Below are 52,387 nucleotides of genomic sequence, written 5' to 3'. Positions count from 1 at the left end.
CACGTGTCAACTGACGGTATATCAAAAAAGATATACGGCACCCTGATATCGAGTCGAAAATACTGCAAGTGACAGGATAAAGTAGTATCTAAGCATCAAACATGTTCCAATTTTGTATTGAGGCGTCTTTTGGATGTATTCCTGTGGGTATCCTGAAAATCCGTCGGCAATGTAATTTGTACTGTCTTTTAGACATACATACCAACAGTATATCCACATGGTTGAATGCATTCTCAAGCCCTCCTCCGCGCTTTTAGTTACAGCAGTAACAAGGATTCAAGCCCATTTTCGGACACATGAAAAATGCTTAAAATCACGATATTCAACAGATTTCACCGTTCATAGTCGGCACATAATGCATAGATGGCTAAAACTAATTTCATTTTGCAACTCATAAAGACTCCAACAATGACCTAAGGTGACCAAATCATGGCTCGAGTCTATCGTTGTGTCGTAGAATACAGCAGTACAGTTTCAATTTCGTAATGAGACCTTCTTTTGACGTATGCCGTCGGTATCCCGAAAATCCGTCGCCATTGTTATAGACACCAACAATATATCCACATGGTTGAATAAAAGACACCAACAATGACGTAAGGTCATCAAAATCTTGGCTAAGTCCATCGTTTCGGCGCCGAATACGGCAAAAACAAGAGCTGTCGGAGGACAGCAACGCTCGACTATTCAACAGCCTTGTCACTTGAATGAATACGAAAGTCGAAAAAGGGGCATAATTTAGTAAAAAAGTAAAATAGGGTTATATGGAACCTGCATAGTGCTTATCAGCTAAAGACAGTGGACAAGTGTGTGAAGTTTCAATCCATTTCCATTATAAGAATTTAACCCAAAACTCCTAAGTTGAAAAAGGGGCATAATTTTGTAAAATGCAAAGTTGAGTTATTGACCCTTTACACTGCATGTCATATCATGACAGTGAAGAAGTGTGTGAAGTTTCAGTCCTTTCCCATTAGTGGATACTGAGATACCAGCTTACATACAAAAACTTAACAAAAAATTTCTATGTTGAGAAAGGGGCATAATTTTGTAAAAAAGTGAAATAAAGTTATGGGACCTGATTTGTGCATGTCAGATCATGACAGTGAACAAGTGTGTGAAGTTTCAATCCATTCCCATTAGTGAGTACTGAGATACCAGCTTGCATACAAAACCTTAACCAAAAAATTCTAAGTCGAAAAAGGGGCATAATTTTGTAAAAAAGCAAAATAGAGTTATGGAACCTGTGCAATTTAAGTCAGTTTATCACAGTGAATAAGTGTGTGAAGTTTCAATCCATTCCCGCAAGTGGTTGCTGAGATACCAGCTTACATACAAAAACTTATCCAAATCGGGACGCGGACGCATCCCGCTATGAATAGTCGAGCTAAAAACGTGTTCAAATTTCGTAATGGAATCTTCTTTAGACGATTGCGTCGGCACCCTGAAAAACCGGCGACATTGTTATATATACCTATTTTTTGAACAAACATACTAGCAATATACCCACAAGGTTCAATGCATCATCAAACCCTCCTGAATGCTGTGAATTACAACAGTAACAAGGATTAGAGCCCATTTACGGACACCCGAAAAATGCTTAAAATTACGAATTTCAACAGATTTCAGAAACATAATGCATAAATTGCTAAAACTAATTTTATTTTATATTTCATATTGGCTCCAACGATGAGCTTAGGGAACCAAATCTTGGCTGGAGTCCATCGTTTCGGCGCAGAATACAGCAGTATCTTAGCACCAAAACATGTTCCAATTTTCTAATGGGGCCTTCTTTGGACGTTTGCCATCGGCGTCCTGAAAATCCGTCGGCAATGTAATACGTGCTCTCTTTTTGATATACATGTACATAGATCTAGGAACAATATACCCACATGGCACATGGTTCAGTGCATCCTCAACCTTCTGGACGCTTTTAATTACAGCAGTAACAAGGCTTCATGCCCATTTACGGACACCTGGAAAATGATATAAACTGCGATTTTCAACAGAGTTCACCGTCTGTCGTTAGCACATAATGCATAAATTGCTATAACTAATTTCATATTGTATTCAATAAGGACCCCGACAATGACCTAAGCTGATCAAATCTTTGCTCGGCGCAGAGTACAGAAGTATCTAAGCAGTTCAAATTTCGTAATGAGACCTCCTTTAGACGTATGGCGTCGGTTTCCTGAAAATCCGTCGGCTATGCAATATGTACTATTTATTGAACAAACATACCAGCAATATATCGACATGGTTCACTGCCATTCTGAAGCCGCCCTAAATGTTTTGAATTACAGCAGTAACAAGGATTCGAGTCTATTTCCTGTTACATAGAAAATGACCAAAATTACAATTTTTAACATATTTCAACGTTTTTCCTTCTCGACACATTACGCATCTGAGGCTTTTAACAATTTCGGTTTAATCATATTTTATTGCATATTTTCATTTCAACATATATAGATAACATTCAAAATAACTTATTATATATTAACAGGGGGTGGTCGTGATTTGCATTTTGCTGCTTTTTAGGCGAGGAAAATGCTGTTTGCAGTTCAAAATGGCGTTATTAGTTTACTTTTTGACCTAACAGGGGACACATTTTGCAGTGGTAAGTGTGTTTATTATATACAAATTTTCAAACGATAACGCCCAATCGGTGGCCATATAATTTATCTTCACTCGGCTTTTGGTCTTACATGTTTATCGTTGTTTGTTAAAAAGTTATTGAAGGTACAATGCCAGTTTATAGTGACGAAAAAAATCGTAGCCGTGCATGAAAATATAATTCCTGTACAAAACGAACTCCTTACGGGATGTTTATTGATTTGTACATATACATAAATTTATACTCTAATTTAAGATTTTTATTTGCTACTTATAAAACCTTCCATTGCAAAAATATTTTGGTACAAGCAACATTTTGTTGTTTGATGTTGTATACACGACAATTTTGTTGTTTGATTGTTCTACCGAGAGGTCTTCTGTAAGTTTTTCAATCCAATATAAAGATTGGCAATTAGAAATATTTAAAAGTGATATATATAATACCAAAGAGCAATAAAAATGAATATTTTACAGTTCTTTGATTACACTAAATCTAACGTGATTCTCACCGATACTAGTGAAAGCAACAGAAATATTATGCATTTCTCTAGACTTTTCGTACATTTTTAATTCCTCATATCGAACATGTTGAAGATCAGTTAACTACTGTCGCCTGGGGAAGCAGACATTTAAAAAGTTTTGATGACACCAATCTGCAGCCGTTGTATGTCTTGTTTCTAGGTACCATATGAAAAAATTAAAAAGACAATAACGTTTTCCTTATATCCATCAAGAAAGTTTGATTTCGATGAGGAAGATTTAACTTAGTTATGCCCCTTTTTAGCTTCGAATTTTTTGTTTATATTTTTTATTTAAAGTGAAATATCTCTATTACTGTGAAAGCTTTTCACTTGAAATTTAAAATAGTTATTCACTATCAAAGTCTATACAAGGAGAAACAATCCCAATAACTCTTATTTGAAATCTGACACAGTCATGCCCATTTTTAACTTCGATTTTTTGTTAAAATTTTTGATAAAGTCAAATATCTCTCATACTATGAAAGTTTTTGATAATTATCCGTCCGTCTGTCCGTCCTTCAACATTGTCTGTAAGTAACAAAGTATAATTGGTGTAGCTTTCAAATTTTAACATTTCGACTGAGCACCGCTTTGGAAGGATCCTGTATGTTTTTGTTTTCAGTCGATCAAAGGTCAAGGACATACTGACCTGGTGACTAAAAAAGAATTTTCACCACATCGAGACAACGTGCAGAGTGCAAGTTTTGATATGCCTGGTTTCAAGATTAAGGTCACAATAAAAGGTCAAAGTTCATATTCATGATACGCACGAGTTCGTTAAGTACAAATGATAGACAGAACCTAAATAAAATTGCAGATTACTTTGAGGACTAAGGTACAATGCACCTTCCCTAAAGAAATGTCAAAATTGTACATCCTGCAATGGACTCACATTTGATTTCTTTAGTTACTCCAAGAAAATACTTCTAAAAAGGAAGGAAATATATTTAATAAAAACACATTCACCAATGTTCATGGACTTGAGAATTAAAAAGGAAACAGTTAATGAAATTGATTTGTAAATTTGAAACTTACATCATTTTGATAATCTACAGCAAAAGTCCGTTAATTATTATATTACAATCTGGCCTGGTAATGAATATGTTGGTGAAATAAATTATATTTATGACACGCTTGACTTTCAATCCAGAGGTCCAGGGTTCAAATACCAGTCAATCACTTGACATTTATGAGATGCTGTTTAGAGTAGACCACCTAGGTATGAGGTGTGCATTGGTTCTTCCAATGAAATAGTGCTACGTGTGGATTGATGTTGTAAACTAAGCACATTAATGATTAAAAAAAGCTAAGTTCAGTAAGCCAGAAATGTCTGTTTCTAAACGATTTCTCTCTTTCTATTACTGGGACTTTCTTCGCTTTGTCAGACCGCTTTGTGTCTGTACTGAAAGAGGATGAATTTGGCACTCGGAGTGCCTGCTTCTTTATATAAACTTGTTCATAATGGACGGGTGCTGAGTAAATATACTAATCTAATAATGAAAATCATACAATAACAATAAAAATAATGACAAGAAGGAAGAAGAAGAATGCAATATTGCGTGATGGCTACATAGTAAGATCTAAAATGATTGAACGCATCAGTGTCATTTACAGGCAAATATTTGTCCCTAGGTAGGACTACAAGACTTATGTAGGTTCCGCACAAAAACGCGAAAGAAAGTATATGTTTCATTATACCAGTATGAAGATATGTTATTAATGCACAAACAATGAATAATATTAGTGATATAATTAGAATGAAATTAAACAGCTGTTCCATCTGAAAACTTTTATAAACTGACATTTTTATGTTGTTAATTGTACATATATTGTAGGAAAACATATATTTCTGGTATATATATCACTTTTAAAAAATTTAAATTGCCAATCTTTATATTGGATTGAAAACTTCAAGAGGACATCTCGGTAAAACAATTAAACAACAAAATTGTCGTGTATACAACATCAAACAACAAAATGTTGCTTGTACCAAAATATTTTTGCAATGGAAGGTTTTAGAAGTAGCAGAAAAAAATCTCTAATTAGAGTATAAATTTATGTATATGTACAAATCAATTATAAACATCCCGTAAAGAGTTCGTTTTGTACAGGAATTACATTTTCATGCACGGCTACGATTTTTTCGTCACTATAAACTGGCATTGTACCTTCAATAACTTTTTAACAAACAATGATAAACATGTAAGACCACAAGCCGAGTGAAGATAAATTATATGGCCACCGACTGGGCGTTATCGTTTGAAAATTTGTATATAATAAACACACTTACCACTGCAAAATGTGTCCTCCTTTAAACACGTCTACCCCACTGAAACAATAAGCCATGGTCATATACGGGACTTTCCCGGTTTTAGTTTTGTTATATTTTCTATCATTTTGAGATCATAGTGTACATTCAGTGTATCTGTTTTAAGCCGTTGCAAAGGGGCCTGAAGGGTGTTGCACATTTCGAAACCTCCTATGAACAGGCTCGATACCTGCTATTATTTTGCTTGGTATGCCTTAAAAGATTTTTCTAAAACAGTACATTGTTGACAAAAAGTCCCAGTTGCAGACGCACCATCTTCCCACAAAACCTGCCGTAAAAACTTATGTAAGGCTAAATCCATATTGTATTACAAAACTTTGCACAGTTGGCAACTCATCTATTGATTTTATCATTACACAAAGAAGATAATTGCAATGTTATCAGAATAATGAAAATATTTAAAAGGTAATAGAGTCCCACTTATGCCGATGTTAGGGTGCGTGAGGGGTGTTGCTCTTTCCATTACCTCTCATGAACAGACTTAATCAAACCGAGTCTGCTACCATTCTGTGCATTCTGTGCTTCCAAAGGATCTTCTAAAATATTTTAGTAACTATCACAACCGAAATATTTATGTGCCGTGTGGCGGCCATAAAAAGTTTCCCCGTGCTTGAGTTCAGTGTTGTTATATTCTCTGATCATTTCGCTTCATGGCGTCCATTCAATATCTATGTAATAAAATTCAGTTTAAGCTGATACTGGTGGGGGAGTAGGGCGTGTGGTGTTGCATTTTCGAACACCTCTCAGACAGACCCAATCAAACCGAGTCTACTTTCATTTTGCATGGTTACATTCTATGCTTCCAATGGATCTTCTTTATAGATTAAATTATTTACTGTGGGTAGAAGTTAGGAACTGCGAAAACACGTATTGCCATTTGAGAATACTATGCAGTATACAAACTGAAATTAAAACGGCCATATGTATTAGTTTTCACTTAATGTTTGACATGTAATGTAAATGAGCCGTGCCATGGGAAAACCAACATAGTGGCTTTGCGACCAGCATGGATCCAGACCAGCCTGCGCATCCGCGCAGTCTGGTCAGGATCCATGCTGTTCGCTAACAGTTTCTCCAATTCCAATAGGCTTTATAAGCGAACAGCATGGAGCCTGACCAGACTGCGCGGATGCGCAGGCTGGTCTGGATCCATGCTGGTCGCAAACCCACTATGTTGGTTTTCTCATGGCACGGCTCAAATCTTGTTTTTTAAAGTTTGCATACTCAGTGTTTCTAAAACATATTTAGACCCAGATACATAGGACCTTTCTTCACATGTACATGATTTTACAAGTTAAATATAGTTCATGCTCTTTTCAACTAGAAATTGAATGACAAATATGCATGAATTTAAGTTTTGTCACGTTTGTTAGGTTTAGAAATGTGCCCCGAAGATATATGAGCATTTTTATATTATTTTCTAAATATTTAAAAGGAAATTAGCTAATGCAAAATGTAGTAGGGTAGAGAATATACACTGCCTTGTTATGTCAACTAACTTTATGGCGACGCGGTAGAGTGTCCGCCTTAGATGTGAGAGGCCCCGGGTACGACTCCTGGTTAAGGTTCTGTTACATTCCAACGTAAATATCTCACAAGTAGATATGACACATTAATTGGAACGTTCCACAAAGGTTTAAATCCCTGGAATTCTAGAATGGAGTTGGTGTATTAAGTATGGTAGAGTATAAGAGCTCACTCATAGGGTGCCTTGCTTTATCAACTGGATTTTTAAGCGGCGTGGTAGAATGTCCACCTTAGGTGTGAGAGGTCACGGGTTCGATTCCCAATCAGGGCTGAACTATTTTCCGTCTGTTAAACAGAATACCTGAAATATTGTACAACAGACGCTTTTTTCTTTAAATCAAAATTAAATGAGCCGTGCCATGGGAAAATCAACATAGTGGCTTTGCGACCAGCATGGATCCAGACCAGCCTGCGCATCCGCGCAGTCTGGTCAGGATCCATGCTGTTCGCTAATAGTTTCTCCAATTCCAATAGGCTTTAAAAGCGAACAGCATGAACCCTGACCAGACTGCGCGGATGCGCAGGCTGGTCTGGATCCTTGCTGGTCGCATACCCACTATGTTGGTTTTCTCATGGCGCGGCTCATTACATTTCTAATTCGTCACTTGTGTGATACGACACTAGAATCAGCTACCCGAGTCACCTTAAACTCTTTCGTGGCTGGGGTCGCGAAAAATTCTATGTGGATGATTTTGCTATCTTGTTCAGTTTGTACACAGGACTGTTCCATATGTGTACATTGTTTCAAAAATTAAAATATATCTGATGTATTTCTCAACTCTGCATGAATTAAAGTTTTGCTAAGTTGAGGAATTGTCCCGAGGATAACTGTTTGTTAATATCATTTTTTTTAATATTTCTAACAGAAACGAAATCTTACAAAATTGCCTGAGACAGAGAAATTTGTACTTCATGTATGTCATAAAATTAATTTACAAAATTGTATTCCGGAAAGAAATATTGTAAATACGTTATGAAATGTATTACTTCAGTTTTCAATGGGCTTATGTATTTTTATAACAGTGTACACGTTAACAGGGTTTGTTTCTATCTGTTTAACAAAGTCCTGTGTATTTGGATTTTTTCCAAGTTTTAGGTTTTATTTTTTCATTAAGGCATATAATGTGCATTTCATAAAAACATTGAAAAAAATATACTAAGTCATCAGCCGCGATGGTAATCTACCTTCAGTGGACCATTTTTCACTTTTTATTTGAAGAGCTTTTCAGTAAAGCTAATAAAGTAATGTAGGTATCGGATATTTAGGTTTCACAAGTGTGAAAAGTTTGACTTATTGATGCCTATTGTGAAAACGTGTTTTTTTTTTTCAGTCTTTAGCTCGTTTTATAACAATATTCCCAAAGGCATAAATTATTATGAAAACTCAATATTTGTAAACACGTTTTAATAAATATCATCGGAAAGTACTGACACTCCTTTGTTGGCATTTACTGGTTAACTTTAACATATAAGCACTTGGAAATTTACCCGTAAATGAGATAAGATCTTAACTGAACCTTCCCTGAACGTTTTAAATATGATTTTAATGACTTTTATAATTATTTAAACTTTATTTAAACTTTCGAAACATTATTCATTAGATTTAACACCACGTTATTGGCGAGTGCTTTTGCTAAGTGCACAAGGTTACAAATCATCTTTTCATGACACTTCTCATAATCTATACTGATCATAGTGCTGAGGTGCAAATATGGTTACAGTTATCAAAAGTTAAGTAAACCTTGAAAGAGAGAAAAATACACACAGGAACTCTCCATCTGTGTATATTTATAGGCTATTAGCTTTGTATTAGGCCTACAGCGGAAATATTGCGCGACTTTAGGAGCTCAATATTTTGCGCGACTTTAGGAGCTCAATATTTAGCATTCCGCTCAAGAACGAGCGCAATATTGACGTTTCCGGTAGTATTGTAAATTAATGTTAGCCGCGCCATGAGAAAACCAACATAGTGCGTTTGCGACCAGCATGGATCTAGACTAGCCTGCGCATCCGCGCAGTCTGGTCAGGATCCATGCTGTTCGCTTTCAAAGTCTATTGCAATTATAGAAACTATTAGCGAACAACATGGATCCTGACCAGACTGCGCGGATGCGCAGGCTGGTCTGGATCCATGCTGGTCGCAAAGCCACTATGTTGGTTTTCTCATGGCACGGCTCAATTGTAGAATTAAAACCGAGTATGTAATAATTTAATATGGTTTGCTTGCCATTTGAAATATCTAGGGTATAGTGCAGATCATAACTTATTTATATGGGAACTCTCCATACAGTTGTTATATTAAAATGTGTGAACTGATACCAGGCATGCACGCAGAATCGACCTGTTTAATTTCTAATAAGATACATTGTATCAATTTCAACAAAAACTATTGGAAATTGGGCTTTCCAACCAAGTGAAGGAAAGATCTTGATTGCCAGGAATAGAGAAGAAATAAATGAGCCGCGCCATGGGAAAACCAACATAGTGGGTATGCGACCAGCATGGATCCAGACCAGCCTGCGCATCCGCGCAGTCTGGTCAGGATCCATGCTGTTCGCTAACAGTTTCTCCAATTCCAATAGGCTTTAAAAGCGGACAGCATGGAGCCTGACCAGACTGCGCGGATGCGCAGGCTGGTCTGGATCCATGCTGGTCGCATACCCACTATGTTGGTTTTCTCATGGCACGGCTCAAATGCTTAAATGTTCAAAGAATTAACCTCAATTTATTCAGCCTTCAATTTTTTTTCGTTGCACATGCTTATTCTACCAGTGAATATGCTAGAATATTGCATAAGCTTTTGTTATATAAAAGCACAAGTACACGAAGTTAAAGTGGTTGATAGAAGTCATGACTTTTGCTTCCGGTCAGTTGATATCTTTCTGCGTAGCTGAAACTGTATAAAATCTCGAGGGCACCATTCCTCAAATCATACCTTTGGGAGCAGGAACATGATGTGTGTACGAGTCGTCGCTGTTCTTTTGGTTCTTTGTAAGTACCGATCACTTGTATTTCTATTTTATTTTTAAAACTAATAAAGTAAAATAGTATTAGTTCTGAAAGGCTTAAGCAAATTTAGATTGTAAAACAAAATAACAGATTTATATCTCAGCTATGGAGAACTAGGTTAAGCGACACTAATAACTGCACTATATATATAGTTGTCGCCAACCGATTTTTGCTGGTTATCAAGACATCCTTGTTGCAAAATCACCATTTCGCGTGATACTTACTTCTTGTCAATATAGATATGTACGCGCATCTTCTTTCAGTAATAGATTAAAAATATTCAGGATAGCTTGTTTTGTAAGTGTATAAACAGATTTAAAGGTGTTTTTCACAATTATTTCTAGCGGACAGAATTTTTTGTAACTTTGCATATTTATAGATTAATGTATGACAAGTTAAAATAAAAAATAAAAATAATAGGTACCCGTGCTTCTTTTTTCAATATTCAAAGTTTATTAAGAACACCAAATCGGTATTTTTGTCTAAGAACAGTACATGCATGTCATAATAAAACTACTGCAAACAATTATTTATTCGAAGTTTTAATCTGATGTTACTGTTTATGCATCCGAATTAATAACACCACTATAACTATGCATAAAATGTCAACATATAGATATATTAACTCAGCAAAAATTACTCTTGACAGATGTCGAAAGCATCTGAAACGGAGAAAAACACGAAGTATTTCTTAATGATATAAAAAATCTAGCGGACAGAATTTTTCCAAATTTTATATTATGTAAGCCAGAACTAAGACAAAAAAATCTAAACCAAAAAAATAATATCAACCCGTGCTTGTTTTTAAGAAAAATTAAAAAATATTCACTCCACCCACAAAAGTATTTTTTCATTACCCCACCCACTATAAAATTATGAACATTTTTTTTTTTTACAAAACAAATTGCACAATGTTATTATCAGTTCCTTAACCAATATTCTTACTCACATGCGGAATAATGCTCCTTTAAGGTTGCAAGCCTCTAGGTCAAATACTTTTTGAGATACGTGCTACACAAACTTCCACATCCAATTTATGTATATATTTGACCACGTCAAGGGACATAAATCTGTTTTTATTGAGTGAAACCTCAAATAAAAGCACAGGTGCACAACTTCGCATGCTGAATTTCATTCTTGTATGGTTTCATGACTCTTGCCGCATATAATTTTGAGGTACATGCGACACAAATGTTTAGACCCTTTATGTACAATTTGACTATCAGGGGCCATAACTCTGGTCTTACTACGTGAAATGCGGGATGGGGCACAAAAAGTATAGCAACATTTTTAGGACGTCACATTTGAACTTGAAGGAGATATATCTACGTGAGGATTTTCTGGAATTTTATTTGACTTAGAGTCGGCTGCATCATTACTGGACGAAATAGTTTACTTTCAAATTGGCTGTCCACAATGTATTCGATTCGAGCACTTCCTGCAACTACTCCTCCAATAAAACACCATCACTTTTAAAGGTAAAATATGGATGCACGACCTATATTGTCAGTACATACGATATACTTTGCGCGAGTGCGCTGCATATCCGACAATTATGCACTTTCGGCGGCAAATTCTGAACTTTACAGTGGATATCGCTTGCTGCGCGATTGAGCTGCGCACAAAATATTGTGATAAACTCCTTTAAGGATGTTCAACACTATTTTGAGTACTTACTATTTTCAAATTACCTCATGATTAGCATGAGTCTTCTGGACAGTCATTGAATGTGACAAATGGCCTTTTTAACGTTCTGGAATATAAAATTTTTAGTGCTCTCAACTTAATCAAAATTAATGAAAAAACTAAACTTCGTATTAAACGACTTGTCTCTAAATTTAGATTTACAATGTATTAGGCGAGTCGAAGACAATATTAAAGTGGTAACTCGCGTTGATATTTTTTTTCGTAGATATTCAATAAATTTAAACTAATGAAGACAGCGGCCTGATGTTCTATTTTTATTCTACCTTTACGTCCAAATAAAGGGCATAATTAAGTTTGCTTTATGAGGTCAGTTGACGGACTTCTTTTTTTTTCAAAACCACTTCATCTTGTTTGCAGAACAAGCCATATTTATGCAGCAATTTCTATACGAGTTTTCATTAGGTAATTGAGACCGCGACATAATGTATTTACAATTATCACAAGACGTTTTTATACCGGAATCGCTCAAGGGAAGGAAGCTGTCTCATCTATAGCGTTGATTTCTACAATCTGATCAAGGCAGTTTGGCTCGAGAGAGGAACAGTTTTAAACGATTGTTTACAAATTAATACACCGCTAAAGTATATATCTGCTATAACATGAATTGAAAAACAAATGAAATAGCTCAACATAATAGATTTTAAGACACTAATCTAAGACTAACCTTTTGTTTTATACTTGACTTCTATTTACTTGTACTGTTAAACGCAATAAAACTTTCTGACACGTAAAGTGTTACCCAACGTTCATTTCATCAATGGTCAGATTCAATGACATTCCTAAAGTGCAGAAGGCTTAATATTTCCGTGATAATTATGTAAACTAGGTTAAAAAAAAAGAAGTATCATGGTATCCAGTAATTGCAGTACGGCAGATCAATATACTGTTATAATATACATTCTTTATTCCACATAAAGGTAGGCTAAAATTATATTCAGTTTCTGCGTGTTTTATACCGTTGGCCGAGTGGTAGAACGCATGACTGTTGAGAGGTCCAGGGTTCGAATCCCGGTCCAGATAGTAGACATTTCGGAGATACTCTTGAGGGTCTACCCCAGTATTGGTTCTTCCCAGGAAAAAGGTCTTCGTGTGTATTCGTGTTCTACAGGCGGCATCATAAAAAAGAAAACCTGGCTATCCGTTCAAAGAGAGCTGAGCTAAGTTAACCACACATGCTTGTATCCAAAAATATATAGGTGCAAAATAAATGCCGTATGATAATATATACATACATTTTCTACGATATTTATCTTTGATAAAGGTTTCGTCGAAGCAACCTTTGCGCGGACTATTCAAAGAGATGGAGAAACGAGCACTGATAAGGCAGTCAGATGGACAGTTTCTATCATGAAATTCAACAAAAAGGTCTGTGAAGGCGTTCAAGTCAGCAAGAAATGGATTCTCACGCTAAGCGACTGTGTAAATACAAAGTAAATATCAAGTTATATGAAGATAATTATTCTCTTAAATCATTATTGAATCTATGGTTCGGCAGTAAATTTATTATCTTAAAGACCTGCTCCAGTCCTACCTTGTAACCTTAAATTGTCACTGAAAAAGCATGAAAATCCTGACAATGAACAGTGACGCCTGTCAAAATATAGTCTATTTTATATAAAATTCTATATAAAATACCTGTGGTTTTGCGTGCTAAAGTGTGGCGCGTGGCCGTTAACTGTTACCTATTTTAATAATGGGTTGCATACACACAACAGAATTTGAATAGCCACGGAGCAGGACTTTAAATCATTGTGAATCTATGGTTCGACAGTAAATTTATAATATTAAATTATTGCTGAATATATGGTTCGACATTAAATCATTGTTGAATCTTTGGTTAGACAGAAATTTATTATCTTAAATCATTGCTGAATCTATGGTTCGACAGTAAGTTTATTATATTAAATCATTGCTGGATCTTTGGTTCGACAGTAAATTTATTATCTTAAATCATTGCTGAATCTATGGTTCGACAGTAAGTTTGTTATATTAAATCATAGCTGGATCTTTGGTTCGACAGTAAATTTATTATCTTAAATCATTGCTGAATCTATGGTTCGACAGTAAGTTTATTATATTAAATCATTGCTGAATCTTTGGTTCGACAGTAAATTTATTATCTTAAAGCATTGTCGACAGTAAATTTATTATCTTAAATCATTGCTGAGTCCGACAGTAAATTTATTATCTTAAATCACTGTTGACAGTAAATTTATTATCTTAAATCATTGCTGAGTCTATGGTTCGACAGTAAATTTCAAAATGCTAAAAAATCAAATTCAATACGCTGGATGCTTATTTTAACTTGGAATAAACCTGATAATTATAATTAACTTCTGCACCGAATTGAAAATAACGAAGTCTTGTTTTGTTCAGCATATGTTAAGATAAAGTAGCTTGTTGTCCATAAATCACGTGTTATAAGAAACTCGAGTTCTTCTATTTATTTTTCCACTTTTGAACGTGCATTCGTATACGTGCATGAAAAGAGTGTAAATGTGGTATAATCATAATTTCTCAATATTAGAGTAAGGCATGATATTGAACGACATTTGAGCCGTGCCATGGGAAAACCAACATAGTGGGTGTGCGACCAGCATGGATCCAGACCAGCCTGCGCATCCGCGCAGTCTGGTCAGGCTCCATGCTGTTCGCTTTTAAAGCCTATTGGAACTGGAGAAACTGTTAGCGAACAGCATGGATCCTGACCAGACTGCGCGGATGCGCAGGCTGGTCTGGATCCATGCTGGTCGCACACCCACTATGTTGGTTTTCCCATGGCACGGCTCATTTGATTTCAGAACACTGAAGAAATATAAAGTTGTTACGTACGATGGCAAAGAAAGAGGAATTAGAAGTAGTGAGAGTGTAAGTACATTTTCCAAGACATTACCACTGAATGATATATGACTCAAACGACTGAATGATATGCCTCAAACATGTTCTATTTTCTTCAGATCTGTTTAACAATTAATTCCCTTCTTTCGTAGCTTCAAAAGAGTAATGACTTTTCTTCTATCAAATTCATCTTTCTTTCAAATATAGAATTTTTTTTTCAGATTCGTCTTGTCGTTCACTCATTTTCTGTTCCAAATTCTATCGATGTTTCTAATTACAGCTCTGGTGCAGTCGTTCTGCGCATGTCACAAAATCATTATCGTCGGAGCGCACGGCAAAAAATACGCAAAGTTTTCCATGTCCGCACGCATTTAGTGTATAATATGTATAAAGGTTAGAGTTAGGATTACCATGGTTACAAAATATATACATTAAAGATAAAAAATTTCAATTCGCTTGAATCCGGTATGTACCGGAGTCTGTAATATATCACAGTCTATATTCTATCAATAGAATTAATATCACACGACGTAGTAGTGAAAAACCAAAATGTTAGGCTTAACTCGTTCGTTGAAGTGATATATTTTCTTAGTATTTTTGAAAAGGATGAATTTTGCTTTTATATGATGAGAATGAAGAGAAATCAAACGAAGTTTTGTTAAAGCTTTCCGAGAAAGTTACACGTGCACTTGTTTGACCTTCAATAGCGCTGCTATTTAATCTGATTTCATTTGTTTGAGCTTTCCTATGATTTATTGATTATGATTAATCCTTGCGTTATTGTTTTATTTAGAGCACTGTAAAGAACATGCTTGTTCTGCTTAAAATGAATGCTAATTCTAATGATGAGCAAGACTATCCTGGTATAGCGGGGACTGACACTGCTAACAAATACTACAAAGAAGCCCGTGTGTACAGCCCTGATGGATCGGGTGAGTAACTTAAGCAAAGCACTATAAGTATACGAAACAAATTTTATTCCTTGTTTACTTTAAAGATGTCAATCTCAACCCAGAATGTTTTCCTCGGTCATCGATCTCTACATAGAATGTTCTTCTTCGTCATTCATCGTGAATTCATCTGAAGCAGAAATGGAAGAACGACAACTCTGTTTGAAAGATCGAATGCTTCAGAAGAGGAAATGGAAGAACGACAACTCTGTTTGAAAGATTGAAGGGTCTGAAGAGGAAGTAGAAGAACGACAACTCTGTGTGAAAGATCGAATGCTTCTGAAGAGAAAGTGGAAGAACGACAACTCTGAGAGAAAGATCGAATCCTTCTGACGAGGAAGTGGAAGAACGACAATTCTGGAAGTGAAAGAACGACCACTCTGTGTGAATGAAGGATCGAATGCTTCTGAAGAGGAAGTGGAAGAACGACAACTCCGTATGAAAGAGTGAATGCTTCTGAAGAGGAAGTGGAAGAACGTCCACTCTGTGTGAAAGATCTAAGCTTCTGAAGAGGAAGTGGAAGAACGACAACTCTGTGAGAAAGATCGAATGCTTCTGAGGAGGAAGTGGAAAAACGACAATTCTGTGAGAAAGATCGAATGCTTCTGAGGAGGAAGTGGAAGAACGACAACTCTGTGAAGAGGAAGTTGTTTGTTTGTTTGTTTTGGGTTTAACGCCGTTTTTCAACGGTATTTCAATTATGTAACGGCGGACAGTTAACCTTACCAGTTTTCCTGGATTCTGTACCAGTACAAACCTGTTCTCCGCAAGTAACTGCCAACTTCCCCGCATGATTCAGAGGTGGATTTCATGATTTCAGACACAATGTCGTTTATCAAATAGTCACGGAGAACATACGCCCCGCCCGAGTATTGAACTCACGACCCTGCGATCCGTAGACCAACGTTCTACCTACTGAGCTAAGCGGGCGGGCTCTGAAGAGAAAGTGGAAGAACGACAACTCTGTGTGAAAGATCGAATGCTTCTGAAGAGGAAGTGGAAGAACGACAACTCTGTGTGAAAGATTGAAGGCTCTGAAAAGGAAGTGGAGGAACGACAACTCTGTGTGATTTTCAAGATTTATTCAAGAACTTGGCCCATATGGGCATCAGCCTTGTAAAGGCCGCACGCCTTTACATGCAAATACATGTACATAGAACAAAGCGTATACCTGTAAGAATATATAGCAGATACTACAAAATCTTACTTAGTTTTTAACGGAAGATATATACATACCTGACAGACATAAATCAAGAATTTCTGACGCACCAAGTTAACAGAATAATTTTTTTTTCACCGAGTAACATACATAACTTTTTGTGTAAATAATGCCAGCTTCAATAGAAGAGTTTCATCAGAACCTTGAAACAAACATTGAAAATTGTTATCTAGTAATTAATTGGAATGTATTTTTGTCTATCCAAATTAAAAAATGGGCACTCAAAAATATAAAGACACTCTGAAAGATTGAATGATTCTGAAGAGGAAGTGGAAGAACGACAACTTAGTATGTGAGATGTAACTTATTTATGTGTAGTAACTTCATTTATCACATGTTTGACGTCGCGGGAGTGAAATAAAGCCACTACATAAAATTGATAATACACTAATTGTAATAAAGCTTTGACGTCGACGTCGTTTAAGTAAAAGGGACGTTGGTCAAATTGACTTGTTTATAATAGTTAAAGAAAGTAGAATTTTTGATGTTTCGGTAGGAAAAGCTAACATGTGATAAAAAGAATATTACATTTGTGACTTTCCGCATTAAATTTATTAACCTCGCGATATGTCACTATGAAAACGTGGTTGCTGCTAATCGTCATCCCGTACGTGCATTTGTGTCATCGAAAGCAACAACAATAAGATAACAGATTTAAAAGTAAAAGTTGAAATGTATGTAATATATATGTGATATATGACTGTTTGAATAAAAATTGAAGAAATGTCTTCTTACAAAGTTTTTACAGAACTTGCTTACAGCAGTATTTCAGTCACGAGGATAACAATTGGTAAATTTTCAGGATATAATTGTTGCTTTCGGCTTTAATATCATTTTCCTCTTGTTTGTTGATCTGATGCGGCATTATAACTGAAATAGATTATTTTCGTAAAAATGAATATGCGAGGCTTTTCGACGCTGTCCGACATAGCAAACCTGTTGTCTCCATTGTTGTAATATATAGAAATGACAACCTGTATCTACTACAGAACCTAATCTTCGATATGAATTCAAAATTGGAAGAAACTTGTCTGCGTATGATCTCGTTTACGATTTCTTTCAGATACATTTGTTTCGACTTCTGTTAGCTTTGTCTCTGATGCTAAATGTACTAAACAAGGAACTGCTGAAAGATACAATAAAAAAAGACACGACTGTTTTACAGCTGAGCCGGTTTCAATCACTGAGTGTTCGGTTAGTATATGCATTTAGTGTTAGGTTAGTGTATATTTAGTGTCAGTGTAGTATGCATTTAGTGTACGTTAGGTTGCATTTAGTGTTCGGTTAGTGTGTATTTAGTGTTAGGCTAGTTTGCATTTAGAGTTAGGGTAGTGTGCATTTAGAGTAAGGCTAGTGTGCATTTAGTGTTCGGATAGTGTGCATTTAGTGTTAAGCTAGTGTGTATTTAGTATTCGGTTAGTGTGTATTAAATGTTCGGTTAGTGTGTATTTAGTGTAAAGCCAGTGTACGTTTAATGTTAGGCTAGTGATTGATAAGGGCCTGCTCCAGTGGTTGCCAATCAAAAATATCACTTGGTAGTTTTATGTAATTACATAGATGTTTACGTGTTACATAGATGCATTCGCGCAGTCTGGTCAGTATCCATGTTGTTCGCTAACGGTTTCTCTAATTGCAATAGACTTTGAAGCGAACAGCATGGATCCTGACCAGACTACGCGGATGCAGGTCTGGATCCATGCTGGTCGCAAAGCCACTATGTTGGTTTTCTCATAGCGTGGCTCATTTCAGTTCAATATTTAGAAAAATATTCATCCCCTATTATAACGACAAACACTCAAGAACCTAAAAATTACATTTAATGAACAAAAAAAGGACAAATATTTTTTATTGTCTGCTTTTTGTTCATCGTTACACTAGAACCTGATAGAATAAATTAATTTTTTTCTGATATATAGTCTTTCTGGTGCATTCCATGTTACTACTGATGCATACTTACTCTTGTTGCGCCCTGAATGAAAATAATATTGAAATACTGAAATATTGTCTGTCTCTAAAATTATTTTATAAATGTTTATTGATTCAATGCTTCTTTAGACACACAGTAACGTGGTCATAATAGGAAATACTTTATTTGTACTGAATCTTCCTGTTTATTTGCACCTTATATTGTAAGAAGAACGATGTCATTGTAGAATTGGTCCAACAAAATCCCCAATCTACTTAGCTGACGTTTCTCCTTAAGAGACATAAAGGCTGGATTCATGGTAGCAAGCCGCAGTCTCCATACTAATGGCAGTAAATGGTAATTATCACAAGTACTCTAAACTTTGTCATGTTTCGTTCGCTTCGTGAAATCTCATGGTCACTCTTTCATATAAAAATTCAGAACAACCTTAAAATATATAACGCTCTGGATTTGGTGTAAAAAGTAAGTGCTACTGGTATTTAATTATGTACTTTAAGCATTACTGGATTTATTGTCATGATGTGCATATATTGTAAATTGTTTGCATGGGCTCCTTAGAAAAATAATCTGTCTGGTTTGTTAATTATAGAATAAATCTGGATATTCGATCATTGGGGTTGTAAAAAATAAATGGCGTTTACTTGGGTTTTCAACATTAGAAAAGTAATTACCATTTAATGTTAGATTAAATCTGGACATTTGATATTTTGGGGTTGTAAAACATAAATGGCGTTTACTTGGGTTCTCAACATTAGAAAAGTAATTACTATTTAATTGTAGATTAAATCTGGACATTTGATATTTTGGGGTTGTAAAACATAAATGGCGTTTACTTGGGTTCTCAACATTAGAAAAGTAATTACTATTTAATTGTAGATTAAATCTGGACATTTGATATTTTGGGGTTGTAAAACATAAATGGCGTTTACTTGGGTTCTCAACATTAGAAAAGTAATTACTATTTAATTGTAGATTAAATCTGGACATTTGATATTTTGGGGTTGTAAAACATAAATGGCGTTTACTTGGGTTCTCAACATCAGAAAAGTAATTACTGTTTAATTTTTATTAAATCTGGACATTTGATCGTTGGGGTAGCGTTTGCTTGGAATCTCAGCATCAGAAAAGTAAGTAATTACTATTTAATTGTAGCTTAAATCTGGACATCCGATCTTTGGGGTTGTAAAGGATGAATGGCGTTTACTAGGGTTCTCAATATCAGAAATTGATATATGTGACGGCACCTATAAGCAGGCAACAATAGTCGAGCCACATCAGTCATGGGTAGAGGAAATATTGGCAGGTAAATGAATTATCATTGATATTGTTGGTTTTAAAGCGACATGATACATTCTTCGTAACTTCACGCAACATTTGGAAAACGTGCTTCACTTATTTTGTTATAAGATATATCTTTTCATATGATTTGGTTTGTAAATAAGGATATTGCACTAGGTAAAATTTAAAAAGAGATTAAGTATCTAAATATACAGTCTGGTGAGAGTGGGACTAAAAACAACGTACTTACTTACGGAAACTCATGTCTTATGCAATGCTTAACATTAACATTTACTAAAAATATTATTTATACTTAGCATTTGTTTACAAAGACACTGATTTGTGTTATAAAAATCGGAATTCATCAAATTTGCTCCATTTTGCAGATTGTGGTGCTCTTCCATCTATTGAAAATGGCGTTTACGAGCAAGATTCGTCTGATGGATCCATGGCAGTTGTGACATGTGATGAAGGATACAGCTCGGACAAAAAAATATAGATTGCGACACTAATGGAAAATGGCAGAAAGCAACATGTATCATAAACGGTATCTCTGTTCTTATTTTGGATTGAAACCGGTTTCATGTCAGGATTTTTGTCTGTACATAAAATCAAAAGCCGTCATTTGTATTATTCATTTGTTGTTTTCAAATTTTGAAATAACATCAGAACATTTCATCTAAATCTAAAGACATGTTTTATCTGGAAAGATAGTCTGCAACCATTAAAAATACAAACTGTGTGCATGTAGAGTCCGTATTTGAGACTTGCAGGAAGGTTCAATAAATAAAGACATTTTAACAAAGTTCGAAGCAAACAATTTACGTTTTCTTGTTGTATAAAAATTATATACACTGTTGTAGAATTTTAGCGTAGCGTGGCTTCTTTCTTTGAACGTGCTTTTTTTTATTGGATCTTCGTTCCCTTTTATTGTTGTCATTGTAGATTGTGGGTCCTTGATATCGGTCAAAAAGGGATCTGTGAGTCTTGATTCTGGTTCCACAACATTTGGATCGACTGCAACTTTGGAGTGTGATGCTGGATATGAACCTAAAAACAAAAATATGGCTACCCTAATATGTGAAGCATCAGGTGATTGGGAAAAGGCAAAGTGTGTTATAAAAGGCAAGAACTTACATTGATTTTAAATACATGTAACAATATTTTATATAAATAGAATAACACAGAAATGGTTTCAGTGCACGGGAATTGGTGTAACACACTTATTCTTTGCAGATGAAGTAAAAAAAACCCCAAAAAACGATCATACATAAAGGTATTTTGTCTTTAGTGTTATTAATCTTATTTTCAGTCGAATCTCGGAATCAAACCATGCTTTTGTTCAAGGTTGACCAATGCCAGCCGATGGTAACGCACGTGGAATTCGATCTTGTGCTAGCGTTTTCGATTTTATTTCAATCATGATTTCAGTTGTCATTCCCCGCCTCCACTTTACAAGTCTGCTTATTTTTAGAAAGCCTTATTGTCAAAGGACAAAGTTCACTTAAGCCTTATATGGCCTATGGCAGTTTTGAAAATTTTCAAATTGGCTGTAGTTTGCAAGGACTATATATTGTTTGCTACCAAAATGTCTATCTACTATAAGGAATTTAGTTTTTATAAATAAATTTATTATTTGGTTCACAACATGTCAATGAATATTGCTGAAATCGCAGAATTTTGGGAAAATTGTTTTACCATACTTAGGTCATATGGGAATGTTTTTAGCAGTGAGCACACTCAAGGACCACAAAAATATTTTGACTATTTGTCCACCTTATTTCACAGAATTTATGGTTATGTTTTTATTGTTGTCGACAGCTGTGCTCATAGCGAAAATTTCAGATATATTTGAAAATTAGATTAAAAACTGAAGATTTCCCATACCCATAATGTTAAAATTATTTTGAGGTATGTCCGATAGTGCAGTTTGATAAAACAATACTACTTGATGAAAGAAAACATGTTCTTTACTAAATTTACAGACTTTCTGTTTTTAGGCCATTCTGGTGCAAAAGTGAACCTTCTCCTTTAGGTAAAATATATAATGGAGTCGTCTTGTAAATAAGGCATTGTTTTCTGTACTTTTACAAACAAAACAACACTCATTGGCAGTATTGTCTAAATAAAAAAAAAGAAGATTTTTCATACAATACCCTACGATACTTACAAATGAAGATTACTAAATATTGTGAGTCAGTGGCAAACCATCAGTGATACGTGCGGACATAGTTGTGAAACCTTTACCATGCTAAAAATAACGAAAGGAAGAGTGTAAGTAGTTCTAAGTTGTAGTCGACAGGGGAGCATACATACCTACTAAAACGGCACGAAGCATGCATTTCGGACGTGTCCGATTAACATACCGTATGTGCATTACAGTACCTAGGGAACTTTTCTGTCTGTACGTATTTTAGATTTTAATGCAGATGGATTTTTAAAAGTAGGATAAACAAGCACCACTGAAGAAATGAATTGTACGACTAACCCTAAGTCATATTTAATGCTTGGACTGGTCAGCCCGGTGTAATTATAACATGACTGGGTGGGTTTCATGTCACGTGTCTATGGCGTGATATTCTAGTGAGGCAGCACTATGAAGTTAGACATTGTTGAAAAAAAAGTTAAACACACACACATACACGTACACGCACAGGCGCACACACACATAACGCACAGGCACACACACACACACGCGCGCACACAAGCACACACACGTTGACGCACGCACACACACACACACACACGCACACACATAATGCTCATTGGTATGGGGACAGTCAACCAAGCACAGTATCAAAAAGACAAAGAACATAAATTTCTTTACCACAACCTCTGTTTTAGGTGCATTTTGAGACTTCCGTTGCCGTTATAAAACATATGAATATGAATAGCTTTTCACTGTAATAAACTGCTACATAAGAAGTAACATTTATAGAAATATTTATGATTAGAAATATTAAGATGAACATTTGAAGAACTTCACAACTATATTTCGTCAGACATGTTAAAAAAGGTATGGCAGATAAAGTCCCCGGAAATCTATATTTATTGAATAAAAGTTAATACTTATAGTTTACTAGATTTATACTGCGAAATATGCACACGAATTCTGCAAATTGAGTATGTAGTAAATAATAATATTCTTTGTTGATTGTAGATTGTGGGTCTTTGAAATCGGTAAGCGATGGATCTGTAAGTCTTGATTCCTCAGCTACTACGTTTGGTTCAACAGCGACTGTGTCGTGTAGTGTCGGATATGTCCCAAAAGCCGAAAAAATTACCTGCAAGGAATCAGGTGTATGGGAAGAAGCACAATGTATCATCAAAGGTAAACATTTCTTTCCACTGTGATGTAAATAATGCGATTCGTGAATGATCAGAATATGAAAAGGTTATTTAGAGAATACTTTGGGTTCTGTTTTAAGATAGCAGCATGATTTAAATTTTACAGATGACCGCATTTCAAAACTACAAGACAACGAAAGAGTATTTAAAATAAAATTACATTAAAGTTGCCGTGCTATGCGGGAGAAATTGCAGAAGAACAATTTATGCATGCCGGAAATAAGATAGCTTGAGAAATCATATGCACCTAAAGCTCTTTTGTCGTTTTATTTGTAAAGTGCGTGTCTCTGAACTTGTGTTAAGAAAGGAAATGTGAGTCTAGATTCGAACAGGTTCAACAACCTGCAGTTCTGCTGCGACTTGTCCTGTGATGAAGGAAATTAACATGAAAACGAAGATGTGGCTTGCTGTGCTAACAAGTGAAATATAAGGGCACTGTGATAAAGCAGTGTGCGTTTTAAAAAGCAAGCACTCACGTTGTCCCATAACGGCTGTTCAATCTGACTAAAGTACTTGATCTTCTAAACGAAGATCTGAGAATGACCCATTCACATTTGTCTTCTGTAAATTTTGGATTTCCAATATTGCTATTTTTATGTTCGCAAATCTATTTTTATTTGAACCAATCAGACAACTTGTTCGAAAGTCAGAGTAAGAAAAAGGTGCATTCGATCCAGGGGCTCGAACTCGGGACCCCTCGCTTACAGAGCAAGTGGCCTACCGACTGAGCTAACGGACTATCTGACACATTACGACATAAGAATTGCAAATATCAAAAATCAAGGCTAACTATGGATTTGCAAAATGTTGTAAGTTAAGCTCTGATTGGCTAGCGAAAGGGTCGCCAGAACGAGGCTATCAATAGCTCGTTCTCAGATCCTAAGCGTAGCGCAATAGGAGATGTACTTTAGTCAAATTGAACGGCTGTTTGTGGTGTAGTTTGTTAACAGAATGCCAGATTAATTGTTAACGTGCATCGAATATGTATTTTGTAACACTTTGGCGATTCATAAGCCATTTTAATGTAAGCACTTTATCTTCATGACACAGATGATGCGATACATAAGTTTATAACATGAACATTACCAGGAAATGGAATATTAGTTAAATACAACAAGCATTATTTCTAATGAAATGTCCATACGTGTGTGTCTGTCAACAGTTAGAGAATACAAAATTTCCAGTTTGTTTGAAATGTAACATTGTAACAAATAGAATACATATATCAACACGAATTGCAATAGTTTTTTCTATGTCTTACATTACGAAACATCTTAGAGCTAAAAATATGTGCTTCTTGATAGATTCTATATATCAAAACAAAAATATTCGTTGTACATATGTACCAAATACTGTGCTACTGAAGGACTGTACCAATAGGGAACAGCTAATTATTGTAGCGAAATGAACGCGTATTTATGGCTGAAAGTTGATTATTTAGCATATAAATTTTTGTTGACTGTAGATTGTGGACTCAACAAGTTATCGACAGGCATCAGGTGCCTGATACGCAACATAAGATTGGTTTTCAACAGCGACTGGATTTGTTGAAAATGGAATATTGAACCAAGTGCGTCAACAATATCTTGCCAGGCGTCAGGTGCCTGGGAAGTAGCAACATGTATAAGAAAAGGTAAAAAATGAGATTTCAAGTAGGGAAACTGGATCATCAATGTTGAAAATGGCAATTATAGATGGAAAGGTATTTTTAATGTATAGTTGGATGATCCAATTTGGTTATATTGTTATATCGCCAGTTTACAGAACGATTACTTGTAAAGATTTCTTAATTAAAGCATATAATTAGATAACAGTTTTTCCAACATGTAGCAGCATGCATAGCAACAACATGTTATTGTTCTGTTTTAAGTTTGAATTAATAAATATAAATCCTGTAAATAAATGCTATTTTTGAATGTCAACATTGAGATGACTTCAGGAACATACAGCCAAAGTACGCTTCTGTTCAATTTCAATAAACAAAGTAACAATGCTTTAGTTCACCTTCAAGTCTGAGTTCTGGAACATACAATTAAACCATGCTATTGATTTTTTCTTGACTGACGCGTTTATACAGATGGTAACAAATGCAATACCATTAAGAGGAACAACGGGTTATTGTTTAGATTCAAGTTTGAGGAATATATAGTCAACTCATGCTGTGGTTACGTTCAATTTGGTGTTCAGGAACAAACAGTCAAATCAAGTTAATGCTGAAATCAGTTCATGTTCTTTTTCAGTTTCATGACTTAGGTCAGCTTTCTTACCAGCTGAATTGTTAAAATGCAATCACAGTTATTTTAATGAATCGATGCGATACATGAGTGTTTAATAGAACACCACCAAAACTGAAATATTAAATAAATATCAATAACACCATTCCTGACGAAAAGGCCATGAATAAATTTTAAAAGTTACAAAATAAATAGTGTTTGACCACACATTTCAGTAGTACACTGGGCACGTGTAAGAACGACTGTGTTACTACAGGACTATACCATTAAGTAAAACTAATTAGAATACTGACATAAACGCGAACTGTATAGTAATCTATGTTGATTGTAGATTGTGGATCTCTTCCCTCGATTAGCGACGGATCTGTGCGTCTTGATTCAACAGCCACTACGTTTGGGTCAACCGCAACAGTTTCGTGTAATATTGGATATGATCCAAGTGTGGCGACAATAAGATGCCAAGCGTCAGGTGCTTGGGATATAGCCGCATGTACGATTAAAGGTAAACATGGAAATTTAAATGTTTGAAACAGACAAGTCAGTCTTCAAAATTACAATGATATGACCAAAATGTAAATATGGTAAAGTTTGCGTAATGCTTATTTGGAATATATATTAAGATATATTTTTATATCTCCATTATACAGAATGATTTACTAAAAAAGACCTTCTTTCTTGACTGAAGTATATATATGCAGATGTCAGTGCTTGCCAGAGTGACTGCATAAAAGTCAACAACACGCTTTTGTTCAATTTCAAATTAGAGTTTTTCGAAAAATATGTAATCAAGTTATTATCTTTCCTCAAAGTATAATTGTTATTGCGTATTGGTAAAGGAAACCCTTTCACAAGAATTAAACTCCGTATTATTTGGCATAAAACTATGTTTAGGAGAAAATGCGTCAAAAAATTAATTTTGTCAAACATAGCATAATCGTGGTTCCCGTTCATTGCCAAAAATCGATATTTATGATCAACATTTAAAGAGTTATGGGAAATGTAGATTATTTTCTTGAAGATCAAAGGAAGTTTTACGTAATTAGTATGATTTTATCCATTGATCAATACGCTGATTTTATATTAGGGCAGTATGAATCGCAAGCAAAACAAGTTATATTATTTGGTTTGATTGAAAGTCCAATTTCTTATGTGTGTAAATGATTTATCACTTTAATTCATCTGAATTTTTGTATGCAAAGATATTAATCCTTCAATATGATCATAATTTAGCCGATATAAAGGTATGCAAAAATTATGAGACAAATCGCTATGGAAATAAATTTTGAGACGGACCTTTATAAACAGATTATACTATTGTTCAGTTTCAAGTTTGATTTCAGGAACATACAACCAAAGTACGATTTTGTTCAATTTGAATGAACAAAGTAGTTGTGCTTTTGTTCACCTTTAAGTCTGAGTAGTTCTGGAACATACAATTAATAAAATCTGTAAAAAGATCCTTTGGAGGCAAAGAATGCAACCAAAAAGAATAATAGCAGACTCGGTTTGATTGAGTCTGTTCAAAACCATGCTATTGTTTTTTTCTTGACTGAGGCGTATATACAGATGACAGTACCTCCCAAATGCAACAGCATTAAAAGGAACAAAGTGTTATTGTTCAGCTTCGAGTTAGAGTTAAGGAATATATAGTCAACTCATGCTGTTGTTAAGTTCAATTTGGTGTTCAGGAACAAACATTCAAATCAATTGAGGTCAAAATGCTGCAATCAGTTCATGTTCTTGTTCAATTTCAAGACTGAGGTCAGCTTTCATACCAAATGAATTGTTCTAATGAAATCACAGTTATTTTAATGAATCGATGCGATACATGAGTGATTAATAGAACACCACCAAAAAATGAAATATTAAATAAATATCAATAACACCATTCCTGACGAAAAGGCCATGAATAAATTTTAAATGTTACAAAATTTTGTATAACCACACATTTCAGTAGTACACTGGGCACGTGTAAGAACGACTGTGTTACTACAGGACTATATCATTAAGTAAAACTAATTAGAATACTGACATAAACGCGAATTGTATAGTAATCTATGTTGATTGTAGATTGTGGAACTCTTCCCTCGATTAGCGACGGATCTATGCGTCTTGATTCAACAACCACTACGTTTGGGTCAACCGCAACAGTTTCGTGTAATATTGGATATGATCCAAGTGTGGCGACAATAAGATGCCAGGCGTCAGGTGCTTGGGATTTAGCCGCATGTACGATTAAAGGTAAACATGGAAATTTAAATGTTTGAAACAGACAAGTCAGTGTTGAAAATTACAATGATATGATCAAAATGTAAATATGGTAAAGTTTGTTTAATGTTTATTTGGAATAGATATTAAGATTATATTTTTATATCTCCATTATACAAAATGATTTATTAAAAAAGACCTTCTTTCTTGACTGAAGTATATATATGCAGATGTCAGTGCTTGCCAGAGTGACTGCATAAAAATCAACAACATGCTTTTGTTCAAATTCAAATTAGAGTTTTTCGAAAAATATGTAATCAAGTTATTATCTTTCCTCAAAGTATAATTGTTATTGCGTATTGGTAAAGGAAACCCTTTCACAAGAATTAAACTCCGTATTATTTGGCATAAAACTATGTTTAGGAGAAAATGCGTCAAAAAATTAATTTTGTCAAACATAGCATAATCGTGGTTCCCGTTCATTGCCAAAGATCGATATTTATGATCAACATTTAAAGAGTTATGGGAAATGTAGATTATTTTCTTGAAGATCAAAGGAAGTTTTACGTAATAAGTATGATCTTATCCATTGATCAATGTGCTGATTTTATATTAGGGCAGTATCAATCGCAAGCAAAACAAGTTATATTATTTGGTTTGATTGAAAGACCAATTTCTTATGTTTTTAAATGATTTATCACTTTAATTCATCTGAATTTTTGTATGCAAAGATATTAATCCTTCAATACGATCATAATTTAGCCGATATAAAGGTATGCAAAAATTATGAGACAAATCGCTATGGAAATAAATTTTGAGACGGACCTTTATAAACAGATTATGCTTTTGTTCAGTTTTAAGTTTGATTTCAGGAACATACAACCAGAGTACGATTTTGTTCAACTTGAATGAACAAAGTAATTGTGCTGTTTTTCTTTTTTAAGTCTGAGTAGTTCTGGAACATACAATTAATAAAATCTGTAAAAAGATCCTTTGGAGGCAAAGAATGCAACCAAAAAGAATAATAGCAGACTCGGTTTGTTTGAGTCTGTTCAAAACCATGCTATTGTTTTTTTCTTCACTGAAGCGTATATGCAGATGACAGTACTTCCCAAATGCAACAGCATTAAAAGAAACAAAGTGCTATTGTTCAGCTTCAAGTTTGAGTTAAGGAATATATAGTCAACTTATGCTGTTGTTAAGTTCAATTTGGTGTTCAGGAACAACCATTTAAATTAAGTTTGAGGTCAAAATGCTGCAATCAGTTACAGTAATCTATGTTGATTGTAGATTGTGGAACTCTTCCCTCGATTAGCGACGGATCTGTGCGTCTTGATTCAACAACCACTACGTTTGGGTCAACCGCAACTGTTTCGTGTAATGTTGGATATGATCCAAGTGTGGCGACAATAAGATGCCAGGCGTCAGGTGCTTGGGATTTAGCCGCATGTACGATTAAAGGTAAACATGGAAATTTAAATGTTTGAAACAGACAAGTCAGTGTTGAAAATTACAATGATATGATCAAAATGTAAATATGGTAAAGTTTGTTTAATGTTTATTTGGAATAGATATTAAGATTATATTTTTATATCTCCATTATACAAAATGATTTATTAAAAAAGACCTTCTTTCTTGACTGAAGTATATATATGCAGATGTCAGTGCTTGCCAGAGTGACTGCATAAAAATCAACAACATGCTTTTGTTCAAATTCAAATTAGAGTTTTTCGAAAAATATGTAATCAAGTTATTATCTTTCCTCAAAGTATAATTGTTATTGCGTATTGGTAAAGGAAACCCTTTCACAAGAATTAAACTCCGTATTATTTGGCATAAAACTATGTTTAGGAGAAAATGCGTCAAAAAATTAATTTTGTCAAACATAGCATAATCGTGGTTCCCGTTCATTGCCAAAGATCGATATTTATGATCAACATTTAAAGAGTTATGGGAAATGTAGATTATTTTCTTGAAGATCAAAGGAAGTTTTACGTAATAAGTATGATCTTATCCATTGATCAATGTGCTGATTTTATATTAGGGCAGTATCAATCGCAAGCAAAACAAGTTATATTATTTGGTTTGATTGAAAGACCAATTTCTTATGTTTTAAATGATTTATCACTTTAATTCATCTGAATTTTTGTATGCAAAGATATTAATCCTTCAATACGATCATAATTTAGCCGATATAAAGGTATGCAAAAATTATGAGACAAATCGCTATGGAAATAAATTTTGAGACGGACCTTTATAAACAGATTATGCTTTTGTTCAGTTTTAAGTTTGATTTCAGGAACATACAACCAGAGTACGATTTTGTTCAACTTGAATGAACAAAGTAATTGTGCTGTTTTTCTTTTTTAAGTCTGAGTAGTTCTGGAACATACAATTAATAAAATCTGTAAAAAGATCCTTTGGAGGCAAAGAATGCAACCAAAAAGAATAATAGCAGACTCGGTTTGTTTGAGTCTGTTCAAAACCATGCTATTGTTTTTTTTCTTCACTGAAGCGTATATGCAGATGACAGTACTTCCCAAATGCAACAGCATTAAAAGGAACAAAGTGCTATTGTTCAGCTTCAAGTTTGAGTTAAGGAATATATAGTCAACTTATGCTGTTGTTAAGTTCAATTTGGTGTTCAGGAACAACCATTTAAATTAAGTTGAGAGGTCAAAATGCTGCAATCAGTTACAGTAATCTATGTTGATTGTAGATTGTGGAACTCTTCCCTCGATTAGCGACGGATCTGTGCGTCTTGATTCAACAACCACTACGTTTGGGTCAACCGCAACTGTTTCGTGTAATGTTGGATATGATCCAAGTGTGGCGACAATAAGATGCCAGGCGTCAGGTGCTTGGGATTTAGCCGCATGTACGATTAAAGGTAAACATGGAAATTTAAATGTTTGAAACAGACAAGTCAGTGTTCAAATTTGCAATGATATGACCAAAATGTAAATATGGTAAAGTTTGTGTAATGCTTATTTGTTTGAAACAGACAAGTCAGTGTTGAAAATTACAATGATATGACCAAAATGTAAATATGGTAAAGTTTGCGTAATGCTTATTTGGAATATATATTAAGATTTTATTTTTATATCTCCATTATACAGAATGATTTATTAAAAAAGACCTTCTTTCTTCACTGAAGTATATATATGCAGATGACAGTGCTTGCCAGAGTGACTGCATAAAAGTCAACAACACGCTTTTGTTCAATTTCAAATTAGAGTTTTTCGAAAAATATGTAATCAAATTATTATCTTTCCTCAAAGTATAATTGTTATTCCGTCTTGGTAAAGGAAACCCTTTCGCAAGAATTAAACTCCGTATTATTTGGCATAAAACTATGTTTAGGAGAAAATGCGTCAAAAAGTTTAGAAATTAATTTTGTCAAACATAGCATAATCGTGGTTCCCGTTCATTGCCAAAAATCGATATTTATGATCAACATTTAAAGAGTTATGGGAAATGTAGATTATTTTCTTGAAGATCAAAGGACGTTTTTCGTACTAAGTATGATTTTAACCATTGATCAATGCGTTGATTTTATATTAGGGCAGTATCAATCGCAAGCAAAACAAGTTATATTATTTGGTTTGATTTAAAGACCAATTTCTTATGTTTGTAAATGATTAATCACTTTAATTCATCTGAATTTTTGTATGCACAGATATTAATCCCTCAATATGATCATAATTTAGCCGATATAAAGGTATGCAAAAATTATGAGACAAATCGTTATGGAAATAAATTTTGAGATGGACCTTTATAAACAGATTATGCTTTTGTTCAGTTTCATGTTTGATTTCAGGAACATACAACCAGAGTACGATTTTGTTCAATTTGAATGAACAAAGTAGTTGTGCTTTTGTTCACCTTTAAGTCTGAGTAGTTCTGGAACATACAATTAATAAAATCTGTAAAACGATCCTTTGGAGGCAAAGAATGCAACCAAAAAGAATAATAGCAGACTCGGTTTGATTGAGTCTGTTCAAAACCATGCTGTTGTTTTTTTCTTGACTGAGGCGTATATACAGATGACAGTACCTTCCAAATGCAACAGGATTAAAAGGAACAAAGTGTTATTGTTCAGTTTCAAGTTTGAGTTAAGGAATATATAGTCAACTCATGCTGTTGTTAAGTGCAATTTGGTGTTCAGGAACAAACATTCAAATCAAGTTTGAGGTCAAAATGCTGCAATCAGTTCATGTTCTTGTTCAATTTCAAGACTGAGGTCAGCTTTCATACCAAATGAATTGTTCTAATGAAATCACAGTTATTTTAATGAATCGATGCATTACATGAGTGTTTAATAGAACACCACCAAAAAAATGAAATATTAAATAAATATTAATAACACCATTCCTGACGAAAAGGCCATGAATAAATTTTAAATGTTACAAAATTTTGTATAACCACACATTTCAGTACTACACTGGGCACGTGTAAGAACGACTGTGTTACTACAGGACTATATCATTAAGTAAAACTAATTAGAATACTGACATAAACGCGAATTGTATAGTAATCTATGTTGATTGTAGATTGTGGAACTCTTCCCTCGATTAGCGACGGATCTATGCGTCTTGATTCAACAACCACTACGTTTGGGTCAACCGCAACAGTTTCGTATAATGTTGGATATGATCCAAGTGTGGCGACAATAAGATGCCAAGCGTCAGGTGCTTGGGATTTAGCCGCATGCACGATTAAAGGTAAACATGGAAATTTAAATATTTGAAACAGACAAGTCAGTGTTGAAAATTACAATGATATGACCAAAATGTAAATATGGTAAAGTTTGCGTAAGGCTTATTTGGAATATATATTAAGATTATATTTTTATATCTCCATTATACAGAATGATTCATTAAAAAAGACCTTCTTTCTTCCCTGAAGTATATATATGCAGATGACAGTGCTTGCCAGAGTGACTGCATAAAAGTCAACAACATGCTTTTGTTCAATTTCACATTTGAGTTTTTCGAGAAATATGTGATCAAGTTATTGTCTTTCCTCAAAGTATATTTGTTATTGCGTCTTGGTAAAGGAAACCCTTTCGCAAGAATTAAACTCCGTATTATTTGGCATAAAACTATGTTCAGGAGAAAATGCGTCAAAAAATTAATTTTGTCAAACATAGCATAATCGTAGTTCCCTTTCATTGCCAAAAATCGATAGCTATGATCAACATTTAAAGAGTGTTGGGAAATGTAGATTATGTTCTTGAAGATCAAAGGAAGTTTTACGTAATAAGTATAATTTTATCCATTGATCAATGTGCTGATTTTATATTAGGACAGTATCAATCGCAAGCAAAACAAGTTATATCATTTGGTTTGATTTAAAGACCAATTTCTTATGTTTGTAAATGATTTGTCACTTTAATTCATCTGAATTTTTGTATGCAAAGATATTAATCCTTCAATATGATCATAATTTAGCCGATATAAAGGTATGCAAAAATTATGAGACAAATCGCTATGGAAATAAATTTTGAGATGGACCTTTATAAACAGATTATGCTATTGTTCAGTTTCAAGTTTGATTTCAGGAACATACAACCAGAGTATGATTTTGTTCAATTTGAATGAACAAAGTGATTGTGCTGTTTTTCTTTTTTAAGTCTGAGTAGTTCTGGAACATACAATTAATAAAATCTGTAAAAAGATCCTTTGGAGGCAAAGAATGCAACCAAAAAGAATAATAGCAGACTCGGTTTGTTTGAGTCTGTTCAAAACCATGCTATTGTTTTTTTCTTCACTGAAGCGTATATGCAGATGACAGTACTTCCCAAATGCAACAGCATTAAAAGGAATAAAGTGCCATTGTTCAACTTCAAGTTTGAGTTAAGGAATATATAGTCAACTGATGCTGTTGTTAAGTTCAATTTGGTGTTCAGGAACAACCATTTAAATTAAGTTTGAGGTCAAAATGCTGCAATCAGTTATAGTAATCTATGTTGATTGTAGATTGTGGAACTCTTCCCTCGATTAGCGACGGATCTGTGCGTCTTGATTCAACAACCACTACGTTTGGGTCAACCGCAACTGTATCGTGTAATGTTGGATATGATCCAAGTGTGGCGACAATAAGATGCCAGGCGTCAGGTGCTTGGGATTTAGCCGCATGTACGATTAAAGGTAAACATGAAAATTTAAATGTTTGAAACAGACAAGTCAGTGTTCAAATTTGCAATGATATGACCAAAATGTAAATATGGTAAAGTTTGTGTAATGCTTATATCGAATATATATGAAGATTTTATTTTTATATCTCCATTATACAGAATGATTTATTAAAAAAGACCTTCTTTCTTCACTGAAGTATATATATGCAGATGACAGTGCTTGCCAGAGTGACTGCATAAAAATGAACAACATGCTTTTGTTCAATTTCAAATTAGAGTTTTTCGAAAAATATGTAATCAAATTATTATCTTTCCTCAAAGTATAATTGTTATTCCGTCTTGGTAAAGGAAACCCTTTCGCAAGAATTAAACTCCGTATTATTTGGCATAAAACTATGTTTAGGAGAAAATGCGTCAAAAAGTTTAGAAATTAATTTTGTCAAACATAGCATAATCGTGGTTCCCGTTCATTGCCAAAGATCGATATTTATGGTCAACATTTAAAGAGTTATGGGAAACGTAGATTATTTTCTTGAAGATCAAAGGACGTTTTTCGTACTAAGTATGATTTTAACCATTGATCAATGCGTTGATTTTATATTAGGGCAGTATCAATCGCAAGCAAAACAAGTTATATTATTTGGTTTGATTGAAAGACCAATTTCTTATGTTTTTAAATGATTTATCACTTTAATTCATCTGAATTTTTGAATGCAAAGATATTAATCCTTCAATACGATCATAATTTAGCCGATATAAAGGTATGCAAAAATTATGAGACAAATCGCTATGGAAATAAATTTTGAGATGGACCTTTATAAACAGATTATGCTTTTGTTCAGTTTCAAGTTTGATTTCAGGAACATACGACCAGAGTACGATTTTGTTCAATTTGAATGAACAAAGTGATTGTGCTGTTTTTCTTTTTTAAGTCTGAGTAGTTCTGGAACATACAATTAATAAAATCTGTAAAAAGATCCTTTGGAGGCAAAGAATGCAACCAAAAAGAATAATAGCAGACTCGGTTTGTTTGAGTCTGTTCAAAACCATGCTATTGTTTTTTTCTTCACTGAAGCGTATATGCAGATGACAGTACTTCCCAAATGCAACAGCATTAAAAGGGACAAAGTGCTATTGTTCAGCTTCAAGTTTGAGTTAAGGAATATATAGTCAACTTATGCTGTTGTTAAGTTCAATTTGGTGTTCAGGAACAACCATTTAAATTAAGTTTGAGGTCAAAATGCTGCAATCAGTTATAGTAATCTATGTTGATTGTAGATTGTGGAACTCTTCCCTCGATTAGCGACGGATCTGTGCGTCTTGATTCAACAACCACTACGTTTGGGTCAACCGCAACTGTTTCGTGTAATGTTGGATATGATCCAAGTGTGGCGACAATAAGATGCCAGGCGTCAGGTGCTTGGGATTTAGCCGCATGTACGATTAAAGGTAAACATGGAAATTTAAACGTTTGAAACAGACAAGTCAGTGTTCAAATTTGCAATGATATGACCAAAATGTAAATATGGTAAAGTTTGTGTAATGCTTATTTGTTTGAAACAGACAAGTCAGTGTTGAAAATTACAATGATATGAGCAAAATGTAAATATGGTAAAGTTTGCGTAATGCTTATTTGGAATATATATTAAGATTTTATTTTTATATCTCCATTATACAGAATGATTTATTAAAAAAGACCTTCTTTCTTCACTGAAGTTTATATATGCAGATGACAGTGCTTGCCAGAGTGACTGCATAAAAGTCAACAACACGCTTTTGTTCAATTTCAAATTAGAGTTTTTCGAAAAATATGTAATCAAATTATTATCTTTCCTCAAAGTATAATTGTTATTCCGTCTTGGTAAAGGAAACCCTTTCGCAAGAATTAAACTCCGTATTATTTGGCATAAAACTATGTTTAGGAGAAAATGCGTCAAAAAGTTTAGAAATTAATTTTGTCAAACATAGCATAATCGTGGTTCCCGTTCATTGCCAAAAATCGATATTTATGATCAACATTTAAAGAGTTATGGGAAATGTAGATTATTTTCTTGAAGATCAAAGGACGTTTTTCGTACTAAGAATGATTTTAACCATTGATCAATGCGTTGATTTTATATTAGGGCAGTATCAATCGCAAGCAAAACAAGTTATATTATTTGGTTTGATTTAAAGACCAATTTCTTATGTCTGTAAATGATTTATCACTTTAATTCATCTGAATTTTTGTATGCACAGATATTAATCCCTCAATACGATCATAATTTAGCCGATATAAAGGTATGCAAAAATTATGAGACAAATCGTTATGGAAATAAATTTTGAGATGGACCTTTATAAACAGATTATGCTTTTGTTCAGTTTCATGTTTGATTTCAGGAACATACAACCAAAGTACGATTTTATTCAATTTGAATGAACAAAGTAGTTGTGCTTTTGTTCACCTTTAAGTCTGAGTAGTTCTGGATCATACAATTAATAAAATCTGTAAAACGATCCTTTGGAGGCAAAGAATGCAACCAAAAAGAATAATAGCAGACTCGGTTTGATTGAGTCTGTTCAAAACCATGCTATTGTTTTTTTTCTTGACTGAGGCGTATATACAGATGACAGTACCTCCCAAATGCAAAAGCATTAAAAGGAAGAAAGTGTTATTGTTCAGTTTCAAGTTTGAGGTAAGGAATATATAGTCAACTCATGCTGTTGTTAAGTGCAATTTGGTGTTCAGGAACAAACATTCAAATCAAGTTTGAGGTCAAAATGCTGCAATCAGTTCATGTTCTTGTTCAATTTCAAGACTGAGTTCAGCTTTCATACCAAATGAATTGTTCTAATGAAATCACAGTTATTTTAATGAATCGATGCATTACATGAGTGTTTAATAGAACACCACCAAAAAAAATGAAATATTAAATAAATATTAATAACACCATTCCTGACGAAAAGGCCATGTATAAATTTTAAATGTTACAAAATTTTGTATAACCACACATTTCAGTAGTACACTGGGCACGTGTAAGAACGACTGTGTTACTACAAGACTATATCATTAAGTAAAACTAATTAAAATACTGACATAAACGCGAATTGTATAGTAATCTATGTTGATTGTAGATTGTGGAACTCTTCCCTCGATTAGCGACGGATCTATGCGTCTTGATTCAACAACCACTACGTTTGGGTCAACCGCAACAGTTTCGTGTAATGTTGGATATGATCCAAGTGTGGCGACAATAAGATGCCAAGCGTCAGGTGCTTGGGATTTAGCCGCATGTACGATTAAAGGTAAACATGGAAATTTAAATATTTTAAACAGACAAGTCAGTGTTGAAAATTACAATGATATGACCAAAATGTAAATATGGTAAAGTTTGCGTAAGGCTTATTTGGAATATATATTAAGATTTTATTTTTATATCTCCATTATACATAATGATTCATTAAAAAAGACCTTCTTTCTTCCCTGAAGTATATATATGCAGATGACAGTGCTTGCCAAAGTGACTGCATAAAGGTCAACAACACGCTTTTGTTCAATTTCAAATTAGAGTTTTTCGAAAAATATGTAATCAAATTATTATCTTTCCTCAAAGTATAATTGTTATTCCGTCTTGGTAAAGGAAACCCTTTCGCAAGAATTAAACTCCGTATTATTTGGCATAAAACTATGTTCAGGAGAAAATGCGTCAAAAAATTAATTTTGTCAAACATAGCATAATCGTAGTTCCCTTTCATTGCCAAAAATCGATAGCTATGATCAACATTTAAAGAGTTTTGGGAAATGTAGATTATGTTCTTGAAGATCAAAGGAAGTTTTACGTAATAAGTATAATTTTATCCATTGATCAATGTGCTGATTTTATATTAGGACAGTATCAATCGCAAGCAAAACAAGTTATATCATTTGGTTTGATTTAAAGACCAATTTCTTATGTTTGTAAATGATTTATCACTTTAATTCATCTGAATTTTTGTATGCAAAGATATTAATCCTTCAATATGATCATAATTTAGCCGATATAAAGGTATGCAAAAATTATGAGACAAATCGCTATGGAAATAAATTTTGAGATGGACCTTTATAAACAGATTATGCTATTGTTCATTTCAAGTTTTGATTTCAGGAAACATACAACCAGAGTATGATTTTGTTCAATTTGAATGAACAAAGTGATTGTGCTGTTTTTCTTTTTTAAGTCTGAGTAGTTCTGGAACATACAATTAATAAAATCTGTAAAAAGATCCTTTGGAGGCAAAGAATGCAACCAAAAAGAATAATAGCAGACTCGGTTTGTTTGAGTCTGTTCAAAACCATGCTATTGTTTTTTTCTTCACTGAAGCGTATATGCAGATGACAGTACTTCCCAAATGCAACAGCATTAAAAGGAACAAAGTGCTATTGTTCAGCTTCAAGTTTGAGTTAAGGAATATATAGTCAACTTATGCTGTTGTTAAGTTCAATTTGGTGTTCAGGAACAACCATTTAAATTAAGTTTGAGGTCAAAATGCTGCAATCAGTTATAGTAATCTATGTTGATTGTAGATTGTGGAACTCTTCCCTCGATTAGCGACGGATCTGTGCGTCTTGATTCAACAACCACTACGTTTGGGTCAACCGCAACTGTTTCGTGTAATGTTGGATATGATCCAAGTGTGGCGACAATAAGATGCCAGGCGTCAGGTGCTTGGGATTAACCGCATGTACGATTAAAGGTAAACATGAAAATTTAAATGTTTGAAACAGACAAGTCAGTGTTCAAATTTGCAATGATATGACCAAAATGTAAATATGGTAAAGTTTGTGTAATGCTTATTTGGAATATATATGAAGATTTTATTTTTATATCTCCATTATACAGAATGATTTATTAAAAAAAGACCTTCTTTCTTCACTGAAGTATATATATGCAGATGACAGTGCTTGCCAGAGTGACTGCATAAAAATGAACAACATGCTTTTGTTCAATTTCAAATTAGAGTTTTTCGAAAAATATGTAATCAAATTATTATCTTTCCTCAAAGTATAATTGTTATTCCGTCTTGGTAAAGGAAACCCTTTCGCAAGAATTAAACTCCGTATTATTTGGCATAAAACTATGTTTAGGAGAAAATGCGTCAAAAAGTTTAGAAATTAATTTTGTCAAACATAGCATAACCGTGGTTCCCGTTCATTGCCAAAGATCGATATTTATGATCAACATTTAAAGAGTTATGGGAAACGTAGATTATTTTCTTGAAGATCAAAGGACGTTTTTCGTACTAAGTATGATTTTAACCATTGATCAATGCGTTGATTTCATATTAGGGCAGTAACAATCGCAAGCAAAACAAGTTATATTATTTGGTTTGATTGAAAGACCAATTTCTTATGTTTTTAAATGATTTATCACTTTAATTCATCTGAATTTTTGTATGCAAAGATATTAATCCTTCAATACGATCATAATTTAGCCGATATAAAGGTATGCAAAAATTATGAGACAAATCGCTATGGAAATAAATTTTGAGATGGACCTTTATAAACAGATTATGCTATTGTTCAGTTTCAAGTTTGATTTCAGGAACATACAACCAGAGTACGATTTTGTTCAATTTGAATGAACAAAGTGATTGTGCTGTTTTTCTTTTTTAAGTCTGAGTAGTTCTGGAACATACAATTAATAAAATCTGTAAAAAGATCCTTTGGAGGCAAAGAATGCAACCAAAAAGAATAATAGCAGACTCGGTTTGTTTGAGTCTGTTCAAAACCATGCTATTGTTTTTTTCTTCACTGAAGCGTATATGCAGATGACAGTACTTCCCAAATGCAACAGCATTAAAAGGAACAAAGTGCTATTGTTCAGCTTCAAGTTTGAGTTAAGGAATATATAGTCAACTTATGCTGTTGTTAAGTTCAATTTGGTGTTCAGGAACAACCATTTAAATTAAGTTTGAGGTCAAAATGCTGCAATCAGTTATAGTAATCTATGTTGATTGTAGATTGTGGAACTCTTCCCTCGATTAGCGACGGATCTGTGCGTCTTGATTCAACAACCACTACGTTTGGGTCAACCGCAACTGTTTCGTGTAATGTTGGATATGATCCAAGTGTGGCGACAATAAGATGCCAGGCGTCAGGTGCTTGGGATTTAGCCGCATGTACGATTAAAGGTAAACATGAAAATTTAAATGTTTGAAACAGACAAGTCAGTGTTCAAATTTGCAATGATATGACCAAAATGTAAATATGGTAAAGTTTGTGTAATGCTTATTTGGAATATATATGAAGATTTTATTTTTATATCTCCATTATACAGAATGATTTATTAAAAAAAGACCTTCTTTCTTCACTGAAGTATATATATGCAGATGACAGTGCTTGCCAGAGTGACTGCATAAAAATGAACAACATGCTTTTGTTCAATTTCAAAGTAGAGTTTTTCGAAAAATATGTAATCAAATTATTATCTTTCCTCAAAGTATAATTGTTATTCCATCTTGGTAAAGGAAACCCTTTCGCAAGAATTAAACTCCGTATTATTTGGCATAAAACTATGTTTAGGAGAAAATGCGTCAAAAAGTTTAGAAATTAATTTTGTCAAACATAGCATAATCGTGGTTCCCGTTCATTGCCAAAAATCGATATTTATGATCAACATTTAAAGAGTTATGGGAAACGTATATTATTTTCTTGAAGATGAAAGGAAGATTTTCGTACTAAGTATGATTTTAACCATTGATCAATGCGCTGATTTTATATATGGGCAGTATCAATCGCAAGCAAAACAAGTTATATTATTTGGTTTGATTTAAAGACCAATTTCTAATGTTGGAAATGATTTATCACTTTAATTCATCTGAATTTTTGTATGCAAAGATATTAATCTCTCAATATGGTCATAATTTAACCGATATAAAGGTATGCAAAAATTATGAAACAAATCGCTATGGAAATAAATTTTGAGACGGACCTTTATAAACAGATTATGCTATTGTTCAGTTTCAAGTTTGATTTCAGGAACATACAACCAAAATACTCTTTTGTTCAATTTGAATGAACAAAGTAATTGTGCTTTTGTTCATCTTCAAGTCTGAGTAGTTCTGGAACATACAATTAATAAAATCTGTAAAAAGACCCTTTGGAGGCAAAGAATGCTTCAAAAAGAATAATAGCAGACTCGGTTTGAGTCTGTTCAAAACCATGCTATTGTTCTTTTTTGACTGAAGCGTATATACAGATGACAGTACTTTTCAAATGCAACAGCATTAAAAGGAACAAAGTGTTATTGTTCAGCTTCAAATCTGAGTTAAAGAATATATAGTCAACTCATGCTGTTGTTATGTTGAATTTGGTGTTCAGGAACAAACATTCAAATCAAGTTTGAGGTCAAAATGCTACAATCAGTCCATGTTCTTGTTCAGTTTCAAGACTTAGGTCAGCTTTCATACCAACTGGATTGTTATAATGAAATCACAGTTATTTTAATGAATCGATGCGATACATGAGTGTTTAATAGAACACCACAAAAGAATGAAATATTAAATAAATATTAATAACACCATTCCTGACGAAAAGGCCATGAATAAATTTTAGATGTTACAAAATTTTGTATGACCACACATTTCAGTAGTACACTGGGCACGTGTAAGAACGATTGTGTTACTACAGGACTATATCATTGAGTAAAAACTAATTAGTATACTGACATAAACGCGAACTGTATAGTAATCTATGTTGATTGCAGATTGTGGAACTCTTCCCTCGATTAGCGACGGATCTGTGCGTCTTGATTCAACAACCACTACGTTTGGGTCAACCGCAACTGTTTCGTGTAATGTTGGATATGATCCAAGTGTGGCGACAATAAGATGCCAAGCGTCAGGTGCTTGGGAATATGCAGCATGTACAATTAAAGGTAATCATGGAAATTAAATTTTTTGAAATAGACAAAACAATGCTGAAAATTGCAATGATATGACCAAAATATAAATATTGAAATGTTTGTTCAACGTTTATTAAAAATATATATTAAGATTATAGTTTATATCTTAAGTATACAGAATGATTAATAAGAAAAAAACTTCTTTCTTTACTGAAGTGTATATATAGGTGACAGTGCTTCCCAAATTCATCTACATAAAAATGAACAACATGCTATTGTGTAGTTCCAAATTTTATTTCAGGGACATGCAGTCAAACAATGTTGTTTTTATATTTCAAAACTTTGCACAGGAACTTACATATCCGTTTTATTGTCGAGAAACATGTATCAAGTTGTCATCTTTCCCCAAACTATACTTGTTAAGAACGTTAAAGCGTATTGCGTCTAGGCAAAGGAAAACATTTCACAGGATTGAACTCCGAATTAGTTCAAATCCAAATCTTGTCATGAAACTATGATTGATAGAACATTTATTCTGCAAGAATACATTTTCAACTCTGTGTTCCCATTCATTGAAAAAAATCGATCTTTTTTATCAACATTTGAAGATTTATGGAAAACGTAGATGATTTCTCTTGAATGTCAAAAGAAGTTTGTTTCGTCGGGCCCTTAAGGGTGTTTCTCTTGTTGCTCTGTCTTCTGAAAAGGCATTGAGTACATACGTTTTTGGTTCTAAAGGTTTGCTTCTTATATATTTATACACGAGCATTTTTGTGTTTTACATGCCATGCTTTTTTGTTTCCATTACGTGTGTTAGAGATTCACCTGGAGGGGATTACTTTTATTTACATTGTCCCGTGTCTTTGGAACATGGTGGGGGTAAGAGTGAGGTTGGGTGCGCACCATAAACTGGTTTAAGCTCCCCAGTGGTGTTTTTGCCACTGACCGTTCCAAGGCGGTGCCCCACTGTGTTCCTTTGTTTGTTCGTTTTGTCCTCGTGTGTTGGCTTTGTGTGTGTGTGTGTGTGTGTGTGTGTGTGTGTGTGTGTTTGTGGTGTGCACGTCTGCGTGCTGTAGGTTTCGTTTTGGGGAGGCTGCGGATTTGGTACGTGGCATTTCCTGTTTGATATTTGTCTTTGTTTTTTACGTACTAAATATGATTTTATTAATTGATCAGTGCACTTGGTTTACATTTGGACAGCAACAATCGCAACCAAAACCAGTTATATAATGTGGTTAGAATTGATAATCATTTATCACTTTAATTCATCTGAAGTTTTATGTGCAGTTTCCTTGATTGAAGCGCGCATACAGATGACAGTACTTCCCGCATGCAACAGCATAAACAGGAACAACATGCTATTGTTCGATTTCAAGTTAGAGTTTAGGACCATAAAGTCATATCATGCTATTGTTCAATTTTAAGTTGGACTAACACTTGAGGAATATATAATCAAAGCATGTTATTTTTAGTTTCAAGTTCGTATTTAGCAATATTCAATCAATAAAATCTGTAGAAAGATCCTTTGGAAGCAAAGACTGCAACCAAGAAGAATAATAGCAGACTCGGTTTGATTGAGTCTGTTCATGAGAGATAATGAAATGTGCAACACCTCTCACGCCCCCTAGCACCGGCTTAAGCGGAACTCTATTACGCATATCCTGAATGAACTCCATGATCCATGCTATTGTTCGAGAATTCATAATCATTTGATGCTGTTGTTTCAATGTTTTTAAGTGTAAGTATAGAGATTTAAGTTTTATTATTGCAGATTGTGGGCTTCCACCATCGGTAAGTCATGGATCTGTGGTTCTTGATTCCTTAACCACGACAGTTGGTTCAACAGCTACAGTGTCGTGTGCTACCGGTTATGTCGTCAGCCCTAAAAATACAATCACCTGCCAGGTATCAGGTGGTTGGGAAACATCTACATGCAAAGGTCCGTCTCAAAATTAACTTTTATATCTGCAAACCTTCAAAGACTCTCTTTGACCTCCGTTTTTTGTTAGTCGTGATTTAATGTCTTTCGGAATGTCTTCACAAATCATTCTTATATCGAATTGCTTCTCACTCATCATATTTTCATATAGAAATTTTTCAAATAATGTGAAATTTGGCAAGATAATTTTAACGTACAAAACGATAATTACATGTGTGATTTTTTAATAAAAACCTCACTTAATCTTGTCTCATGCTAAACCAAAAACAAGAGAATTTGTAGAACAACTAAAACGATGATGAAAACTTTATTTTCTGTCATTTGAATTAAACAACCTTTGAGCCCTTTTAACGTTATTTAGAGATATTTGTCCTTTGTACCTGTTTTAAGTCTCAGTGCTCAGTGCTTTATATATTCTCATTTCTTTGAATCATAAAGTTATGATTTTTTTGAGAAAACTGTATATTTTCTGGGGCTTTCTGTTATCATACACCAGAAATTTAAAAGGTGGTACTACCTTAATGAGCGTCGGAGGTGTCAAAATTAAGAACATAGCAATGAAGTGCACGAGCTCACCTGAAACGTGAAATGAAACGATTTTCTTATATATATATAATGTTCTTTATTTGTTATAGGATGTCCAGCAGGATGGACCTTGTTCGGAGTTAGCTGCTATATTTACAGTGATAACTTACCTGTAGTATCTACAAACTGGAATGATGCTCAGGTAAGTGTTATTAACTAATCGAAAGAAGTGCGCAACTTTGTTCCTTTATGTGTTCTTTTTGCCCTCTGTGTTATACTATGTACAATTATGTATCTATGTGTTACATAGTCACGCATACACTACGGGTACATTTCCGCTGTTGGAATGTGGCTAAGTTTTTGATATCTGTGTCCCTCATTTTGATAACAAGTAAGGTGTATTTTATAATAAACAAGTGGACATCCAAATTATTGTAAATGTAGCGAGAATTATAGTGTTTATTTACATATTGCATGCTATTTCTGTAGACGAAAAACGTTTTTCTTTTTAAAGTTGCGAAGACATATCGCTTACAAATTTCTTTATAAACCTATAAGAAATCGATTCATTTGTTTACATTCTCATACACCGCAAGTAAACACTAAGTGCAAAATTTCCATAGACCACCACGGCTTTATTTTGTATATGTTACATTTTGAACGCTATCAAGGTGTGATAATTATTTTTAATATCAAATGGCCGAGTGCTAATCGTTTCCATGGCAAAGCACTGCGAAGACACTTTTTTGACACCACGGGCGTTCTGTGTTTCAAATCCCTGTACCGACAAACATTGCAATGAGTCGCAACAAAATTTGACGTGTTCTTCATATCTTACCTTTACCCTGCTAAATTTCTAAAATGGAATAGTCAATTATTCAATTTTTGCAAAGGGGTGTTCACTGAAAATTTACTGACTGAACAGCGAATAGTGCAGACTATTAGTCTGATCTTGGTCTGCACTAGTCGCAAAGGCAAAACCAAAACCACTTGCCGCCAACAGTCCAAGGGTTAAGTTATATACCATGTTTAGGAAAAAACAAACGATGTTGCTATTGAAGATTCTTAATGCTAACATTTTCGTTTGGTAAATATCTCTGGATATGATTTTCAGTATAATGAAACAAATAACACAGACCTACTCGGATGCTATTGGGTATTGTTAACTTAAGAAAAGAAATAAAACTTCCTTATCACACTTGCTGCCCTGTGTCATTTATATGATATACATAGGTAAAACCTTTTAAGTTACATGACACGGGGACATCCCAAATATTAAAGTTAATTATCTTTGGTAAAAATATATTTTTTTCGAATTTTCGCAGGATGAATGCATTAAGGTCGGTGGAGATCTTGTTGAAATTACAAGCGATGTCGAGCAAGGATCCATAAATATTCTATTGTCGGACGATGAAGGTACTCCTAGTTCAAAGAAAAGTCAAAAAGTTCCAGGAAAAACGTTTTTGTATGCTTATTTATGAAAGAAACATTTCTTCCTTTGACATAACTATTGATATTAAATTTTCAAATCCCTTGCTTAGAAGCAGTATCTATGACAAAACCATGTGCATTTGTCTGGTACAATTACGGCGTTCATCTAAATTATTTAAGATAAATATTTCAACATAATTATTTCGCTGCATGGTATGAGAAAAAACGTGTATCGAAGTAAAGTAAAAGAATTGTTTTCATTTGTTTTTGATGGAATCTATCAGATTACTGTCAATTTTTAAAATAGGTATCTAAATTATAGGCATGTTAGCAGCACAGACACTATAGATGCGACATTAAAAGCTGAACTGTAAAAACATATTGAAGCTTTTTAGCTAACAGCCATTCTTATTTCTCCTTGCACTTCTCGAGTTTCATTTGGTATGTTTTAAAGATTACACATGCACAGGGGAGTTCGATATCAATGGCCGCCCGGAAATAATATTTTTCTTTTAATCTGAACCGAGATGAGAGCCCTCAGAAAAAGGAGCAATAAGATAGGATTAATATAAAAGCAGCTCGATCTGGGATGTTGTATTCGGCTCTCATGGATTTTGTCAGATTGGATCTCACGCCGCACGTGATCCGACCTTGCAAAATCCATGAGAGCCGAATATAAAATCCAAGATCGTGCTACTGTTATAATGACTCTTTAATTATATACCTCCACCATTTTGTTTGTTGTTTTGTTATTGAACGAAATATTCAATGTTAATGAAACTTAGTGCAGTTTTATGTGTGCTATTTATAGAATTGCGTCAGGTTTTGCATATTAATGAAAGTAGTCCGGCAACATATTTACTTGTCAAAGACAAGCCGATTTTTACAGGATTTATATAGGTATATGATAAAGAAATATTATTGGGTAAAAAAACCAATACCGGTGTCGGATGAATATTAGTACACTTGCAATGAAAATGAATATTTTAGGAACACAAAACCATAGAAATTGTACTTTCATTTGAAATAGATTGACTTTTTTTATCGGGTTCGTTTATGTGACGTTACTTTAGTTATTTTGAAAATAGTTCAGTTTTATTTAAATCAATTAATTGCAGGGTTTTACTTATCAAGGTAGGGTCTGTGCATCTGCAAGATTTTATCTTTCTTGATTATTAAAAAAGAGACTTAAAAGGACAATTCCTGGAACTATTTGACCTCCTCTCATAAGTATCAGTAATAAAAATCCTTGATGAAATATCTCAAAAATGAATTCATATAATAGTAATTATATTTTTGGAAGGTGATGATGAAGACTGACTTTCAGTAACTTTGGCACAGCAGCGGTAATTTAATGACACTCCAGTCAAGCTTTAATGGTGCAAGAAGGCCTCACGTAAACTTAACTTTCTTTCATTGAAGACCGAACAGGTACATGGATTGGGCTGAACGATATGTCTGTGGAAGGAAAATATATCTGGGTTTTATCCGGAAATACTGTTAGTTTTACCAACTGGCAATCAGGCGAACCGAACAACGTGTCCAACGAAGATTGTATTATAGTGAACTCAGAGAACTACTGGGTCGATATTCCCTGCGGCTGGAACCGAAAATATATTTGTGAACAGTCAGCTATTGGTAATGAAATTATTTTATATAATTTGCGATATGATTGTTTTGATATTACTCAGAAGAATTAAGAATGCGAATTCAATTAGAACTGTTTTAGATAAAATACGTTTTCTCAAGCTTCCAGCAAAACATTATAAACAAGGACCGCACGACACTAAAGACTACAACATAACCTCTCTTACCGAAAGTTTTCGTTAATAGGTGCTGGTATCCTTCTATTTTAACATAAACTTTTCTCATACGTGGGTCGTTAGGGGAACCGATCATTATCCATCATCGTCATTTGACATTAGCTGAGCAGATTAAGTCATTTATTCGGGAAAATACTGCATTTGGTGATGCAAGCATGAAATTTGGCATGTGTACTCGTCTGAGCCTCCTTCTTTCTAAAAGCCCGTTAGCCACTTGAGGTCATAAAGCAGTAATTCGGTCTAAAATTTGGTTCCATGGTGTAGTCGAAATAAGTCCCTAATAAATAGATCCTAATTTTTCCATTTTTCGCGCATCTGCGCGTAAATCGGATGCCAAATGGGCATTATTTCACTCGTGGAATGAATTTTACATAAAGTAGGACATTTTTTCATGTTAATATTCGCATGTTTTCGAGTTGTTTACTTGAAAACGAAAGTAGGGTGTTTATTCTGCGGACCGCTTTCTGAAATGCGGCAATATGAGGGTACCTGACTTCAGTTGACTTGCATTTCACTGCATACTATTCAACACCCCTTTTTCTTTTCGTTTTCTTGAAGCAAATGTATGGATATTTTGTGGAAAATAGGTATACGACGGAGTGAAAATCTAGAAACTGTAACAAAATTGTTCTGAAGTAGCTGAATTTTATATGAAACAAAGAACAATTTCTTTTATTGGTATATAGCCTTGAAAATTCAATATGGCGGCCATTTTTGAAGATGGCCGCCACAAGAAGTTGATTTTTGACTTGAACAGACCTAAACCGAGTTCTTTTTTTTGTCAGTTATGAGGAAAAGATATCTTTTAAGATGTTTTGAGTGTGAAAAACCTATTTTTGAGACACAAAAGACTGGTTTCAAAATCCAATATGGCGTCTTTTTTCAAGATGGCCGCCGTTTTATGTGAAACAACTAATTTGCCATTAATACCGACGTTCCTAGTTGAATCAATTTTAATGTTATAGTCGAATAACATATTTAGAGTGTTGAAGGACAGTTTATGTCTCGCCTGCGACTTTAGGAACTGACGGCGGACTAAGGCGTAGCTTTTCCGGCGGGACGGTGATGACGATGGCGGCGGTGCCTTTGTGGCCAATAGGCTCTGTACCAGGCCAAGTTCCATAACTCTGGTGACCTTTCCAAACATGGTGATCTTTGGCAGATGCACTTGACAACAATCCACCAGTTGCAAATAGCTGTAAAGAACTGACCAAATGTGCATGTAAAACAATGTTGTTCTAGGTGTAAATGCAATCGTTTTGGACTCCGGTTTACAGATTTATACAGCTGCAAATGTGACAACTATTTGGCCAAAGTATAAAGACTTGAGACATGCCTTCCAGGGGAAATAAGTACAGTAGATCTGCATTGTTTCACCTATGACACAAAGCAGGTCGTCTGTTTATCAAAATTGATGTGTCTACGTGGATTGTGGGTTGCCACATACACTTTAATTTTAAAAAGGTCTGCCTTATATAAAGTTTGACTACAAGTTCCAGTTAAGCAGTGACGGCCATAAAGGGACATAATTAAAATATATTCCATGTAGAGACACGAAAACTTATTAAAAGGGGGTAATTTTGTTAAAATTCATGTCAGATTATGGAACTTGGCCTTGTTCAGTGCCTAATGATCATGAAAGCATGTGTGAAGCTTCAACCCAATTTAAACAGTAGTTTCTGAGAAAAAAAACCCTTAATACAATGACATAACGTTGATAATTCTAAGTTTAAAAGGGGATAATTTTGTTAAAATGTATGTCAGAGTGATGGAACTTGTCTTTGTACAGCGCCTAATGATTACAGAGACGTGTGTGAAGATTCAATACAATAAACAGTAGTTTCTGAGAAAAAAACTTGACATACAACCTTAACGTTGACGTCACCGCCGCCGTCGTCATTGCCGTCGCCGTCGGAAAAGCTACCCCTCAGTCCGCCATCAGTTTCAGAAGTCGCAAGCGAGACAAAAATGTCCTTCAACACTCTAAATATGTTATTTGTCCATAACATTAAAATTGATTTAACTAGGAACGTCAGTGTTAATGGCAAATTAGTGCTTTTTACATGAAACGGCGACCATCTTGAAAAAAAAGACGCCATATTGAAATTTGAAACCAGTCTTTTGCGTCTCAAAAATAGGTTTTTGCTCACGCAAAGCATCTTAAGAGATATTTATTTCTCAAAATAGAAAAAAAAAACACTCTGTATAGGTCTGTTCAAGTCAAAAATTAACTTCCTGTGGCGGTCATCTTGAAAAATTGCCGCCATTTTGAATTTTCAAGTGGCTAACGGGCTTTTTGAAAAACAGTAGGCCCAGATGTGTACACATACCAAATTTCATGTATGCATCACCAAATGCAGTATTGTTTCAGTTATCTGCCCAGCTACATCATAATTAATAGTGTAGTCCTCAGCCTAATCACTATTCATTATTTTTCATAATTATTGTGATCATCATCATCAATATCATCATCATCATTATTTTTTATGATAAACATTCAGTATCAACAAAAATATTATCAATCACTAACACTCATCATTCACAATAAACTTCATCATCGTCGTCGTCATCATCATCACCATCACCACCATCATCATCATTATCACCATTACTTGTTGTATTGTCATCTTTCATTATTCATCAACAACATTGTCATCATCTTCAACAACATCATTCATAATACACCGTTTTCATTCATCACCAACAACAATTATCATCATTCATCATACTAATAAATCAACAACATAATCATCATTATTATAATTATTTACTATGATAATCATTCTTCATTATCATCACCATTATCATCATTATCATTGTCATTATCTTCTTCTTTTTCTTTTGCATCAGCTTTGATTAACATCCTCAGTATTAATCAACTATATAATCGGGGGAGAGGTTCCGTGGGCGAGTGGTTAAGGCCGCTGACTTCGAATCACTTGCCTTTAAATACAGATGTGGGTTCGAGTCTCACTAGGGACGTTGAATTCTTCATGTGAGGAAGCCATCCAGCTGACTTACGGAACGTTGGTGGTTCTACCCAGGTGCTCGTTCCTAATGAAATTATGTACGGAGGGTCACCTGGGGTCTTCCTCCAACAAAGATTATATACACGCTGGTCTTGGTCTACACTGGTCGCAAAGGAAGAATCACTTAGTTAAGGTTTAGCAGTATATCACAAAATAACAATTTTTTAGTAAATGAACAGCTTCTTGACACACAACTTATCTGTCCAATACATGCTTTACTGTTCTGTCCCACAGAGTTGGATACTTAAAATATTCTTAATGAGTTGTCCCCCTTTGAATAAGAATGTCATTTGTAAAGAAATAAATGTAAACAATTGTCAAAAACGATGTTTTACCTAGTTATGTAAAGTTTAAACACTCGCACGATGTTGCAAATGCATCAAAACGAAGATATGAAACAGCTTTTTCAAAATATTGAGTTTTTAAAGGCGCTGAATTGTCCAGAAGTGTGGCCCCTTCATGCAGTCCCTTTCCGGAATTCAATACATACATACATGAATAAATTGACAATGGTTTTGTAGAATAATATAAATGTTTTATATGCTGTTAAATTTTCATGTAAAACAATGCTTTCTTTCTATAATTTGATGACGTTTGAACTTTTTTCTCCGAAACATGGACCTATACCTTAAATAATTGATGCGGTACAAAGTATTACCTTACCCTTTTTGCATTAACACGTTTTTCTGATGTGTCTGTAAAACACCATAACATATAGATAGTATATTATATGCAAAAGTATGCATATATATAGACTTTGATTATTTTAAAGATTTTTGAGCATTTTGGTAGTCATATTGAAATTCGGACGTTTGGAAAAGTTTTGCTGACTTATATTGCAGTACGCACACCTTAAACTTATTTTGTATGAACACTGGAAATTATAAACTGTACCGGAAAGGATAAAGTAAGACTTCTAGGATTGGGTAGTTTTACTTTAGAAATGACATTTTTGTTGCAGCTAATGTGTAACAAAGAAAAGAAGTGGACAGGAAATGACCGGACAAGCACCTAGATTTTTGTTGGAAACTTCAACTTCTACTACAAACTGAACCATAGATTTACCTTATTTTTATCATTATTTTCCGTGATATTGTCATAATGACACAAATTCGAAAACAAACTAAATGAAGAGTATTCAAAAGTTATCAACAACAAATAAACATCAGACGAAAAAAAATCTGTCTGAAAAAAAGTTTGAATTCTGAAATAAACTGTAAAAGTCTTACATATGTATTAAATTTCTGAATTAGGAAACAGACTATAGCACATTACGTGTGTGACTTGTATGTAAAACTTGAAATTATTAAAGTGCAAACACTGAGCATAGTTCAATCGTTTGTTTTCTATAGCCTACTGATGGAAATTTAATCCCAACGAACAAGTAAAATTCACATTTATTTTATGTTCAAAAGTTGAAATCCACGAATTCATATCTCCACGAAATTGCCGTTTTGACCAAAACCACGAAATTTCATGCCCACGAAATTAAATGATTTTACAGTATTCAAATTGATAAAAAACATAGAAGCTATAATTTTTTGTAATGGAACATACATGCATAAATGCTCTATTAAATATGATATTAAAACTGTAGCCTTGTTCCCTTTTCATCATGAAACGTAAACACACAGTGAACAAAAATATTTTCTTATCCAAGTAGCAAGGGTCTGAATCCACCTAATTTACGCATTAGAAACAAGCAGTATCAGGGGTCTTAACCTTTGTCATATATGCACTTAAAACGAGCAGTAGCAAAAGTTTGAACACATCTTCTGTACGCACTTGAAACTGGCAGTAGCAAGGGTTTGAACCCATATCCTGTACGCACTGAAAACCAGTAGTAAGTAGGGCTTAAACACACCTTCTGAACACTGAAAACAATCAGTAGTGATGGTCTGAACCCACCTCCTTTATGCATTGAAAACCACCAGTAG

At 34.2% G+C, this 52,387-nt stretch overlaps 3 protein-coding genes across 5 annotated transcripts; all 3 read left to right on the top strand.

Annotated features, from left to right (window-relative positions):
* The first annotated feature begins 12,675 nt into the window (after positions 1-12,675).
* LOC123530017 (uncharacterized) lies at positions 12,676-19,945 on the top strand. Its single transcript, XM_045310700.2, has 5 exons — positions 12,676-13,130; positions 14,502-14,568; positions 15,332-15,470; positions 17,771-17,901; positions 19,787-19,945. Exons 1-5 carry the CDS (start codon positions 13,048-13,050, stop codon positions 19,943-19,945), a joined length of 579 nt encoding a protein of 192 aa, XP_045166635.2. The 5' UTR covers positions 12,676-13,047.
* A 957-nt stretch (positions 19,946-20,902) lies between these two features.
* LOC128547984 (sushi, von Willebrand factor type A, EGF and pentraxin domain-containing protein 1-like) lies at positions 20,903-38,548 on the top strand. 3 transcript variants are annotated; one of them, XM_053522115.1, is made up of 11 exons: positions 20,903-21,037; positions 23,073-23,243; positions 25,826-25,996; positions 27,565-27,735; positions 28,993-29,163; positions 30,422-30,592; positions 32,256-32,426; positions 33,684-33,854; positions 35,120-35,290; positions 36,956-37,126; positions 38,385-38,548. In XM_053522115.1, exons 1-11 carry the CDS (start codon positions 20,977-20,979, stop codon positions 38,534-38,536), a joined length of 1,752 nt encoding a protein of 583 aa, XP_053378090.1. In that variant the 5' UTR covers positions 20,903-20,976; the 3' UTR covers positions 38,537-38,548. The 3 variants fall into 3 exon arrangements, with proteins under 3 accessions (XP_053378090.1, XP_053378091.1, XP_053378093.1); XM_053522116.1 differs by lacking the exon at positions 32,256-32,426; XM_053522118.1 differs by lacking the exon at positions 36,956-37,126.
* Positions 38,549-39,807: 1,259 nt separating this feature from the next.
* LOC123530016 (brevican core protein-like) lies at positions 39,808-51,941 on the top strand. The gene is made up of 7 exons (XM_053520954.1): positions 39,808-39,991; positions 41,566-41,736; positions 43,475-43,642; positions 44,278-44,369; positions 45,493-45,583; positions 47,021-47,236; positions 51,412-51,941. The coding sequence occupies exons 1-7, from the start codon at positions 39,808-39,810 to the stop codon at positions 51,420-51,422; spliced, it is 933 nt and encodes a 310-aa protein (XP_053376929.1). The 3' UTR covers positions 51,423-51,941.
* The last annotated feature ends 446 nt before the right edge of the window (positions 51,942-52,387 follow it).

Source organism: Mercenaria mercenaria, chromosome 13 (genome assembly GCF_021730395.1).
Source record: "Mercenaria mercenaria strain notata chromosome 13, MADL_Memer_1, whole genome shotgun sequence".
Lineage (NCBI taxonomy): Eukaryota > Metazoa > Mollusca > Bivalvia > Venerida > Veneridae > Mercenaria > Mercenaria mercenaria.
This window is presented reverse-complemented; position numbering and strand designations above follow the sequence as displayed.

What these genes read in the sequence shown, in the direction of transcription:
- LOC128547984 (XM_053522115.1), top strand. Translation starts at nt 20,977, where the DNA reads ATGGCTACCCTAATATGTGAAGCATCAGGTGATTGGGAAAAGGCAAAG. An exon ending in AGCCGCATGTACGATTAAAG is followed by an intron (nt 29,164 to 30,421) that starts GTAAACATGGAA and finishes TGTTGATTGTAG; the next exon opens with ATTGTGGAACTCTTCCCTCG. An exon ending in AGCCGCATGTACGATTAAAG is followed by an intron (nt 35,291 to 36,955) that starts GTAAACATGGAA and finishes TGTTGATTGTAG; the next exon opens with ATTGTGGAACTCTTCCCTCG.
- LOC123530016 (XM_053520954.1), top strand. Translation starts at nt 39,808, where the DNA reads ATGTTGATTGTAGATTGTGGAACTCTTCCCTCGATTAGCGACGGATCT. An exon ending in AGCCGCATGTACGATTAAAG is followed by an intron (nt 39,992 to 41,565) that starts GTAAACATGAAA and finishes TGTTGATTGCAG; the next exon opens with ATTGTGGAACTCTTCCCTCG. An exon ending in GGAAACATCTACATGCAAAG is followed by an intron (nt 43,643 to 44,277) that starts GTCCGTCTCAAA and finishes TATTTGTTATAG; the next exon opens with GATGTCCAGCAGGATGGACC.
- LOC123530017 (XM_045310700.2), top strand. Translation starts at nt 13,048, where the DNA reads ATGAAATTCAACAAAAAGGTCTGTGAAGGCGTTCAAGTCAGCAAGAAA. An exon ending in AGCGACTGTGTAAATACAAA is followed by an intron (nt 13,131 to 14,501) that starts GTAAATATCAAG and finishes ATTTGATTTCAG; the next exon opens with AACACTGAAGAAATATAAAG. An exon ending in TTTCAATCACTGAGTGTTCG is followed by an intron (nt 17,902 to 19,786) that starts GTTAGTATATGC and finishes ATTTAATTGTAG; the next exon opens with CTTAAATCTGGACATCCGAT.